General features: G+C 41.3%; 3 protein-coding genes across 4 annotated transcripts; 1 reads left to right on the top strand and 2 right to left on the bottom strand.

The window, feature by feature from the left end:
• Positions 1-4,837: 4,837 nt before the first annotated feature.
• On the top strand, positions 4,838-22,677 carry zmp:0000000926 (ataxin-1-like). Of its 2 annotated transcripts, none has more exons than XM_005951429.2 (3): positions 4,838-5,971; positions 18,966-20,692; positions 21,002-22,677. In XM_005951429.2, the coding sequence occupies exons 2-3, from the start codon at positions 19,124-19,126 to the stop codon at positions 21,458-21,460; spliced, it is 2,028 nt and encodes a 675-aa protein (XP_005951491.1). In that variant the 5' UTR covers positions 4,838-5,971; positions 18,966-19,123; the 3' UTR covers positions 21,461-22,677. The 2 variants fall into 2 exon arrangements, with proteins under 2 accessions (XP_005951491.1, XP_005951492.1); XM_005951430.3 differs by having other exon boundaries at positions 4,838-16,344.
• Positions 22,678-22,724: 47 nt separating this feature from the next.
• On the bottom strand, positions 22,725-28,991 carry irf10 (interferon regulatory factor 10). The gene is made up of 9 exons (XM_042216220.1): positions 28,911-28,991; positions 28,513-28,701; positions 26,535-26,730; positions 26,284-26,360; positions 25,503-25,557; positions 24,685-24,783; positions 24,044-24,430; positions 23,827-23,945; positions 22,725-23,214 (listed from the first exon to the last, which is right to left on the bottom strand). Exons 2-9 carry the CDS (start codon positions 28,681-28,683, stop codon positions 23,110-23,112), a joined length of 1,209 nt encoding a protein of 402 aa, XP_042072154.1. The 5' UTR covers positions 28,684-28,701; positions 28,911-28,991; the 3' UTR covers positions 22,725-23,109.
• A 4,135-nt stretch (positions 28,992-33,126) lies between these two features.
• Positions 33,127-54,515, bottom strand: bmp7b (bone morphogenetic protein 7b). The gene is made up of 7 exons (XM_005951426.3): positions 53,813-54,515; positions 39,256-39,448; positions 37,740-37,888; positions 35,221-35,424; positions 34,059-34,135; positions 33,611-33,721; positions 33,127-33,409 (listed from the first exon to the last, which is right to left on the bottom strand). Exons 1-7 carry the CDS (start codon positions 54,210-54,212, stop codon positions 33,260-33,262), a joined length of 1,284 nt encoding a protein of 427 aa, XP_005951488.1. The 5' UTR covers positions 54,213-54,515; the 3' UTR covers positions 33,127-33,259.
• Positions 54,516-61,052: the final 6,537 nt, after the last annotated feature.

Below are 61,052 nucleotides of genomic sequence, written 5' to 3'. Positions count from 1 at the left end.
GATAGGCTTTCACCCCCTCCCTTTGCTGGACAAACAGACAAGAAATCTTAACGCATGAATGTAACAAACACACTGAGAAAAAATAAATATTTAAAGTAAAATAATGTACTGATCACATTTGCAGACATACCCACTAAGTGACTCATGAGTTATAGTCTAGAGGTTCATGTGCTTTGTTCTCTGATCACTTGATCTGTAGAGAAACAATGTATCTTTATTATCAAGGCTGGTTATTGACTTCATCAGGGAGATGAATGCAGTAATATTCTTTCACTGACTTGTGCTAAATGACGGCTTCACCTCCGTCCCTCTCCAGCTGTCGGAGGTCACCGTGGGTCACCACACAGTTGCCATGGGAACGGGAAACAAGAAGGAAATTTCTCCTGAGCACCAAACAGTGACACCTTACTTCGTCTCCGACAGACTCGGTTGAGTTGCACATCAAGTGTGAAAGCAGGAGTGAGAAGTTGTTGTTTATTTAATTTTCTTACGAGTCACAAGAGTGGCCAGTCAACCCCACTCTTTTTCACACTCCCTCTTTTTCTTTCTCTCTCCTATGTAGAAACCTATTTTCACACGTACCCTTGTGGATGTTTGCTCTCACATATTTTCTTTGTCTGCATCACTCCACTCCGTGGTTCTCTCACACAATATATTTTCCTGCTATCTGGAACAGCAAAGCACAGGTGCAACCCTGTCTGTGTGTGCGCAAGTGAGACGGTATTTGTTACTTCAGCTCTCCAACTGCTGTGACCCAGTGTAACTATTGCACCTACATTGTCAACCCTCTAACAGCTCAGTCAGCCTCTCGAGGTTCCCACACCTGTTTGCCTAACAAGCACACCAACATACTTTTTATATCAGGCCTCAGTCACAAATACTAATCCACTGACACCATTATGCTCCAATGCGTATGGCATGTGTGCGTAGAGGGGGTGGGGGTGGAGCTGATGGCATTGCTGCTGTATCAAACTGCTGGAAGCAAATTTCCTCTAAGGTGATTTGTTATAGTGACAGAGCAGGAAATATTTTTAGCCAGAGTGAAAGGACAAATAATCAAGCAGGAAAGACAAATGGTAGACAACAAGGGAAGTGAGGGAAGGAGAAAGCGAGAAAGCAAAGGAAGAAAGAGTGGGTAAGTGAGAGAGAGAGAGAGAGAGAGAGAGAGAGAGAGAGAGAGAGAGAGAGCAATGGGGGAGTGAAATCTGAGGGTAAACCAAAACCACCTGGATGTTGCTGACTTGCTACTCTTGTGTTTAGAGCAGTCTATCTACATTGCATTACACATGCACACTCGCATAACCACACATACCTCATGGTCATATGCACACACACACGTGTGCACGCACACACACATATGGATCTAAATATGTGCAATTGCTTCTAAAAAAGTTAAAAATCCTTCTTACTTATGAAAACTCAAGTCATGTATGTTGTAATAAACGTACAGCAAAATGAACCACCAGTTAATGTAATCTTTTCTGCTGTTTAATATACAGTTTTAGTTAATTAAGTGACTGCTTTTGATTTCTTGTGTTTATTTATACTTTGATGAAAATGTGTCTAACCACCTGATCGTCTGATCATCTGACTTGCAATTTATACGACTGTAATGCCAGATTGCCCAGATGGTTAACTAATGAAATAAAAGCTAAATGTAGGAATAAAAAGTCCAAGTCGAAGCAAATTTTCCTTGAAGTTGTGAATAAAGCATAGTGGAAACTTCTCGTAGCATTTACTCAGCAGACAAAACCAGGAGTGATATAATACAACTAAAGGGACAGAGACTAAAACTTCTTCTTTTTTACTTCTCCTTTTTTTCTCAATGGAATTCTTACAAGTGTAAGACTTTGGTTTTATGGGTTCTGCTATCACGGCAGTCAGGAGCCTTGGCCTTAACCTCAAAGCGGTTGGTAAAACAATTTATAGTGAGAAGAGCGGTGGTCGGGACAATCTGGTTTGCATACACAAGTCGAGAGGCCGTTATGTAGCACAATGTCCTCCTCTCTGTCTCTGTCTCTCTTACACACACGAACATACACACACACACACACATAGCCTACACACTTTCTCTCTCTCTCTCTCACTGGTTTGTTCCCTGAGTCAGCACTCTGCCTCAGCTCCAGTTTCTCTATCCCGGCCCTCCTCTGCCCGCCTGCCTGCAGGACACTATTAGGACATCATTGTGTGCATTTGTGAGTGTCTATGTGAGCCCATGCTTGTGTGTGTATAAAAGAATGGGTGTGCGTGCCTTTGAGGGAGAGAGCTACTGTTGCATTTACGTGGTCAGGTCCTTTCAGCATCTTATGCAATACGATATTTTTCACTTTGCGAGTAACCCTGGATATTTTTGTCGGCTCTACCGAATCAGCTATTATTGCAGCTCACCATAAAAGATGCACGTCTCCTCTCACTCTTCCAAAACACTCCCAATGGGTTTTGCATGTTGTAGTGTGAGTGTATCTATTTCTGTGTGTGTGTGTGTGTGTGTGTGTGTGTGTGTGTGTGTGTATGAGAGAAAGAGAGAGATTCTGTATACTACTAGTTCTGCTAACATGGCCCAAAAATAGCGAACTGGAGAGGTGTGAAGTAAAAAAGGAAAGGACACTTTAGTAGAGGAGTAACTGACACGGGGTGAGTCACTTTCTCTCACACACACACACACACACACACACGCAAACATGGGGTGTGCTCATGCAAACTATAGACTTACAAGCACACACATGTATACAGTACCCAAAACTGTAGCATGTCACAAAAACGCAGAGTTGTGAAATTGTCTCACTATGGCTTTGTCACCACTGAGTGTGTAGTCAAGACTCGCAAGATTGTGTCTCACTGCCATGTGATTGGCTGCTTCACTGTTGGTTTGATTCCAAATTACTGTAAAAGATTCCCCCATTACTGGTTTAAGGTACTGCCTCACTTATAAAAACCTCCTTTTTTTCTTAATGGCTTAGCCTTTTGTAATCCTTTGCAGTTTCTCCACAGAGATCTGTGGGCCCGCTTACAATCAAAGACTGTTATATGGCAAAGTGCTAAATCGATTTGCCTGATTTAAGGGTAGATGGGTCAGATTTCACCCAGAAACCTACTCCCTTGCTATTATGGGCTTCTCGAGGTATATTTGACTTTGTGACAGCCTCTGATCAGTGTATTGGCATTTGTGCTTGTCTGTTTACGCTCTAGGAAGTTAATCCCTTTAACACATTGTGAAACGCCCTACATCACATTGACTGCACTTTACACGTAACACCACCACACCTCACAAATTAGTCATTTGTTTATTAATGCACTTGAACACTTTAACACTACAAATTCAATGTGGTTACATTATTTTCTGTGCTCTTAAAGTGATTTGTCATTACTGTCGTTCTGAGTCAGCATTTTTGTCAATGAACTGATGTTTTAACAGAGCATATATTCAAGTTCAAGCCAAAATGGAGTTGTTGGCTTTTTCCGTAACCTTCATTTTTGAATGTTGACTCAGTGATAAGACTAGTGTTTTTTCCCAGTTCTATTTACACCAGTGCTTAAAGGATGTTGTATTGTAAATGCAGAAGTGAGACTGGGAGAGAGAGAGAAGGAGAGAGGAAACGATACTAAGACGTTTTACTGACACAGTGCCTAATGATCACAAGAGCGAAAGATACATGCACGATTATGAGCACACAGACACACACAAGCCATGTGATCTCTCGATTAGTGCTGTAGTCACACCCTCCCACTCTCTCTGGTTGTTTGATCACAATCTCCCTCCTACTCCTGGGCTCCAGTCAAACAGAAACTTTCAAGAGATAATGCTTGCTCGACATGAAATCACTGATGACCTTTGCTGAAATAACTTAGATATTCAATTTTTATGTTCAGTGGAGATGTTCAGCTGACAGAACAAAAATAAATCGCTTCGAGCATATGTAGACATTTTTACGTCAGTTGATATTCAAAGGTTGCGTTTGATGGTATTCAAAACCTAAAGGTGAAGGATATAGCCTAGAATTTTATCTACGGAGGTTATAACACTGTGATGTAGCTGTAATTTTGTGGGGGTGAGATGGTTTATCTTATCTTTGCCTAAAATTTCTTCTTGAAACATGTTGATAGTTTTAAAGATGGCTGCACTTTTCTAAAGGCCCTTTACAGAGCTGAATGTTAGTCATTCACCATTTTGAAGGGAGATCGTTTTGCCTGTCGGATACCCAGCCTCTCTGTGCTGTTCTGCTTTTTTTGTTTTAAGAGGTCATCATATGATCAGCAGGAAAGAGTGATTGGTGGTGTGGTTAACAAAAATGCAATGTATTCAGTATATCCACAAATTAAGTTATTATTTTCGAGAAAAACTTTTAGATATCTAACTTTTAGGTGTATGAGCTTCTCTGCAGCTGTTATAGTGCCTCTGGGAAGCAATCATAAGATCATAATCAACAATGATTATTCATCATTTTCGATGGCCAGGGTCATTATAGACGTGACAGAAGAAAAGACAATAACACAAACAGAACACAGTCTGTAATCTAAACAGAAACTATGCATTATTGATCAATCAGGGAAGCTTGTGATCACAAATAAGTGAGTCTTGAGCTCTCAGTTTACTTTCACTGTTAAATAAAAGCATGCAGATCATACATTAGAACTCTTAAGTTGTATTTAATCATTCAGCGCAGTCAAGAGTTAACAGAAATTAACCTCATAACAAGAAGCTTTCCACCAGAATGTCAGTCAACACAAACCTATGCTCCCAAACCTTGTTTAGTTGTCCTTAGAGTGCAAAATGTAATTTAATGATTAAAGAAAAGAGTTGGAACGGCAATTGTTTTAACTACCTTAAAGTTTCTATAGGGAAATGTTTAGTTATTAGTTCTGTTTGAACCAAAGATCTCATGATTTTACTGGCATTCAATTGATGGGAAACTGCTGATGTTGATCCTACACAGCTGTCACATTGTGTTAAAGAAACCACCCTTCAAGGACTTATGCCAAGTCATATGTTATGGGAAGTGGAGCACACAGTACAGTAAAGAAAAGCATATGACTTATTGCTACATTACACAGGACATTCCCATACCTCAGTGATTTTGCAATAAGACGTGTGAGTGGTCTTTTGTGGTTTCACGCTTGAAAGAAAAGCACATGATGGCACTGCACGCAGATCATGAACAAGTGATTACGCTAAAAAGAGAACTGACTTGTTATGACTATGACGAAACTCTCAGTGTGTCAGATCTGGACAGCTGGTATTACACTTCATCTGTCACAGCATGTCAATACTTAGTGATTATGTTTAGCTGTCTCACCTACAAGTACTGTGTGCCCAGCAAGCACACCTTTTCTATTGTCCACGCTGACTGTGATTGGCTGATGGGCTAAGAGGCTGAGGTGTTGCAGCAAATAGCACAGCTTGTGGGCCGGTCCATTCTGCAGCTCGAGGGAGGTTAATGAGTGAAGCCACTGGGCTATCAGCCAAACATGAGCAGCAACGCTAAGGCTCCCACAATGAGCCTGACTGTATTACCACTGAGCTCTGTCTAATTATACACTCCCAGCGAGGGAGAGAGTGACAGAGAGCATGTTAGGCAGGGGAAAGAAAAAGTTATTAAATGTTGCTGTGTGTCAGAGAGACTTACTGAGGGGATGACTGTAGACTGAAGTTATAACAGTGAGATATATACAAGGTGTGTGCTAGCAAGGAGATAGAAAGAGAGAAGGAGAGAGAGAGGGAAGGAGGGGGTTGGAGAGATCAAGCAAGAGAGAGACAGAGAGCACACTCACTCAGAGAGAGAGAGAGAGAGCAAAGAGGCGTTTAGAAAGTGAGAAGGAGGAGAGGCAGGAATAGGATGAAGGGAGGGAAGGCTGAGCAGTAGAGAGGAGGAAGAGACTCGCAGTGTCAAAACTGGATATTCCTACGTGCCTGCTGCCGCCTGATCCAATGAGTAAACTCTCTGATACCTGCTACGCAAAGGCACCCGGCAAGGTATGTGACCACACTGCTTCCTCCTCTGAGTGCGCGCGTGTGTGTATGAGAGAGAGAGCACAGGTGTGTTGGCAACTTCGAGTGACAGGATAAACAGACTGGGCTGTGTGATTCCATTGCCCCGAAAAAACTGGTTCATGAGTTACTGTAGGTGCATGTATTCTGAGAGTAAGCTAATCTGATTATAGCTAGAAAATGTGTTTCAATTGTTTGTGTGTGCGTGCATGTGAATGAGCATGTTGTACAGACTCATGTAAGTCAGCACCTATGTGTGTGGGTGTTTGTGTGCGTGGAAGAGAATAACAGAGAGCGTGTGAACAAGAGGGAGAGTGTGACTGATCCAGAGAGGAGTGTGTGAGAAAGATGGAGTCAGACAGAGTGAGAGAGGTGGAGGTTCATCACTCAGCCTCAGACGGCAGATCAGGGCTTTCAGAATTAGAGCAGTGGGCTTAAATAGCCTTGGTCCAGAGATAGCAAGGGGGCCCTCGAGGAGCCCACTTAAATTGGGAGGGATGGGTATAATATTGGTGAGGGTGGGGTTAGCCCATGTGGGGGAAAATTTAGAAAGGGAATGATGGAGGAGGAGTAGAGGGGGGAAAAGATTTGCAGATGTTGGGGACAAGTCTAGGAAAGAGCTCATGCAATCAAAGGCAGGTGCATTAGGCATCTGTGATCTAAGTTCCTATTCAAGCAGTGTAAGAGATGCTTTATAATTATTCACTGGAAGAACTTATAAAGTCCCTTTTATTATTTTTTTTAATTAACTTCAAAAGTCTACTTAGTTAAAGACTTCGATTTTTTCTGTTTCTGTGTTTTCCTCCTGAAAGCACAGAACATGTGAGCCAGTTTGTAGTTCCATTATTGACTGCTCCCTCCTCATTTCTTTCCCATTCGAGATAGAGATAGAGGGAGACTCATACTCCACCAGTGTGCACAGTTATCATTTCTGTGTATCTATTTCTGCTACATCAAGCACTGTCCTTCTGTTGTGGTGACATCCCATATGCTGCATAAAGGAACATTTCACAGGTTCAAACAATTCTCAGCTACAGATGTGATTGAAGGGAAGCATATAACATTTGTCCCCATCGACTTAATTTACTTACTTCAATTATGAGGGTGATTTGCTGGAGTGTACAGGAAGTCTTATGTCTCAGTGTGATTGCTTTGAGAGATGCTTGTTTCTGAAAGGAACGTGAGTTTCATCTACAAGGTGCAATCGCTGCTTTGAATTTGTCATTTGCAATTTGAAGCAGGGATCCTCTGGTGTATCAGTGCAGGTTCATGCCAGAGCAGGGCTCTAGTTGTAAATGGGTGTTTTCAAAACCCAGATCTCCCGTGTTTATTTTGTGTTATAGCAACTTTACAAGTCAAAGCCTACGGCTCTATGATATACTCCAGTGTACAGAGATGTGCCCTTATGAATGATGTAAAGGCAAACTGAATGTAGCGATGGTTCTATATATATTTTGGGAAAGAGAAATACAACTTTTCTCTGTGGGCTGAATTAGAAATACAGCATGTTCTCCCATGCCATGTTTCTTAGAGTACTGTCACCATGCAGAGGAGAACAGGCCTCTTGTGGGAGAAGGTTGAGTGGCTGCTGGCCCTTTAAGAGGTCTATTTTTACAGGGGCACACTCATGCATGGAGCGAGGCGCACAGACGAGGCAGTGGCACACGGAGACTGTATCTGTGCTGCCTCACTTCTGTGACTCCAAACAGCACATCCTGCAGGACCATAACCTTGTGACTGAGTGACTGTGAGAGAGTCATAAAACTTGTGCAGTCCACAGAGGAGCGCGTGTTCTTTTAACACAAGCTCAAACACGAAAATCATCAAAACTGGAAGTTACAAGGTTTTCACCCAACAGGGAGACTCAACCCTTTTTTTTCCTCCAAGTGGATCTCTCTGAAGTCTAAAAGTGATAATGAGTGGGAGCTTGCAATAAAGACACCCTTATGCACACTGTACACAAATGTGCCAACATTCCCACATACTTGTTTTGATATGCAGATAGCTATGAAAGAAATCTGAAAACATTCATGCCCCCTTCTTACAAACACATAATACACTTTAGTTTACTTAACACCCACACACTCCTCGAAAGAAACCACAAAAGTGAGTACATTTCAGAACATTTCAACACAAACGCACATCCGTGCACTTAGAGGTGCGCATAGTGCTATACACCCACGTAAAAAAGAAAAAAAAGAAAAAAATTACTTATACATCCTCAATATCTGGACCCAAAATAATCTTCTCCTTATGCAATCTGCATGTTATATAATGCATGGCCTGTCATTATCACAGCGCTCCTTCACGCCCTGCTGTGCCTCTCCACCTACAGCACCACGCAGACAGGCAGACACACACACACACACACCCTGCACCTTGTGTTAACAGTCATATACTCTACTCTAGCACTCCCACCCACGTTGAGTGTATGCTCTCAAACAGCTACCCAGATGAGTGAGAGGGAAAGACGGAGAGGAAGACATAGAGTGGGTGGGGTAAGGAGACTGAAAGTGAAAGGCACAAAAAGGGAAAACTTACAGAATGAAGTGTAAATTCATGCAGAGACATGATTAAAGAAATCATATGTTGCTCATATATACGAGTCACTTTTAAGGCTGAATTTAAAAGGGGAAAATTCTGTCTTGAACACTGAAGCGCATCGTGGATGCAGTATTTTAGCAAGTGTCTGAGTTTACCTAACTCCACGTAACCTCATTTATGCGTTCATTTTCTTTTCAATTTTGTTTAACAAGTTTATTTTCAGGAACTTAGAAGGCAAGAAAGCATTCAGGCACGATGTGTGAGGAATAATCACTCTCATTGTCACTCCAAGTCACACCTATTGGCATACAAAAGCTTGCGTGTCTTTGCCAGTCTTGCATGTCCTCTCAAGGAATGGACAGGGAGTCACCTTAGTGCTGTCCTACTATAAACTCATACAGCGTCTAATTTAGGAGGCATAGTGAAAAGAGAAGCTGCGACATTAGGTAATTATTCTGTGAACTTTATTTCATTATGAAGTAGTTCTTCATTTGTGCCATTTTTAGTCAGTCAAAGGGACTTGCATGTCTGCTGTTCCAAGATCAGCACTCCCACAATTGGAATGGTATGAGAATTGGCTTGGGAGCTCAGCAGAGGAGCCAGGAGTGTGTGATGAATAATCCCAAACACAGGCAAGTGTTTGAATACAGTTGACACTGTGCCAGACTGCTTTAAGGTGACAGCACACCTGTTGATCAGTGTGTCCTAAGAGATGAAGGTGCAGGGAGTGGCATTTCATCGATGAATCTCCATTTGAATCTGCTTATTTTTTATGTTAACTGAAGATATGTATATGCTTATAAACCAGTGTATGTGTGTGGTCAAAAGCAAACTTACATATTTAATCTGCCGGTTATCCAAGTCTGTTCTTGCTCTTTGTATATATACAGATCGTTTTCCTTGGCCTTGACATGCTAACCCTTGTGTATGATCAAGCAGTATGTTCTCCTACTCCTCCACACTTCATCTACAATAGGGGTCAGTGACCTTTCAACCGGGCCACCCACCACTAACACCCACAGTTTTTTAGCCAAGCCTGCCGTTCTGCCTGCTGAAGCCCGTGCAAGTAAAATTGCTCCCTCAGACAGACCCGGTGTGCACAAACAATAGAATGCACAGTATTGGTTTTGGTGTCACTGTACTGAAGGTGTAACATCTGATACATCCTGTATCAATAGTGACCTTAAACCCTATCCGAAAGTGGGATGTATATTACCTTTTCTATCCGAGCACTCTTCCTACTCATTTCGTCTCTTTTTCCCCCCCTTTGGTCTTGGAGAATATTAAAATAACTCATCAAAGCATCTTTCACTAATTTAATTTATCTTCTTTTTATGAGCAGACATCATCAAATTGATGGGTGATAAAGGTTCTCTCTCAAGTGGATTTGGGACTTTCCTTGTATTCATTTTGAAACGAAGCATTAAGCCCACTCAATCATATTTCGATATAATTTGCAGCACCCTCTATAACAAACTGAATAAGCATGTGTTGAGTAAATGACTGTGACCGTGTGTGGCTGGTTGGCAGATTTGGTGTGGGAGGGGTTGTACAGCAATAGCAATAATGGCAGTGTATAGCAATGTTGCCTTGAATACCAGCAGTGATAAAGGTACTCTAGACAGTATATGTGAAGCCAGTCTAGACAGTCTCTCTGAAAATGAATGGCACTTAAGCTACCAACAGGAGACCTGGCCATGCTCTCTCCATGGAGATGTCATCACTATGTTTGCTTACAGCTTGCTGACATTTTTGCTGCTAAACCAGACAACCAACAGAAACCCAGTTTGAGTGGCAGTCGCCAGGGGACAATGCCAAAAACAACAAAACTTTGGAATGAAAAGTAATCCCCCTCCTCTTCAGCCACACACACGCACACACACAGACACTTGTCCTCTCCCTTTCAAGCTCTTTTCACCCCATCAGACTTCATCACCCTCCCTTTGGCTTTCCCCTATTCTCCCGCCTCCACCCCACTCGTAAGCTGATGATTTCATAGCATGAGAGTACGGCTTGGATGAAGGGCTCTGAGTCGGGTTAATCATGTCACTAATTCACAAATTCCAAAACTCTGACTGTTCTACCTGTGAGAGAATGTACATAAGAAGTTGGAGATCTAAGTTAAAAGAAAAAGGAGCCTGTGAGGCCCATGATGGAAAATACCAAAGCATGACTGTGCATCTGCAATGCGTGACATCACTGCTATTGCATAAGAATTGTTTTCATCTGACAAACACTAGTCAGTTGGTGTTTGTTTTGTGTGTTTTTATATCTTTGTGAACTATTTGATGCCTAGAAATTGAAACCAAACTAAGTACTTGGTGGTTGAAAGCATATGTGGTGTAGATGCTACATTATAGGCAAATGATCACACTGAGACAATGGAAAAATGCAAAAATGAAACTTCCATCAGCAGACGCTTTAAATGTCAATGAATGACAATTGCATGACACCCGCCCCAGAGAATGTCAGCCACAAGATTTGCAGAATACCTGTCAAGTTGTTTCGCGCTGACCCATGTGTGAACACTTGTATGTGAAGTGCACACTGAAGTATTTACAGAAGTAAAGAGAGACAGACAGCAGCAGGCCACCACGGTCAAAGAAAGAGGAGCATGAGGTGGAGAATTTTTTGCTTCTGCTGACTGGCTGACCTGCATGTAATTAGTCAAGTCATATTTTTAACTGATATTGCGTAAAAGCCAGCTTAAGGAGCAATAGCTGCCCTATTTATACCCTAGGGGCTAATGGCCTGTACCACTACATAGGGGGATTTCCTCCCAGAACTATACTAAGCCTGCCTTAGGCCGTACCAGTTAGGATTCACAGGGATTAACTCAGCAATACATTACAGACTTCACATTGTAGTCTGCCATACTCTCCTCCTATTAACTCTGCTCTTGCAATCTTCAGCAGTTATATTTTCAGTTGTCATGTTTAGGAGTTTATATGTGATGTTTATTTTTGCTGGACTGTTGATCTTATTCATACTAAAAAAAAATAGCAATATATTTATTACTTTATGCAGCTATGAGGTGTACACAGCTGTCATAAGTGAACAAAGAATCAGTCTTATGACTCTTTGCATGCACGTTTTTGTGTACATGGAGCCTGCCGTGTGTGTGTGTGTGTGTGTGTGTGTCTGTGTTTGTGTGTGTAGGGGTGTTAATAGTAACTCCTGAGCCATAATCTGATCTTCATTATGATGAACCTGCTGCGGGCAGGGCTGCTGGCTCATCCTGCTGAAGAATGGGTCAGTGCCCTGAAGGCTGACCTGGCGTTTTGCCCAACAAGCCCGTATCACCGTGTCCTTTTATCAGCTTAGCCTGGCTTTTTGTAGAGTAATCTGCTGCACAAAGCTAGTAGTACTCCCCCCCCACAACCCACCCCTCCCATCCCACACCTCAACCTTACTCTACCACCACAGCTCATCCTAATAAATGAGAAAATTATAACGAATGAGAATGTTTGCTAACTGGTCTACAAATTAATCAAGACGCTTGACCCCTACAGCAAAGGGGATCCAGTGGATCAGTTGCGATGTGATGGTGCGGTTTTAACCCATTAAAAACCATCCCATTGCCTGTCCAGTGCTTGACTTAAAGGGAATTGTGGGTGCAAATCAAAACAAAGTTTATATAAATATAAAGTCTCTCTCTCTCTCTCTCTCTCTCGCTCTCTCTCTCTCTCTCTCTCTTCCTCTCCCCCCCACATCTTCTTCTCTTGTCTCCTCTTCTCTTCCCTTTGTTCTGATCTGTTACATTCAGCAACAAATTTCTGCTGCATCAGACGTCCATCATAGATCTTCTACCCAGCCTGAAACGTGATCGGATACTTAATACAAGGCTACACATGAGGATGAGGGAGAGGTGGGGGTTGGTTGGGGGTGGGGAACCCCCACACTAAATGTCATTTTCTTAAAAAAATGTAAAAAAAAGTAAAATGTCCCATGCTCTCTAAATCCTCAACTGTAGAGGTCTTTAACCCCTCATGGTACTTTACACTCCTGCTACGATTTGTTGGATGTAGTCTGACTCATCTGACCTTTCTCATCTTGGCCTGACCCCGTGTGTGTGTGTGTGTGTGTGTGTGTGTGTAGGTGTGTGTGTGTGAGATGGACAGATTAAATAGTGCAAAGCTAGAGAGTGAGACAAGCAGAAACAGAAGAGACTGAGGAAGAGTACACCAAACGCCTTAGTGCTATCATAGTACCATAAATGATTAACACGCAGTGTGTGTTTGTTGTGTTAATATTTGTATATATACGTTTGAATTTGCTTGTATTTCAAAGCGTGCTACATAAGTAGAAGACAACAGTCATTTCTATACCTCTGTCATAGTAAATACCCAGTGATGAACCCAGTCCTATTTCTTTCTCTTTCACTATGACTGGGCTATTACGTGTAAATGTCTGTCAAATACTGAATAGTGTTTCATATAAAAGCTGACTGTGTTCATATGATTTTATTTACACCTGAAAATTTAAATTATTTCCTTCTTTTTTTTTCCAATATGAAAGTATTGCATCTGCTAACTGACCTGGCTTTGTTGATTTTAGTTTAAAATCTTTTATTTAAGCGGCAAGTTATCTTGCATAATCATCCAATTTATTGAAATAAAAAATAAAAAAATATATGAAATAAAGGTACAGTAAATCAGCCATTGTTTCAGAAATTGGTTGCTTTTGTGTATTTTTCAAAGTTGAAATTTTCAAAACTATTCGTTCAGCCTCCACATCTCGTCTCGTCACATCAGAAAGGCAATTTGTCACTCTTTTAACTGATTAGAAGGGCCTTGGCACACCCTTGTAAATCATTATTTACAACTGCCTGCTGCTTGCTATCTTGTCAGTCACTTACATATGTCACTTATATGTAATATGGTATGTGTAATTATTAGCAACCTATAGTAGTATTAGTAAAGTATAATGAATAAGTCTTAATATGCAAAATAATTGAACCAGTTTTCAAAATCTGTGAGACTTATTTTCCGTACATTTATTTTTTCTTTTCCGTTTTTTTTATTATGTCTTTGCTACACATACAAGAAATACCACACTCTTCTACGGTACTGACTGGCACAAAGGAAATATATATTTAAAAAATGTAAAAATAAGTGGAAATGTTCGTGCAGTGCTTTATGGTAAATTACAGAGCGATTTTTATACGCCTTCTGTCATTTCTGTCTGTCGGGCTACAGCCTCTCATCCAAATCACAACAGATACGTCCCCTTGCAATGCATTGCTGAAAAAAACCAAATCTTTTGGAATGTGTTATCCTACCTCTGCAGGCATCTGCCACGATGGTTTTTTTTTTCTTCTTCTTTGTGATATGCAGTGCCATAAAACCGTTTCATCTTTTTTCTTTTCTTTCTTTTCTTTCTTTTCTATTGCAATGATTGGCCAACAAGTTACAGTGCAAGCGGTAAAGGCGTAAGTGCGAATCCATTCCAGTCAATCTCCCACATACAGTAATGTGTAACTTTGCACTGTTGAAAGTGATACACCATAGAAAAAAAGTGCATATTTAATTATTGCTCTAGATCAGAAAAAAATGCAAATGCACAGCTACATTTAAGTTTCTTTTTTGTAAACAGCGACACAGGGACTTGTGATTCAGATTTTATGTCCATGTCCATCACCATAAATATAGTTTTGCAAGATAAACTATGGATTTTGAGTATTTCTTCATAGCTCTTGTTATAATTACTGCTCCCGCTGTCATAAAAATGGGTTGGAAAGAAATGCAAGACAAGTGAGAAACAATTATAAAATAAACATAATGTAATACAGCTTTTTTTAACAACTGCAAATTATGTTCTGTTTGTGAACTACCTTTGTTCCTACTATACTTGGTATATTTTATCTTTATTCATTATGGCCTAGTGGAGCAGTCTACCTAATAAAAAAAAAATCTAATTACCTTCAACATATTTTTTTCAATTTTATTTTTAATGTAAAATTTAGTTTCATTTAAAGTCCTAATATATGCCGTGTTGTTCTTAATCTGCACCGCCTCATGAATTTACCTACAGTCTCTTGTGATATGATTGTGATACTCAAATAACCCACATAAATTTAACAATTGCTTTAGCAGACAGCACTCATGCCCACACAACCTCGATGCACATCATTTTCACTTTGAAAAAAAAATACAAGTAATGTTTTCTAAATGTCAGAGGAGATGCACTTGGCAGTTGTCGCCTGACTCTGAGATTGTTTTAATGTGGCCTTTAGGCTGATTTTTGAACACACACCTACTTGTCTGATTAGCTTTCCATTTCTTTGAAGATGAGAAGTTAGACAAGATTAACTTCTGATGTGCTGTTGGTGGGTACAAATGGTTTGCTTATAGAACTGTAAAGGAACAGAAAGATTTCTTTTTTTCACTTAACCGTGAATAATGATTTGATTGCTTCATTAAATCCTTTTTTCTCTTGTGCTCCACTTTATGTTCTTGTTTCTGAATCGCAATTTTGTGCTGATAATTAACATAAGCTTGTTTGAGATGAGGTTTGGCCCTGTTTCTTTGACGAGAATCAGACAGGGTTATTTGCATAGTATTGCGTTTTCAGTGCAGGGCCTGTTTATTATTTTTCAGAAGGCTTTATCACTGACAGGTTTTTGATTTCTCGCTGTGAATGAAATACACTGCTCGCGCCGATACAGTCCTAATAAGCCATACCCGCTATACCAACACACTTCACTTGTATCGACTGAATCACTGAAGCAAATCATTCAGAGCTCTCCTGCAGTGCTCCTGTTAGCGTACGAGCTTGAGTATGAGTGTGTGTCTGTGAGTGTGTGTGTGTGTGTGTGTGTGTGTGTGTGTGCATACATATGAAGTCAAATCAAATGTATTCATAAAAGCTCTTTGAACAAGCAGGTTCGCCATAAAGTGCTTTGATGAGAACAAAGGACACAAATTCAGATGAAACTACAGATAAACAAAAAAGAGCAAGTATTGTGTGTCTGTGTGTGTGTATTTGTGTGTGTGCGCGCTTGATGGATGTGAGGTTTAGTTTTGAGTCAGAGGCAGCAGCAAAAGCCTAAGTCTGAGAGTGTGTGTAGGATGAGCCTCCTACCACGTCCCTCCCTGTCTCTCAACAGTCTCTGCCTCCCCTTTATCCCTCCCTTACTTTAATGTGGCAGTATGTCTTCTGAAATATGTTCACACGTATAGATGAATGATTTTCATTACTGATTTATTTTATTTTATTTTATGTATTTAAGATTGGGTGTACAGTATATAATCTATATGGGCTGCATCCTCGATTGTGTGTGCATATATATATTTATATAAGTGTACACACACATATATATAAATATAAATATGTATACAATGTATACATATATGTGTATGCGTGTGTGTGTATATAAGTGTATGCATGTTTGTATCCCTCACAGTGATTAAAGCAAGTGGGCGGCAGCAGCAACTGGTCTGCCTGTGTGGCTCAGCATAGCAGACATGTTTCTCACTGCTAGATATTACTCATTTCCTCAGCCCTTTGCACACACAAGCATATACACACTCACTTGACACACACGTACTCATATACACAACAGACACAGACGGATAGCAGGCTCTCAGTTTTTTCCCTCAGTTTGGTGGGCTCGCTGGTGCTATTTCATGCGTACAGAGATCAGAGGCAGTGTGTAGCTGGAAGCTGCTGATATCTGCGGGTGTTGTAACTGGCTGTAGTGCTTTGGAGAAGCAGTGTAGCACAGTAAGGAGCTGAGGAGTGGGTTGACCCTCTGGGAGGACTACAATATGAATGACTGCCAACTCCGGGATGTCTGCTTAGCCTGCTGTAAGGTCAGTGTGACATCAAGTCACAACAACTTGCAACTCCATCAACTTGTCTGTCTTCTCCTTGGATAAGAGCACCTATTACATGTGTTTTTGTTGCAGTTAGAATGATGGAACTATTGTTTGATGTTTCTTTATTTAAAAAAAAAAAAAATAGGCGAAATATCAAAGTAGGCAAAATTAGCAACCAAAATTTAGCAGTTCTGTTTTTCTGATGTTGGACATTACTCCTGAGTAATGTGTGAAGAGAAAAGGCGGGACGAGGAAGAGCACTGCAAATGTACATGTCAAATTTTGAAGTTGTTCAGAAGTTGAAAATGTAAGCATTTTGCATTTCAATGTAATAAAAAGAACATTTATGGATTATTTTATAAGTTGTAGTGAAAATGAGACACACTTGCATTTATTAATTGCATATATTGTTACAAAGCCATGCAAAAAACTGAGGAATCCCTAATTGGAAGGAACATGTAACATCATTATGGCTTTGATCGGACGCTTTTGATATATTTAAATGTTACAACAACAGTAGCTCCAGCTAAATTCCAACTCTCTGTGTGCATGTCTGCACAGTGTAGGAGTATTCTGTTAGAACCTGACATTTCTCTGCAAACTCCTCCACATGTACAATTGTGTTCTTTGTTTTCTTGTACTTTTTTTTGGCAAGTTTATATTCGGTCTATTTTGACAACCTTTTTCATAATGACTGTCAAGATGGCGAGAGTATAAGAGTCATATGAGGACAAAAGCTGAAGCCAATTTTTTTTTTTTTATTATTTAAGACATCTGGATTCTAGACAAGTGCTTGTTTAATGAAATTCTGCTATAGAAAAAAAAACATAAGAAAGCCTTTGAATACTTTGTTGATTTTGATGTTTGTTTTTAGGTTTATTTTATTGCTTTCTAAAAAGGCTTTTTTGGCATATTGAAGAAACCAATAAAACTTTAAGTCAATGAATTTAACAAATTATTGTGAACATAAATATTAACAGCTCAGATGAACGCACATTGAAAATGTCTGTAGATTACGTAACGTCTGATTAAGGCCCCATATCCAGAATATATCTTTTTTGAAACACAAGGCCTTTTTTTAGCCCCCAGCTTTCAGCATAACTTAAAAGAAGTCACTTAACATTGACCCTCATCATCTGCTTCATCTACTAACCTAATTATTGTGCATTATAAACATTTACGAATTTTCTTCACCTTTCTTGCCGGCATCCGGGACGAAAGAAAGCCCCTCCTCTCACTGTCCAGTTTTCAGTTTTCAACTCAGATGCACAAACAGCTTGCTCCACTCTAACACTTATTCTGTTTTTGGACCAAGTCACTTGATGAGCAACAGTGTTCCCGCCTCTCTATGGAGTATCCCTATCTAACCTCTCTAACCAGCTGGATGTGTGAGTGTGTGTGGATACAGTTGCCATGGTGACAGTGTGGCGGATGGTGAGACGGCAGGGAGTCGGTAGGCAGTTGAGACAGACTTGCGGGTGAGTGCGGGGCTGGTGCGGCGGGAACAACGATGGCGGTGGCGGCGGAGGGAACAGCTGGACTCGGAGCGTGGCAGCCATCATTTCAAAAGAGCTCATTTAAAGCATTTGGAGAAGAATTGAAGGAGCTCCCCCGCACTTCTCACTGAATGAAACAAGGCTGCAAAATCTCTGACACATTTGAGGACTCAAACACAAACACACACGCACACAAAGACCTAAACAAATAAACACATTCACATATTTTTCCAGGGAAAAAAGAAAAATAACACATGCACGCAAACAAACATCGCATACGTGCGTGCAGGGACGCAAACAGACGCGCATTTTTCCCCTGCATTCCCTGCTGTGACACATAATTAATATGCAAAGACATATACCCTGTATCCACAACAACTGGTGGTAATATCAACAGTGCTTCTGTCAGCTTTGGGTGGGTGGTGACCAGCTTTGCCTTTCACTGGGGGAGTAAGTACAGCTGCCTGAGGGGAGTATTTGTGTGTCTGTTGCTGTCCATGTGCTTGTCTCAGAGAGAAGGGTTGGAGGGGTGTTAGTAGTAAAGCTTATATAGAATAAAGAGAGCACCCGAGGGTGTCGAGGGGGTGGTTCATGAAAGTGGTACAAAAACGTATCTGCATATTCCAATCATCCCCTGAGAGTCAGAGATGAAAACTCTCCTGCTGTGAGTGCTCTACGTGTGTGTTTTTGCGCACTCATACACATACATACTGCACTGCCTCTGAACTTCACTGGCTGCAAAATGTATTTTTAGCCCACATGTGGGAGTAATGTGTTTGAATGAATCGAGTAAGTTGGGTGGTTTCAGTCCCACCGCACTGCAAAGGTAATGACTAATTAGCTACAGCAATCAGAAAAGCTTGGAGTTTCTAACCTCTTTAAAGTAGTTTGGAAGAGGGAGTCACCAACTGATTTCTCTCCATCTGCCTGATACAGCAGAATGTTTGTTTGTATGTCTGACCAGACTGACAGCTAAGTCTTAACTACAACTGATGCCAGGACCTAACAGACTGTTCCTCTTCAGTGTTCACACTTAATCTCTCTTACTTCTGTCTCGGTCCCCTCCCTCAAGTTTACCCACCTATCTCTGTTTTCTGTCCTCTTTTATCCTCTCTGTAGGTGAGTGGTGCTTCAGCACAAGAGAATCCACAGTGATCTGACAGTGATGCTGTGTGTCAGCTTTCCCCTCTGTCTGCACCCCTCTTTCTCCCGTGAGGCCCATGTGACCTAGCCTACACCCATAAACAGGGGGCCCCCACTGCCGCTGGAGCCCACCCATGAATCCCAGCCCTGACCGCGGCAAAGAGTGCCTCCCTCCGAAGAAGAGGGAGTCTCGCCAAGGATCAGCAGAACACCACATCCCCCTGGATGAGTTTAAACCCCCTGTACCTCTGCGGAGTCGGTCCAGTATAGGGAGAGGAGAAGCCAGTGAAAGGGACCGTGTCCAAGCAAATCCGAACCCGCATCTCCTACATACTCCTCCACCCCTTCCTGCTCCAATACCAGGCCTCCCTGTGCCCATACCATGGACCCTAAGCTATTCACCCACTGTTTCTCTTCCGCTCTTCACAGGGCAGGTCAGCGAAAGGAGGGGCTCAGGATCACCCGCTTGGAGAGATGATCCTCTTTCCTCATCCCTGCCCCATCACTCCAGGTGGCTCAGAGGGGAGGTTCCCCTTTCTCTGCCACCTTCTCCATCATCCTCCTCTACTTCATCCTTTAAGACTCCCTTCCCAGCCAGTCCCAGAGAGATGTGGTCCTATATTAACAGCGGTCGGCGGGACTATAGCTCCTCTCTCTTTTCCCCATCATACCTGTTTGGCCACCACCCTCTCTACTCCCAAGAACCAAGCTTAGTTGAAGTGAGACCCAGGTACTTGGGAAAGCGGCCCAATGGCCTGGATGGGTCAGGCAGCAGGACTGCCTCAGCCTCTAGGCCTCTGCTCACAGGAGACTATGGGAATGATAGCAGCAGAGCCCAGCTTGATATTAGTCCACACAGCTCCCATGCCAATGGTGGACGGCGACAGCAGGAGGATCTAACAACACGTATCCATTCTGGAGGGCCATTTTTGTCAGACTCTCAAGCTCAGGGGGCCGCTGAGCCACATTCCTCACTGCAGGATAGACATCTGCCTGGAATAGTTAAGACCAGCTCCAATTTGCTTTCTCTCAGTCCCCATCCTCTTGGACCAGACTCCAGGGCAAGTAGAGGGGGACTATTGGATCACCTAGGGGCCACACCAGCTGAAACCCAAATCATCTACTCCTTGGGATCGGCATGTCCCTCCAGCCCTCAGGCTCAAACCTATCCACTCTACAGCTCCTCAGGAACAAGTCTTTACAGCCTGCACAGGGAGCCAGGCCCCAGACAGCACAACTATAGGAACTCACCACACTCACCACTGGGTCTACCTAACAGCCATGACAGGCCACAAAGAGACCAGGACAGAGACCAAGAAAGAGACAAGGTCACACAAAGGGAGAGGGAGCGCAGTACAGATAAAGAAAAACAGAAGCAATCACAGTATGACAAAGACCAAGAAAGAGACAGTGAGCGTGAGAGACGACGGGACAGAGAAAGAGACAGAGGGAGAGATTTGTCTCCTTCCCATCATCACCCATCTCCCCCTGCACTCCTACCTCACTTCACCAAGGGTTCTTTGATTGAGCTAGCCAGCGGGCGACTGAAGCGGGTGGAGGAGCTGAGGACTGAGGACTTCCTGAGGAGTGCAGATAGCTCCCCAGAATTCCACCTCAGCACCTGCACCGTCCTGCAGATTTCCCCCAGTAGTACACAAGGCTTCAGTCACCTGCATGTCCATCTCACAGACCGCAACACTCAGGTCAGCTTTGCTTTGACATATGTTCTTACACACACACACACACACACACACACACACACACACACACACACACACACACACATTGATAGATATAAATCCTCAAGTAGATAGCCAAAATATTAAAGGACAAACTTAGTGATTATTCATAGTGTAGGTTGCTATTTCTTTGATATTCCCCGGTCAAAAGCTGCATTTTATAGGTTGGTTTATACATTTCGCTAAACACCAACGTGTCACTGTATTGATAATAAGTGCCAGACATGCACTGTCTTTTCTTTGAGTTTATAACAATGTTGTGGTTTTGTGTAGGAGTTACTGAAGGTCTTGGTGGAGTATCCGTTCTTTGTGCAAGACAGAGGCTGGTCTTCTTGCTGTCCCCAGAGAACCACACAGCTGTACAGCCTGCCCTGCCGCCAGCTCACAGAGGGTGATGTCTGCTTGGCCCTCACCCCCACCCCGACCCATCGGACACACACTCGTACCAGCTCCAGGACCCATCGCACACAACTACCCTCGAGGGCTGCAGCAGAATCCAGCAGTTCGCACAGGGAGGAGATGCCACCACCACCTCCTCCTCCCCCTCTGCCTCAACACCCACACCCAACCGTGCCGGCCCCTCCAAGCGCTCTGGCCCGAGAGCCCTTGGCTAAGGACCAGCAGCGCCCACGCAAACGGCGCTGGTCTGCCCCAGACACCCTTCCCTCAACCAGAACTGATGAAAGCCTCCTGGATTTACCTCATGGCTCCAAGCTAATGAAGTGGCAGTAGAACTCTGCACATGCATACTTACACATACACAGGCGCACATACACACCCTCCTTGTCTCTGTTGCACCAACCAAGACAAACAATGGAGAGACCTCAAGGCAGGGTTGCAGGGAAGGAAATTTAAAAAATACATATATATATATAAACAACAGAAAACACAGTTTGCAGGTGTCCATACTGCTGCCCAAATGATAGTCAACTCTATTAAGGCCCCTTCCTCCACCATTCTTTCCTTTCATTACCCTTTTTCCTTTCCTTTCCTTTCCTTTCTATCCCTCATATTTAACTTAGCACAGCCCTGAAAGGAGCAGCAGCTGAAGATTCTCTGGATGGCTGCTTACAAACACTGATGACATTTAGTGAGACAATCAAGCACTTGTGTGTTCACTCTGTTTTTGTAATGGTTGTTGTCCCCCACACCTACTTACCGAAAGTGTTTGCTGCAGGGTATTTTCAATCAGTGTTATGAAAGTTAATGCTACTGAAGAATTGCAGATATACATGAACAAAAATTGACTATATATATATTGCATTACAGGTGTTATATACAGTAAATATGCTAAACAGATTTAATGCAATCTCTCCGTCAATTTTGCAATGCATTTTTCTTTTCTTTTTCTTCTTCTTTTCTTGCTTCTGAGCCGATGCCTACGGGTCGGCCTGGGCAGGCAAGGTGAATGTACGAGCAACTCTTAGCCTTTTTTTATTCTCATCACTGGGAGTCATTTCAAACGGTTGTTCGTCAAGGCATTACTCTCCAATATGTTCTTAACATTATCTCTGAGAAAGGGAGAACACTAATGAAAACTGCGTAACAGACAATCCCACCCACACAGACAGGTCTGTGCCACATCGCCTCGACACTCATGGTGTTTTTCCATTAAAAACTGAATGATGGAAAGAGTAAAAAAGTGCAGTATGGCTGAAGAGTAATGGTGCTAATAACACGTTGGAACATGATGCTTTGTGAATACTCTTGACCCCTGTGTACTGTACGCTTTTGTTCCCATCTCATTTTTTATGTACTGTATATGTTTGAAGGCAGGGAAAATGATGAAAGTATTTTAAACTCAGATACGGGTATTCTCTGATTCAGCACACTCTCTCACTTTAGTTTGTGGTTTTTTTTTATTTTCAAAAATTTGATTTTTCTTTTTAAATGTTATAGCTACAAAAAATGTATATTTTTAAAAATTGTGAATGTTATATGATGTTGGCTAGAAATAAAGGGAAAAAAAGCTTTATAGATTTATTTACAAGTGTCACTTTATTCATGCCATTTGTTGTAAAGCATTATGAATTTAAATTACTTAGCAGTACTACTCTAAATATATGAGATCAATATTGGATACATGATAAAGATTTAATGTTACAGTATTTTGGAAGCACATTTTATTGGGTTAAACAATATGTTTGCAGAGCACTTGGTAACACTTTACAGTCAACAAAAGGTAGAAATAAAAAGCAAATTACTTTGATGCATTACAAACAGGTCAGTGTTGCAATGATATGTTTCTTAAACACATCTCCATCTCTGCTGACAACACTGTAATGCTCTGCGGGTGTCTTTACAAGGAAGAAACACACCTTCAGTAATCCACTTGTACACTGTCCAAGCCTACCCTGAAGCACGTAGCTTTCCTCATCCTCCTACATCTTCTCTCCCGCTGTGTTGGAGGTGATGGTCAGAGGCTTGTCTTCAGTTTCTGCCAAATTGAACCTCTGCAATAGCTCCACTGCAAACAAGGGAACCACCTGACCAACAGGACATTGTGATACACAATTAATATGCTTATGGGGACCTCTGCTGGTTGACATTACTATTGCTGCACGGCGAGCTTTCATGTTCCAAAGTCCTGATTTGACTTTGGAAGGCAAAAGACTTTTCAGCTTGACATAAAATTTAGTTAATATTTACCAGGTGGGGTATTTTAAAAACATACAAGGTGATGACAGCCAATCAGATGCACTGTCACATATCACTGAACTGTAAAAGGAACATAGATTGGATTGGACTGGTATTTATATAGAGTAGCACTTTTTTACTATGAGTCTCATTCATCCAGTGCTTTTATCTAACATTTATGCTCTGATGGATGCACTGGGGGTAACTTGGTGTTTGATACCTTGACCAAGGATGATTCAACACATGGACAGGAGGAGCCATTTGACCACCATTTTAACTCATAGCATAGAAGATTTATAGAATATGAATCTTAATTTGAAACTGAAAACCGTTTTTTAATTAAATCCCCTGTTTTTATGAGCAAATCAAATAAAAATTAAAAGGATATTTGATATTTTATTTACAACCAGATGCTAAACAGTGACAATGTGTAAGTAAATCTGTAAAGTTTTTCCACCCACCTGAGCCATGATCAGCTTCTTGGTTTTAGGTACATTGGGGTCTGGATATTCCTCTCCAAAGCAGAGCTCAATCTCATAAGAGGGTGTAGGCCCCCTCCCCTGTAGACAGTTCTGGAGACCTGCGCAGATGATAATTGGTATATTCAGATCGATGATAAAAACACAACACCTGTTTGCATGGAGTAAAGATTTGTCATGTATGCATGAGCTGCCTTACCATTGAGAAATGTGGGTATATCAAGCAGTTTGAAGGTTTTTTCTCGCTCCAGTTTGTTGGGTTTGTCGATGTGTTGGGCCATGGGGCCGTTCCAGTACACTCTGCCCTGGCAGAATCTCTTGATAAACACTCCATCTGGGGCCACCCATAATAGAACACCTCTTTCCAGGTGACAAAGAAGGCGATTCATTGCTTCAGCCATAGTGGGTGGCTGGCATACAGAGCCCGGGGAAGGGAAAGAAAGCTGTTGGGCAGTGCAGGGTCCGTAAATCTTCTCATTTCCCAAAGGAACATGTCCCTGCAGGATAAAACACCCATCTGGACTCCTGGTGGTCACTTTCGTCACTATCTGGCCCTGATACACCAACATCACCTGCATACGGAAGTCTTTAAGATAAGAATAAGAATCAGAATACTTTATTAATCCCAGAGGAAATTCTGTGGTCACAGTTGCTCCAAGAAAGCCAGAACAATAACTAGAGTAAACTAAATAATACAACAAATTACAGAGTTACGAAATATAACAAAATAGTTCTATTTTAAAAAATACACACAAAAGATAGTATGTGTTCCAGACCATATGCTGAAAAAGCCAACAACACGTTCACCTGTCTGTGCATAATCCTAAAAAATGCTCTTACCTGATATAGCAAGTGTAGGAAAGAAGGCTATAGGTGCAGGGGCCGGGTTTTGATGTTTTTCCACTAACTCACAGTACATGTGCTCCCTCATCAGGTTTTCTAAAGCAGAAAAAACACACATAAAACGACGTTGCTGCTTTTATTTTTAAGCTGAGTAAAATTCTGAGAAGTAAGGGTTGGCATATCAAACCATCTGATTGCAACAGACATTTTTCCCATGTCAACAAACAGTTTGACATAAGAGTGACTATCTTACCAATCCAGTTTGACCAAAAATAAAGAAAAAACAATTTGACAGCAATCTAACTAACAGTTGTTGATCAACTTCACTGACAAAAAGAAATATGAGACTCCTTCTGGCACTACAAAAAAAAAAACTGTTCAAAATGGAATTTAATTCTATCTAAAGAAGTTTAGAGAATGACTGATTTATGGAGCTTCGTCTTTTTTTTTGCAGCCAGCAGGAACCCCTTCAGCAAAAATATAACTGTGTTAACAGCATCAGTATCCCAATGTAAGCCAGCTTCTCACCCAAATCATATGTTTACCCAATCGGCATCTCACAAACCATTTGGGAACACAGAAAAGGGCCAATATGGGGCCCTGGACAACGTATCACTGCAGTCAACTCATATATAGGAAAATGAACAAGCACTCAAATAGCTCAAAGGTGACCAAATGCCATAACAATCTCATGCCCACGTGTGAAACCTAGCAAGGATAAATGCACACTTTTACAAAAAACGTTTGATCTTTGTGGTCATGATTATCCTTAATGGTTCTATAGTGATGTACCAGTTTGTGTATGTAAGTCTTACCTGTTAATATTTTTTCTTCTTTATCTCCTTGAAAGGATTCTTCTTTATTTGGGGGCTACAAAAAAAGAAACCGAGGTTAGATAAACATTGCATGAGGCTTATAAGTAACATTTTTAACATAACAGCAAAAGCTTCTTATTGGAGGTGCACACTGTTGTGTACCGTGGTGAACACATACACATTTAAAGGGGACTTTTTTTTTTACATTTTTATCTATTTATATTCATGGATGTTTCTTATATTTAGTTGACCAGCATATGCAGTAGTCATCAGGTTTCAGATTGCTCTAAATTCTTGGTTTCAGACAGTTTGACTGCTCTGTATTATGTCAGTGAAAGCAGATATTTCACTGACTTATCTCAAGCACACAGTTCTGGCTTTGAGCAAAGAACACCTACATGTGTTCTTCACACCTTCTGTTTATGAGGGACAACCAATCAGAAGAAAGTTCACATACAAGGAGATAAAACAGCTTGCAGAGATAAATTGAGTACCTGTACCAACACCCCGGATTAATTAAATGAGGATTATTTTAAACTCGTAATCATGCAAAGAATATAAATGGAAAGATCCAAAATAGTATAATCGATAACTCTTTAAACTCCGTTCAAAACTCGATTGCAATGAAGTGCCAACAAGAAATAATAGAAGTAATATTCCCATTTAAAAGCAAAGTGATTTTTTCTTCATTTCTTTAGGATTATTACAGTGTGTCCACTGCATAATCCACTATCAGATATTTTGTTAATCCAGGGATTATTGGCTGTATGGGTTAGTTTACCAATTTGTCCAGATAAGCGGGGGTCCTTGGAGACCTCTTGGCATGGTGCATCACTTGATCCTTTATTTGAATAGACTCTGAGAAGAGCAACAAGTAGATAAAGTTAGCACAAATAAAATACTCACATATACTGTACTATATAGTTAAAGCAATACCCTGTAAAGTAAAGATAATTTTTATTTTTAATAAAAGCTCAAAAACTGTAGATAGATCAAAGATATATATAAGAAACTCTTACACTCGGTTTTTACCTGCTGGCCTGGATTGGCTGTTATCATGTTGGATGCGATAGACCTTGTATGGCTCCGTGATATCTAGCTGGTTGCGTTCAGGGACTTCCTGGAAGTCTGTGCTTTTGTTAAGTGCACAGCGTAGACGAGTCTTCCACATGGTGGGATCAGCTCTGTCCCTGCCCTCCCTATATTTGCCCTTGTACACAGCCCAAGCCTGAATACAAAGATTAAAATATGAGACAATCTATGTTTAGAAGTGGTCGCATGAAAAAAAACTGTATGTAACTCTAAACTTCAACATATTTAAAGCATGTTTTGATGCACTTCATCATCTGCAAGTGTCTGATTAATCTTCTTTTCTATCATTAAATTATTAAAAGTGTGAATTCATCAAACCATCATTGAGGAAAAATTGAAATGAATTGCTTTAGAAAAAGATAAGAAGTAGGGATATTTTCAAATAGCAGTTTTAGAATTGTGGGTTTATTATTTCATAAATATGCTTAAAATACTTAAAACCTTCCTTTTTGACAAAGAATATAGTTAGGACTGGATCAGGGGACTCTGAATCCCCCCTTAGTTGCATTGCAATAAGTCTAGGCTACTGGGAGCTTCCCATGATGCACGATTTTTCTTTTTTACTCGCCTTTTTTACTCTCTATGTGTTAATACACCACTCTGCAATTAATCATGAGTTATTATTAACCTCTGGCATTCTTCCACAGCGCGTCTTTCCGATCTTCTTCCCCTGATCCCCAACCCATCGCAGCAGATAGCTATCGCTCCCTTAACCGGGGTAAGCTGGAGGTTTCTTCCTTTTGAAAGGAAGTTTTTCCTTTCCACTGTTGCCAGAGCTCTTGCTCATAGGAGGGCTTGGATTGTTGCGATTTTCTCTCTCTCTCTAACTTACAATATAAAGCACCTTGAGGCAACTGCTGTTGTGATTTGGTGCTATATAAATAAATTTGAGTTGACTTGCATTAATAAAGTGATAAACCAAACATCTATTGAAACAGATATAAAATAATTATTTATGTGCTATAAATACGTAAATAAAAATATATTGTTTACCACATACTTTCAGATGAATAAATCCAGTGAAGTCATCGCTATCTTATATAGTCTAGTTATTATAGCTTTGTATTAATATCGTTTTTTCTTTTTCATTATGTTTTCAGCTTTTGCTTTTAAATCTGTTTAGTTTCATTTTGCTCCCAAAGCTGAGTTTCAGTTTTTAATCTTTGAAAATTGTGAGTTTTTGTTTACTTTGTGTTACAAACACTGTTAGTTTATTGAGATTTTAACATGGATATTTTGTATTACAAAATGGTTCAACACAAACTTTTACTGAATATTTTAGTGAGAAACTAGGTTTCGTTTCTTGGTTTTTTTCTCTTTCTTGAAAATGATGTTTTAGTTTTATTCAGTGACTTTTTTATTGTTATTTCCAGTTATTTATTTTATACCTAGTTCTGGTTTATACAACCTTAGTCCATATCGCCTCTGTTCAGTCAAACTTGGCTGCCTCCTAGTGACCATTAAAAAGCACTTTGCTGTGTTGGCCAGGCCTAATAGTGGCCTGGCCAACACAGCAAAGTAACGGATTTTATCAGTAGACTAATTTTTTTCTCTCACATAGTTAAAGTTAAATAAAAAAAAAAAATAATAATTTAAAAAAAACACTTCCTAACAAAGACTTGCAGTTCATTAATGCGACCATCTGCAACCGTCCAACAATCTGGCGAAAATAAACACCCTCCACTTCTAATGTTCAGTGAAATGAATCTTTTCTCATTTCCTTTGCATCTGCTATGGTTTAAGTTCTTACTTAAATGCACATAAACCAGTGCAGGAAATAAGGGTATCGTCCAAATTACTTCAACGCAATGGCAAATTGGGATCCGATTATTTATGCAGTTTAAAACACCCCCAAACAGTATTTTCGGCAAATTTTACGTTTACATTTTTGGAAAATAAAAGTTTAGAAAATGTTGACCTTGAACAACGCCGCATCTTCCGTCTGTTTGTAGTCCTTCTTGGCTGCGTGCTTCCACGGTATCCTGAACATAGTTTTGTTCTCATCCTCCCAGCAAAGTCCTTCATATTCCCCACTCTCTATCTGGACTATGAGCCACTCTTTCAGGTGCAACTTAGCCCCGTCATCCATCTTCAGAACATACTGTGTCTTAGAAGAACAAAATTCCACTTTCAAATGTCAGAGACATGTGCACAGTTGACCCAGCACAGTTTAATCACGTTCCCACCTTGCAAACTGGAAAAATACCAGTATTTTTTAATCTCGCTGCCGTCCGAGCTTCTTATGTGATGTTAAGTACGGCACAATAGACCAAAAACAGACTAAAAGTTTATCAATTTAACACAAACAGATCTCACCGCAAGCTTAAATGAAGAAGTCGCAACTAAAATTAAGTGGGCTCTTGGAAGCGAAAGCGAAAGCTTTAACTCATTTGATACTTTCGGTTTCCCCCCTGGCTTGCAGAGCTGCCACGAAGGTAGATTCGTTTCAAAGGAAGGTGAATGAAAGAGAGTGAATTCACTGTGCCACGCGGACGGCATTCAGGAAAAGACTTAAATGTAAAACTGTAAAAATGTAAAACCGCTTTTGAAGTCAATTTGTAGTCACCGTTCAAAATAAACTATTTAAATATGCATTTGATCACAAAACTCCAACCGAGGACACATTATTGTGTAAAAACAGCTAACTAGAACCAGAAAACTACTAAAAAAAAGTTTACAGGTGTTCAATTAGCTGGGAGAATCTGAATGAGCACTTGTGTAGAACCGAGTCTAAATGGGGAATAAACACAGACACAGCTGTGTCTTTCATGGTTTTGAAACACATTACATTGGAAATACACTCCAACCTTACTCATAACCGCCCATGAAGCCCAGTCGGACCTCTAAGCCTTCCTTTTATCCCTATAAAAAGTCGCCACAATGTGACTGTATAAACAGATTTAGGTCCTCACAACATGAGTAATAACCACACACACACACACACACACACGCACACGCACACACACACACACACACACACACACACACACACACACACACAGATACTAACAAACACTTGTACCCGTCATACCGAAACGTTCTTGTGAAAATGAAAGCATGTGGGCGTAAGGATTTTTTTTTTCTTTTCACCAGAAGCTCCTCCTCTATTATGTGGGGTTTAATGCTCCTTACTTAAGACCGATATTATTTCACATCGGGTAACGACACTGAGTGGGCGGAGACTAAAAATTCAAAGTTCACTTGGATGAAAGGTGAGGTGCGTAGGTGTTTTAAAGAAGACTTTTGGCACCGTTTTGCAAACGCACTGTTTAGTTTGCCCAGCAGGGGGCACTGTAAACCTTGGGTAATGCCTGTTCCGACAACGTGAACTTCGAGTGAACCTGATCAACCAAACGATTGTGCCATAGTAAATTAATATGACTATGGTCTATAAAGATGGGTATATGAAAAGCAGTTATAATGCCTAGAGCTAAGACACTAAAGTGCTATCAGTAAGAAGATCTAATCTGTTGTGGATCATTTGTGGACTTATGATCTTGGTGAGATTTAATTCACAAGAATTTGTTCATATGGGAGCGAAGCAGGATTAAAAGTGTCACATTTTTATGTTAAAAAAAGTTCAGCACAATACTTCCCCTTTGTAAGAGCAGATATGAAGTGCAGTGTTGTAGAAGTGGCTCTGAAACCATGTGATGATGTGACCTTGACACAGAATGTCTTCCGAGGAATGATATGAGCTGTTTATTAACTAATATATATATAATTCAGGATCCTGGCAAGACAGGAAAGTTTGAAAATTGGTTGACAGTTATTAAGCTAAGCATAGCAGAGGGGAGGGGGGTAACACTTACCTGCCACTTCATTAGGTATACATGTTCAGTTGGTCATTAACACAAATATCTAAGTGCATTTCAGCATTAAGTTCAGCTGAAGTTCAAAATAAGCAGCAGAATGAGGAAGAAAGGTAAGTTACCTGTCTTATGGCATTGTTGGTGGTGCCAGACAGGCTGGTTTGAGTATTTCAGTAACTGCTGATCTGCTGGGATTTTCCCCAATACAGTCATCCCTGGAGTTACAGAAAATGGTTTAAAATATGTGAAAATACCCAGTCACGAAAAGTTCTTTGTGTGAAAATACATCAGAAGAGGATGGGCAATCTTTGAAGAGGACGGGCTACAGCAGAAGATCACACTGGGCAGCTAAGAACAGGAAACTGATTTTAGTTGTCTGAGAAGATGGGGAAAAACATTGCTTAGGGGATATTTTCTTAGCACACGGTGGACCCGTATTTCCAAGTGAGCATCATTTAAACAACATAGCCTACCGGAGTATTGTTGTTGACCATGTCCATACCTTTAGAATGAACCCCTATGGCTGCTTCCAGCTGAACACATTATGCCTCCAGTTACAAAGCTCCAGTTATGTCAAACTGGTTTAGTAAACATGAAAATGCGATCACAGATACTCTGGAAAAAAAGCCCTCCACAGCCACTGGATCCCAGTCAATAGAGTACCTTGGGCATAGGCTGGAACAGGAGATTCACATTAAATCTGCATCAAATATGAGATGCTTTCATGCCAGTATGGACTAAAATCTCTGCGGAATGTTTCCAGCACCTTACTCTGAAAGTCAAATCGGGTCCAACCCAGAACTAGCAAGATGTACCTAAGTGTTTGTTCAGATTTCCACATCAAAGGGGTAACACCAAGACAAATGGAGACATTAACATGATATCAATTGGCAATATATGAGGGCATGCAGCTTTTAAAAACATGTAGTAAATCTTAATCAAACTTGTGCTGATAATATAACTCCTAACACTCTCCTTACTGGTATGTGTCTGAGAGGAAAACAGCCAGAAGTCTGTCTCATTCTGACCATCTCTGCAGGAACTGACCCTTGATGATAATTGCACCAAGAGGAAGCCAATCCAGCACAGCAAGTTAGTATTTGTAGTTATACATACTTTATGAATTTTAGAATTTCTACTTGTCAACACAAATTCACAATTTTACAGAATATTTCTCACAGATGAAATATCGGAATTATAAGCTGAAATTTCCAGACTGTCCAGCCTTCAGCAGGTAGTTATGTGAACACACAAAAGCTACCTCAACCATCCCATAATACAGTTATCCAGCCAGATTACTACTGGGGTTATAACAATCACCTTACACTTCTTTAAAGTACCCAGCACTTAACCAAGTGTGCAGAAGTTCAACTCAGCTGTTTTTAACAATTTTCCTCCACTCATTCAGGTGTGCAGGGAATTGCACATAACGTAACTCTTTATTTGTTTTCATCAGCCCTTTCAGTAAAAGTTCTCAATATACTGTAAGAGCTCCAATGCTTTGGAAACAGAAACTGCTGTGTAGTTAAATGAACAGCTGTCCTAATGAATCTGAATCTGAAATCTGAAAACAAAAGCTCGTGTCACGGATCGCATCGTTTAAATGTAAAAGTCGGTGCAGCGTGCTTGTCACCGATGCGCACAAGCGTTCTGCATTTTCCCCAAATCCGCTGTCAGCAACCACTGCAAAATATTTACACGTAAACCCAGTGTGCTTTGTACTTGAATGCATGTGGGAGCATCGACGCACACTCGCCGACAGAAAACAACCCACATCCACCTCATATACGTAAACCACAGACACAGGCATGCAAACCCACACACACGTAGTAACTAAGCCTGAGAAATTCTTAGTTTGCTTTTGAATGTGGAAAAAACTTCTTACAGATCTCAGGTCAGCAGGTGAAGTGTGAGGCTACAATCCGAGCAAATATTTGTGCAGGAACGTGTAAGACAGTTCAATACCAGCGTGTGTCCTCCTCAGACTTGGACACAGTTCTGCTCTCCGTCCAGATTAAACAATAAATCTCAAAGTGGCTTTGTTGCTTTTCTCCTGTTTATTGTTGTACCAGTTCAGCAGTGAAACATAGTCGAGACATTGGAGCACATGGTTACTTAGCCGGCTCTCAATAAATAGACCTTTTAAATATGACAGATTGTATTACAGCAGAAAAATATAAACCTGAAAATGTCGAGCACACAGAACAAGATGCTTCATACAAAGATCCCACTCTCTTCCTCCCCCCATCTCTCTGACAGCTCAGCTGATTGTTGTTACAAAATAAATGTGTCATGCTTCTGAGGCAGAGCGCCGTGTGCCGTATTTGAACTCAATGCTAATGCCAAAAGTAGTTTTCTTTTCATTTCTTCAGAGTTTGTGTGCACTCATACTGACAAAGGAAGTAGGCAGCTTTACATAAAGGAAGAAAAAAAAAACACAAATCCAAGTGACAGAAAATAAATACACTTGCTTTGTTTTTGAAAAAACAAAATATTTACATGGTATTGTACATAGAAGAAAAATATAGATTCATCCTCCCTCGCTCAGTAAAAGTATAAACTACAATAATTAGAATAATTACTGAAATAAACAAAAGATTGTTGGATGTGAATGAATATACATTACAATCACTGTTTTAAATGTATCGTATACACAGTAGAAAGCACAAACATGAGTGTGTGTGTTTATCTGTTCATCTGAGAATGACAGAGAGTCTTCCAAAAAAAAAAAGAAGAAGCACATAGTATATTTTGTAACCAACTCTCAACATGTTTAAATTACAGCAAGGTGGAAGCCCTTTTTTTCCCAAGAGTGTGTGCGTACGCATGTGTCCATGCGAGGATGGTGATGGTCTAGTGGCAGCCACAAGCTCTGACCACCATGTTGCGGTATTTCTTGAGAATGACGTTCGAGCTGTCGTCGAAGTAGAGCACAGAGATGGCATTGAGCTGCGTGGGGGCACAGCAGGGTTTAGGAACTGTCTCTGGGTTAATGAAATGAACCTGGGAAGAGGAGGAGGAAAAGAAGTTGTGAAGAAGAAGAAAAAAAAAGGTATTTGCGTGGATACTGCTGAAAATGATGCCCTTTTTGGATAATTAAACACAGTTGTTCCAACAGTGGCTACATTGTCTTGACATTTGATGAGATGATTAGACTCTTAACATGACTGCTGCATTTTTTCCCCTCGTTCTATGGTTACTCACAAGTGTTTGCACAATGGCATGGTTTGTGGCGTTCATGTAGGAGTTCAACGGGAAGGCACACTCTCCCTCGCAATAGTATGCTGCATATCCTTCTGGAGCAATGATCCAGTCCTGAGAGTGGAGGAGAAATTCAGGTTTGTTTGGCTATACTGTTTTGATATGTTGGATATTTTCACCCTTTGTTTCTATAAAAGGCATACAGGAGTTTAATGTGTTTTCTGTTACCCTTCAGTATTGTCTTCATATGGCCTAATTATGCCATATCTTGTACTATGAGTTGGGAGAACACAAATAAAGCAGTAACTTCATCTAACAAAGGTATTTCTGGGCTTTTATTGTGTCACTGATCTAGATTCTGGGATAGGAGCAGCAAACAGCAGTGTCTGGTTTAGGTTTCTGTTGGGCCAAGCAATTCTGGCGACTGAAGAAAGAGGAATGGTTTCCGTACCTGCCACCCCAAGTCTCTGAAACTGACGTAGAGCTCATGCTTCTTGCATGCCTGCTTCTGATCAGTACTGCTGTTTTCTATAGAACAGGAAGAAAAATAGAGAGTTTATACTTCAGCACAAGTGCTTTTATCCTTCTCAGCTAGACGAGTAACTATTTGCTGTCGTCAGACCCCAATTAGGCAGCAATGATAAAGAGCAGACCTAAACATGCCACCATGTTCTCATGCAAAACATCAACACTTGTACAACGACTAAAAGAAACCACCTCCATCTAGAGCAGCAGTTTGGTTAATTGACTTAAATGAATGGGCTATGCTGCACAGAGGTCACTGTGTCGGGCTTTGAGTTTCTACTGGATGAAGCAGATGTGCACGCAGAGTAGCCGAGCCACATTTTCACAACTCTTGACTTTATTTATTCTCTCTCCCCTTTCTCCCGCTTATTTCAACATGTGTTTTTTTTTTCCTTTTTACTCGGTCCATGTGTTGAAAAGAATAGTCTGTTTTCGATCAAATGCTATCTCTCGCTTCTCCTGGTGACCTCTGGGGCTCTGCGGTGCATTAGTTCCTGAAAGCGGTTCACATTGGAAATGATGATGAGCGACTGGTTCTCATCATCTAGTTAAAGACCACTGCTATTCAGAGTTCTAAACAGGCCCATTTAGCCCATGTGTCGTGGCCCGGGTTGCCCCACAGCAAGCTGCAGATGTGTTCTTCCATAAAAGCCCGTGCTGCCTTACCTCCATGCAGGGAACTTGGCCCCAAGTACTCTGTAATGCTTGTGTAAATAAACAAAGACAGCAGAGGCATATTTGAAGCTCAGGCATTACAGTCTAATGTTTCAGTGCTTCACATAAACACAGCCCTCTCACACCTTCAAAACAAAGGCCTTGAATATTCATCGCAGGAATCACATCCATTAAAGGGATGTACTTTTGCATTTCGGTACATGCACGTGCTTGTGTGTGTGTTAGGGCCTCAATAAGCATGCTGCATGAGTTGGCCCTTTTATTATGAAACTGTAGAGTACCAGTTATTTATTTTCCATTCCATGAATTCTTCACTAAGGATACAAAAGACAAATGGATCCGGGGGTTATCCCAACACGCCAAAGTAAATCATAGCTGAATGTTTATAAAACACAAACACATTTTGTGTTTACCTGCAACATTGGCCACTCTAAGCGCCTCTTGGCTTTTTGCCCCTTTCGAGCGGTTGGGGTTACGCTGTTTGCCCCCTCCTGTAGCTGAGCGGATGCTTCGCAGGTGCACCTCAGTGGCTTTGAAGAAGGCCACCATGAAGGGCTGTTTATTCTGAGGCCCACTGCGACCAACCAGGCCTGCCGTACGAGGACTGATACTCTCTCCTGTAGGGGGTGACAGAGAGGACAGTGGAACAGGTGTTCAGACAGATCAGTGTGCAAATGAGAAAAGCTGAGCTCCTGAATTTAAATAAATATGTCCCTGCTTAGTGTGGCTGTTTTTAAGTTTTTATTTTGCATATAAACTGCTCTTACTGAAACCACTTTCGCTGCATTTGGTTTTACACATGTGACTTTCTTCTCTGAATTCCTCTCCCTTCTCCACCTCTGAAATAGCAAGAACAAACGCAGCGCTGAACATCAAAGCCTCCCTTCTTGTGTTTGCGTGGGTGTGTTTGTGCTTGCGGGTGTACAAGCACTGCAGTAGTGTCTATCTGGTTCCCGCATGGAAGAATGTGTGTCTGATCACTGTTCAGTGGTAAATCAAGGCTTCTGGTCGCTGCTGGCGACGAGAAGTCGCAGGAACCTGTCTGTACACGCTCATCCATAACCCCTTCATACCTGATCCAACACACAAACACACACTCATAGATATGGCCTCACCAGCACACCCACTGCACGCCTCGAAGGCTACATAGTGTCTGTTTTCCTCGCCTAACATGTAACATCCTGCCATCCTTTGATGGATGATATTCTCAAACACTCCCTGCTGACTGTTTGTTGATAAAGTTTTTCGCTGACAAACATTTAAGGCTCTCGATGACAAACTCCTGCTGAGATGTTATCCTTTGGTTGGCACACTGTATTTTCCGCATGTCTGCTAATGATGCTGAGGGTATGGCGGATGATAGTGGTGATGAATGATGAGAAGCAGGGTTTGATTTATCTTTCCACGCACAAGGAAGAAATCATCTGACTGTAACCTTTACAGCGATGATGGAGGCCTTTGTCTGTTGCAATACAATGCCGACCTTCATTTGTGTTCAACATCTTACCTTAATCATCTGCACAGTACTGTGATTCATGCTGTTTATTCACGCAAGCTTGTTATTTTGAAACGTTTACCCTTAAATATAGCTGAAACTCTTTTGCATTAGAAACCTGTATTCTGAAGACATTTTATGGTGCACCCTCTTCTGCTGGAGTAGTTCATGTGCTTCAAATTTTGATGTGTTTATGTGTTCAGAGCTGTTCTTCTGCATACTTTGGTTGTATTGAGCTGTTATTTACTGTTACCTCTGACATCTGACATAAAAAAGGTATTTTCTCATTCTCTGTAAACTGTAGAGGTGGTTGTGCGGAAAATTCCAGTAGCTCAAAGGTTTCTGAAACACTCACACCAGCGTGTCTGGCACAAATGACGAGCCATTTTCAAAGTCTTACTTAAATCACCTTACTTCTCCCTTCTGATACTTGATTTGAATTTCCATTGACCCATGGAAATTCTGATGCATGCCTAAATGCACTGAGTTGCTGCCATGTGGTTGGCTAAGTAGACATTTGCGTTAATGACCAAATAAATGAAAACTTACCCATCTTACCCTTGCAAATCTTACAGTTTGCATATACAGAGTCTAGTATTTTTTATATATTTTTTATTGGCTAGCCTCTGTACCTTTGTTCATATCCTTTTCTGTAGCAATTTGTGAGTGACAGCTATTAATTTCCGTGGAAATCACATTACACAAGTACACTAGCTCAGTTACCTGGCACATACCCATCAGACAGTAAATATAGTTACAATCAAAATATTTTTTCCTGCCCATTTGTTTTTTTATGGGCACACCCGTGGACCACTTAAAGTGGTCCTGATACGTGTCAGAACAAGCACGTATCAGGACTGATGGCTTCCACTGAACTGAATCTCTTTCTTTGTGTTAAATCAGTGACCCTTGAACTCGTTTTCTTTCTAGAAAATTAAAACAGATACACTATTCTTTCTGAACTCAGCTTTTTCACTCCATTTTATGGTGACTGATAATGATTCATGCCACAGTTCATACTATTGGCAGTTTTTGTTCTTCCTCAGTCACCTCAGGACTTTACAGTAAAACTCTGAGTTGAGATTCTGACTCAGGAAAACTAATTCATGACATCCTGTGAACGTCTTGAAAAAACCCTTCGACCGCTGTGTAGTTTCTCAGTCATAGCCAGGCACTGAAGTCTCCTTACCAGTAATGACTGGGTCAGTATGACACAAAAGTTCAATATTAGCTCTTTGCGCAATTTTGAGTTTCGCAGTGAACAGAACAGGACTTCCGGGGAATGAGCCAAATGTAGCAGGAGCACTGGAAGCAGTGCAAGCGCACAAGGAAAAAGCTGCCAAATTTAAAGCTGGACAGGTTTTTGCTCTTTATGGGCCAAGTCACTAAACATTTTGATCACACTCTGTGTATTTCTGTGACATTCATTGCCCTGACCATTTGTGCTGTCCAGAGCCAGCTGTAGACCCAGATTTCTGCCAGGGTTCAGGACCCAGTGGTTACTGGTGGCTGTTACATCAAACACCAACCAGCCCTCCTCCGCTGCCCAGATCACTCTCGAGTCCAGCAGAAATAGGTCTGACTCCCTGAAAGGGACAAGAAAACTCACTTAAAATTAGATGTTGACTTGCACTATTTTTTTTTTAAAGGTAGAGCCAAGGTGGCAGCGTGTGCAGCTAAGTGACCAAAGCAGAGCTGTTGAGGGGAGAGAGGGAGTGTGACAGAGTCAACCAAAGAGAGAGATGAAGCAAGACAGAGAGTAAGGCAACGGAGGCGGGGAGGGCTCCAGCTGGTGAGGCCCAGGGGAACACTTCATTTTCTTAATTGACAATAATGGCTTTATAAACGACGGGTCCTTTCATACACTACACACGGTCCATCACTGGCTGGAATTTTGTGGGAGAGCCAAAAAGCCAAAGAGAGAAAGGGAGCAAAAAGTACAGCTGTGAGAGAGGACAAGAATGTGTGAAAAGAGAAACAGTGCATATCCAAGTCGGTCCTATTGTTCAGCAGTAAACTCTGACCCTTTCTGCCCTTTCACCATTGGAGACTAAATCCCTTGTTCTTCATGTGACCATTCATGTATCCCGACCTATTTTCTGACTGGGAAGATAATGTGTCACAGAGCTCTGGTTCATTCATGTACCTGGGCCTGTCTTTGGCAAAGGGATAAATGACGGTGTTGTTCCCTTTGGATAATAGAAACCTTTAGGAGGGGCTGAAGATAGCTGGATATGGGCCATTCCAGGGTTACATGTATAACTACTGGTAGGTGTATCAAAGCCTTCAAGATAAGTTGTTAAAACTTTAATTCATTTATAAATTTTAGGTAGTTTTTACATGTCTCAATAGAAAAAGCATAGATCTATGACATAAAATGATTGATGACTAGCCTTCCTTGAATTTATTGAATTTGTTTTCAGGTTCTGGGCCTACCCCTCTGTTAAGCTGTTACTTACTGGGACATTTGTATAAGACAGGGCAATAGTTCTTGCTATTTGTATTTTTTTTCCAGATCAGTCAAAGTGTTTGCTACAGGAAACATACATTACAACAAAAGGAAGCATTTCTTACTGAGAAATAACGTCAGACTAAAAGTCTGTTCTTGGGAAGATGAGCGATTTGAACTAAATATTAACATATCATGATGCCATGTCGTTTTTTTTCCACTGGCAAGGACCCCACCCCAGTTATGATGAGACAATGACAGAGAATAGCAGTAAAGCCTGGGTAGGTAACCCTTGTATGGACTAGGAGGTGAGAACTAATAAAAAGAAAAGAAAAGAAAAGAAAAGGTGAGGCAAGGAAACAAGAATATACTAGCATGTAGGGAGAAGACGCTTATAAATGTACAACCGGCAGGTTAGTAAGTGAGGTGGGGTCCAGCCCCTGAAACTGTCTTTTCAGCATCCAACTAATCTTTTGAAACACATAGCCACAAACCAATGCTCACCTGTCTGAGTGTTCCTCCAACACCTGGTAGATGCTGATACGGAAGGTCTCATTATCATACCGTTCATGGATGAAGTCTTTATATATACGGAATTCGGCAGCAGTGACTGCCTCACCCTCAGGGATTCGTGATAGATCGAATTTGAACTCTCGATGATGCCGCCGCACCGGTAGGAATTCTTTATCGTGCTCCACTGCAAAACATAAACATAAAAAAAACATGAAAAATGTATCTTTAAAGAGGCTGTATGTATTCAAAGAATGTTTCCCATTCACATGAGTTATGTTGCATTCTCCCCTTTAGCAGTGATACTAAATTTTTACAGGCAGACACAAAGAGCTAATGTGACTTTTTTTATGAAACTTAAAAGCTTTTCGTGTGGTATTGAGTTGCATCTTCCAGGGAAACAAAACATATGCTTGCAAAGTAGGAAGACAACAAATGTCTTTTACGCTCAGACTTTCTACAATTCATTTTTCCTAAACCATCCATCATCCTCAGTTATTAGCGAGGAGATGACATAGCTTGTCAGACTCGGGGTCAGCCCCAAATTAAACACATCTATAGCTATTCAATACACATGTTGGCTTATGATTGAAACATTCATGAGAACTAGCACTAAAAGCAATGCATCTGGCACACACTGAGCCGTGATAGAGAGATGCGGGCAGACTCTGACAGCTTTATGAGCCTCTTTCTTCCCCCTCTCTTCCCTTCATAGCCCCAGAGAGTCATCCAGTCTGCCCTTCATCTGGTTCTCATGAGTTGGAGCTTGATGTTCGGTGTACCCCTTCCCCACCCCTTGTTCTCTCTCATCCTCACATCCCAGCTTTCCAACCCCTCCTGTACCTCCCTGACCTTGCTCATCTCATGTCCCAGCAGGAAATCCCAGGGGTCAGTGCCTTTCTTATCTCATCATCTCCTGAGGCACCCGCCACTTTTGTCTTTATTAGCTGATAGACAGGTTCCCCACCCATATAAGTATGTATGCATATACACACAAATATAAAATATGCACTCAAACGTACAAAAAGAAATCAAAGAAAATAATAAATATACATTATTGAGTCAGGCTCAAGTAATATTGAAACTTTTTTAAAAAAAACAAACATTTTTTTTGCTTGTGTTTAATTTAAATGAAAGAGGAGGGTGACAGGAAATGTCAGTGGATCGCCATAGTTATAGGATTTGTCCTCATCTGTCGAGATATAAAGTGGGATTGTGGGTGAAATGACACTTTCTTCTGATGACTTATGTGTTAGATAAATTTCCAACAGCTCATATGTGTTGTTATAGGCTTCAACAGACCCCCTTTAAGTACATTACTTCATTACATTTTGGAGAAATTGATTTGTAGAACACAGGTATCCCCTTGGTCAGTCACCTATAGTTAACAAAAGTTCAAATATAGGGTTAGGATTAAGTTTCTCACAAGAACTTTAGGCAGCTATTCCAGCCAACAAAGCACAAAGGTGCCCAAAATCTTATACAAGTCACAAGTAACATACACAAGTATGTATGTAGATAGATAGATAGATAGATAGATAGATAGATAGATAGATAGATAGATAGATAGATAGATAGATAGATAGATAGATAGATAGATAGATAGATAGATAGATAGATAGATAGATAGATAGATAGATAGATAGATAGATAGTGCTAGTACGAGCATGATAGATCATGATAGATAGATGTATAGATAATACGCTGAGAAGAGATGAGTAGTAGTGAGATAGATGAAGTCGAGATCAGGCGACGGATACATGTACCGCCGTTACGTATTAAAATACAAAATATGAGTAACTGTATTCCGTTACAGTTACCGTTTAAAAAGGTGATATTCAGAATACAGTTACGTTGTTGAAATAAATGGATTACACGGTGGTCTTTTCCTGTTTCATATGTTAGGCTATGCTCTCTCTATTTTTGGTAATTCCACACTGGTGGAAACCCAAACAAAACACGCAATAAGAGGCTCAAATGCCCGTGTCTCAATCTTGCGTCTCATAGTGACGTGAAGAAATGTTTTTTAAAAATGATTTAACATGAAGGCAATAGGCAGAGTGTTACAGGCATCGCCCTAAAGAATGTAGCCTCATGGGCAGTGTAGTCCGTGCTGCAGGGAGAATGGACTGCCATACCCGTTATGTGTCTGTGGAACAGAGGGAGGGAGAAAAAGGAGAAAAGTACGAGCTGTCACCAACCAGAAACGGGAGATGGAAGCATGTAAATATAATAATAATAACCACTGCAGCCTTTCAACACCTCTCTCTGTCTCTTGCTAGCAAAGTTAACCCACACAACAAAGTAAAGCTAGTTTTCGGCTACGAGCCCAACACGGAACCCGACGTATTGGTCAGAGGTCCGTTTACCTCGGTTCGGAGCCACGGACCTGTTTTATATACACGCAGAATAGTTTTCTATACGAGATCGCTGCAAAAAAGTGCAGCCTTACCTAATGTCCACCCTACTGTTACTCATTTTATATTGAGATTTAAACATCCAGTTGGTATTGGTATGGCGAGTAACCCTCAATAAATCACACAGCAATAATACATTGATGTAGTTGTAAAAAGCATGACAATATATTAAGTAATCCAAAGTATTCAGAATACGTTACTCTCATTGAGTAACGTAACGGAATACGTTATAAAATACATTTTGGGGCATGTATTCTGTAATCTGTAGTGGAACACATTTTAAAAGTAACCTTCCCAACACTGTCGATATAGATAATACAAGTACAAGGATCTCTTTCCTACATCCCCTTTCATTTCTATCTTTATTAAACCCTGTTGCTGAAGGACAACGTACAATGGCAGCACTGTGAGATGATTCGGTATAAGAAAGGATCTAATTACTCTTCAGTGAGGCGCAGCTTTAGGCTCCCATTGTTCTCCATCTATGGGCACACACTGAACTGGTTTCAAAAGCTGTACAGCTTTTTAAATTCAAGGTTTTGTGGATTTCACCACATGCTTTTATCAATTCAACACCAGTGGATCTAGGCAGTGCCACTTGTTTATTATCTCTTCTCATCAGAGCCTTCATTGAGCTCCCACCCTGAAGTCAAACATTACAACATTATACTGTGTTTTGACAATACATGCATGCATACAAGCTTGCTTATACCTCTCCACCTGCAGGTCACCTCAAGCTCAGACTCTACTGCACACTGGATAACAGCACAGTGATGGCTCACTTTTGGCCTCTGACCACTTAAAGCAAAGTCTGTCTGTTTGGGGCCTTTGTTGCAGGCATATGCTGTAAAAAAATTTAATATTTCTGATCATTTGAGGTTCAAAGACTCCTAGGTAACTCTAAAGAAGTGTGAAAAAGAAATATATATTCTCTTTCATATTCCTACATCACTATCATGTATCATCTTCCAGGACCTTCTAGGACACATCCCCACACAACAGGACATGCCCGCAATATTATGAGGAATGCAACAAGTAAGGACTACCACTTTAATGTTATTATTCCAGGAAACAATTACTTCTTGTTACTAATTTACCCTGGAACCTTCTCACACAATTTTAGAGCCTGCCTATTCTTCTACTGTCCCAGGGAACTCTCCCTCCTTCTGTAGCCCAGTGCAGGTGCAGTCCCTCTGGGGAGAAAGCCAGACCTGTTCTTGAGCCCCCCCTGAGCAGCCACCCCGCCCCTTTACTGTAAAAGCTCTTTATCTTTGCTTATGAGAGCAGTTGGATGCTGCTGCTGTAAAACTCCCACACTAAATATTTTCCTCTCACATCAAATGTCCACTCTTCAGTGCTGGTATTTGTGTAATTTGTGTAAAAAAATATAACGCAGCGTACAGAGTGCAGCTAAGGCCTCTGCCATAATTCTTCCGTTTTCTCTCTTTTAATTCTCTCCAAAGGAAGCAGTCGTCAGATGAGGGGACAAGGCACAGTTAAAGCCAAGTGAGTGCATTTATGACTTCCTCTGGGAGGAAGTGAGTAGCCTTCACCCCACCTGTGTCGCAAAAACACACACCACAAACATGGCGAACACACCCTCTGATGCCATGTGAACCCTTCATTCAGAGTTTTCAACGTCCAAATCAGTCGGAGTCCTTAACACAGACACACACACACACACAAACAGAAAAATAGTCCATTGCACACGCACAACTATCACAAAGTATTGCCTGTGAAGTGAACAGTCTTGTGCGTCACAGCACGGTAACACAATCATTATGGGTTTTTGTAATCCATAATTAGAGACGCAACAACACACAAATGCAAAGAGGCAAACACACACACACAAGCACTTACTCTTACACAGCGAGCTGCTTTTATCATTTGGTCTTAAGACGTCTGATTGCTTTTTCTAAAAACGCTGATGATGCATGGTTATCCCATATCATTTAACAAGAAACAAGAGCAGGCCACACACGTGCACAGCAGCACACATCACAGATATCAGAGGGACAGTGAGTCCTCCATCCTCTCAGTTTACCATGCACCTGGCAGCCAGAAGGTTTTTCATGAACACTGTATTAGCATCTTAGCCCGTGCTAAGCCAAAACCGCAATTCTTTCTCGAGAGAAGAATCAAATGTAAAAAAGAATCATTCTGAACACATTTTTTGAATTATCAAAAAAAATCCAACATGTCTTTGTGTTAAAACAGATATTGTGTGTATAGACATAGACTCCTATAACACTTTTTGAGATAGATTTACATGCCCCCCTACCACCACCACCACCACCAGCTCACAAGAAAAGGACAATATGTTATTTCAGCACTTTGTATAAAGCCACGGCTTTAATGTCACATACACCTTTCTGGTTGCATAAATAAATCAAACTGAAATAGTCCCCAGAAAGTGCACTTACTCACTAATTTTCTTGTGTTAGACTAACATTTGAGTAAATTACTGCTCTGTGAAATCATAGGGCTCAAGGACTTTTATCCATTAGAAAAAAGGGATTTAAAAAAGCCCACTCACATTTAAAACCTACATATTTAATAACAGCAAAAACAGACACGACCACTGTTGATTTACACTTCAATAACTTTTTTAACCATAAAATAACAATTTCAAAATGAGTAACTGCCACATTAACACATGTCAAAGAGAGTGACTCCCCTTTTCATTTCCACTCTGGCCTCAAATGCATTACGTAACTTTGCCTGATTGGACGCAATTTTTCCACAAGAAGCATGCTGCTTACTGCTCAAAGGCACTATGTCACAAACCACCAAATATGAGCTTTGTGACAGCTTGAAGAAGACCAAAGAGGACGCTGACCAAGAACTCTAAGCAGGGGGGGAAAGTCTTGTGCAAGAGGCAGGACAAGAGTAAATCTTTGGCTTGCTTTAAGTCTGAATAGTGAGAGCTCAGCACTGATGTCAACCTGGCACTCATGCAACTGAATTAGGAAGTAATATTAACTGGCTTACTAGGAGTATTTATTGACCATTAAAAATGGGTAACCCACATATGTCCATTAATAAGTCAAAGATTAATACACAAAATTTACTTTTAGTTTAGCCTTGTCTGATTGTTAGTAGGATTACTCAAATATAATAAATAAATTTGCCTGGAATTTTTTTTGCCAAAGATTTAGCAATGATTGAATTTCATTCAGATCCTTTTTTGTTTGTTTGTTTGTTTGTTTTGTTCTTTGCAAAACAGGACATGTTGCATCATATTTCAACAAATAGTACATATGAAACTGAAGAAAATGTGGGAAATACTGTCTTGTTTTTGTTCTCAAGAAAGTATTATAAACTAATCTGGATCCAGATACATCTCTGGATCCGGGGACTGATCTCATGCATGATGTGGAGGGAATTTTCAGCCTGGGTGCAAATATGTACTCTCAGACCTCTCTTGTTATTATCATATTATGGAGATGAACAGTAATACACAGGTCTAGAGTGTATGTTGTCCTTCCTTCTCTGTACTTGTGTCCTATTCTTTATGCTTATATATGAATAGCTGGGTTCTTCTCTTGCTTTTGTGGGAACTAAATCTGATAGATCACGGGACATGTAAGCAGCAGCAGTAATGGTAATCAGCTCTTATTCTAAGTCACAAGGGAGGCTGTAGCAAAAACATCTACAAAGTGAATAAATACCAAGCCAATGAAAAATTATATTAATTTTTAAGTGTTCTAGTGCTGCTAATCAGCACCAGATGTGATACATCTCACTAAACAGATGTGAAAAGAACTAAACGAACAAATTTTTCTCTCATTGTGGAGATGGAGAAGTACCACACAGACCTGCACTTGCATGTACATATTCCTCTGTGTTGCCTCGATGACTTGATATGGGACCACCGGGCCCTGCACCATTCATGCCCCTCTGTCTGTTCCCATAGGAGCTGCCACAGTTCCTTCTCCACATATTGTGTGTTAAGAGCAAGATAATGGAGACCAGAGAAGGGAAGGAATGACTAACTGGTGAATTAGTTTAGACATATAAGAGGCTCTGGCTTGCAGACAACACTGTGTCACACACTTGTGCGCTCAGAAGCAGTTGTGTCACGCTATAGTCACACCAGAGGCACGCAGCTCTAGTTTTATAGCTAGTAGCCAAGTCAGGTAATAGCAAGTGAAGAACTCCAATATTTCTTTTTTAAATACACACTCATATGTCACATTCATTCCCTCCCCGCCCTTCTCTCTATTGCTCCTTGCATTCCTCTTCACAGTGGGCTGCCCGTGGTGCTGAGGCTAATACAGATGTTTCCCGCTGTCTGCAGGCCAAAGCAGCTGTGCAGAGAAACTTTATCTTTTCGGCGTCCAACAAGTCCCCTTAACTAAACCTCCACCATCACGTCTGGCCCAGTTTTTAGTATGTCCTACACACAGGGCCATATGATACCAAATTTCCCTGCCTATTCTCCTGAATCAACAGTATTGATTATCACCACTGGCCTCCTAGTATTAATTAACTTGTTGTTTTATGGTCCCAGAGGTGCTGCGTGGTATTTAGTCTCCAAACTCATACTCTGCCCCTCATCTCCAGAGGTTTAGGCCTCCTGTGCTCCCAGACATAAAACATTTCAACACTTTCTCAAGTTCTTTTGTATGTTTTTCTACTCCCCATCTCTCTTTCACACACATCCACACACTTTCTCTGAATGCAAAACATAGCATTCCCTTCCTCTTCCCTTTATTTCTCCATGCTTTTCTATTAAACACAGCAGAGAGAAGCAGAGAGATTTCCACCTTTCATCTATTCTTGAGTTGCTGAATTTGTTTGTCGCTGTCTTTCTTTATTACAGCTTCTTCCCCAGCTGTGTTTGAGGAGGCTTCTCACATGTGGGCCAGAATAAAGTCTGGCCTACAAAGTATGCGTTGAAGGCCAGTCTTTCCTCTTTGCATGCAGCCTGTCCTTGACACTGTGACTGTAACACATCTTTCTTCCTCCTCTAGATTTATGTAATCGCTTCTGTGTACACTCCCAGTGAATGAAAAAGCACATGCATATTTATCTACTTTCATGTGTACAAATGTGGAGAGCAACGTATGCTCACTTTCCTGCTCAGAAGGAATGTTTCTGGAGCTAATTAGTGTTATTGAGTGCACGTTTTATTGCCTTCTGCTGGACAGGGAGTGAGCAGAAGCAAAGGAATGTAATAGCTAGTACAGATAGCCCGGCCTTCCTCTCAGGTAATTTCTCTTAATGTACTCCACAATTTGATGTACTGCACCAAGGTCTAGTGTGTAAATAAATACCACAAATGGAGACAATTAATCTCTTTTCTCATAAGCTTCCAACAGCTTCACAGAGTACACAGCTGACAAGATCAAGGAAGATTGTGTTTTTTTCCCAATGTCTTATCTAAGAAATTCACCTGTTGAACCCAGGAGTCCGAAATGATATCTGGATGTACATAACAGAACCTCTGTGCATTTGGCCAGGCTAAGGCACTCGCTGAGAGAGATGATGAAACAATCTGCGGGTGGGACAATGTGGCGAGTGGTCAAAAAGCCCAGATGTACTAAGCAGCGGGCGTTCTAGCTCTGCCTCAATGATAGACGGACCTCCTTCATTGCCAGGAATGCTGCACTCATTTTAGTGTTTCTAATAATTTTACTCTCCTTCCTTGCATATTTCTTTTGTCCATATGTGGCTCTAATTCTGCAGTAACTGAAATAATTTGCTTTTTGGCTAAAACCCCAATATGCATATTGAAATGCAAAAACCTGATCCACTGAATAAAAAATATTTCCACACATTTTCCTACTTTTCTATCGTCTGCGTTACTTTGGCCTTGCCTTATCAGTGCGCAGCAGCATCTGCACTCCCCTGCACTTCCATGACAGCAGGTACCAAACAGTGAAGCTGAGAGGGCCGATGGGGCGAGAGCAAAGTCAAAGATCCTGGGACCAATAGCTCTGTTGATGCAAAAACAAATGCACCGCTCTTTGCATGGCACTGAGGCACTGACAGGGCAGAGGGGAGAGAAAGAGAGAGAAGGAATGAAATGAAAGAAGAAACATGAGGATAAAGGCGGATCGCAAATAGATGCCACACATTTCATTCCTTATTGTCTTTCCTTGTGTGAACATCTTGTGCTTGTGAATTTTCATGTTGGAGCCATGACAGGAGTGCGAACTCAAACACTATTTTAGAGCCACCTACCCTGCCCAGTCACCAGCTGTATTGTGTAATGTGTGTTAGTTCTCCTAGCAGAAGATTGCGTTAGCGGAAGCCCATAATACTGACCAGATTCCTCACCAGGCTCCGACAGCCAAATCAAAGCTTGTAAAAGCCAAGCAACAACTGTACGCAAGTGGTTTTATGATAAGTGCTGAAATATTGTGCCTGTGAAGCATGGAACATGAACTGACTGTCACAGGTTTCTATTTCTTCAGGCAAGCAGCTGAGTTTCCCTTGAGTTTCCTCACAGCTATTTTATTTATTTCAAGAAGGAATGGGCTGTGATTTCACCAAATGAACAACAAGCTGATAAAAACAGGGTGTCAATGTGGCCATCGCACGTGCGTAAGACACTGCACTGTGATGCAGGAGACAATTTTAAGAAGTTTCTCCTTCTGCCAACATGAGTATTGTATGTGAATTTTCCTGAGGTCTATAATAAGGGGTGGCTTGGCTGGATGAGGAGGGTGTGGCTCCTGTGGTCACAAAATTAGAGAACATAAAAACAGGGGGATGAGGGGAAGAGTGGGTGAGTGGGGGAAACTGAATGGCTGCAATTCCACATCTCTGAGTTGTTTTATCCTATAGTTAATCCCTACAGTTTATCCCTGTCTTCCAGCACATTATATCAAAACAAAGACTGCTGTAGATTTAGGATGTGGCTGCTTTATAGTCACAGTCACCTTTCAATAATGTCTAATTGCCTTTGACAAGGGAGCTGATGCAAGTTGCACGTTCCAATATTCAGAACCGTCACTGTCGAGTAGGTTCTTCAGATTCATTCCTTAGTTAATGAGTAGTTGAAAAATGAACTGTGATTTGATGTAGTGAGCAACATAAAAAGATTTCAGTTAACCTCTATCATACATCATACAGAAAAAAATCTCAATATAGGGTATTTCAAAGCCAAATTGAAGGAATCTTTTTTTAAAAACTGGATTTGTTTGCTGTCTCATCTTTATTTTGATAAAAAGATCAATATTACATCCATGGCAGAGCTAAATTAGCTTTGTACAAAGATTTAAAGCACGGGGCAGCATCTAGCCTGGCTACATCAAAACTACAAGCATCTCTGAAGTTCACCAGCTGTTTTATTCATACAAAAACAGAAATGTAAAAATGACAGCTTTAGGGTTTTAAGGAGGAGTTGTGTCAGATAGAGGATGACAGTATACAGTAAGCTACTGGAGCAATGAAGAAATAGCTTGGCAAATAAACCTCGGCAAAATGTTGCTTTTACACTTCACTGTTTTCATTAATTAAACAAACAGGGTGTAATTAGTGCAAGTCTCAGCTGCCCTGCTGCTTCATGTTTCACAGCGAGCTATTGATCTTTTTACCCAACAGTCCACTACAAAGTGATAAAGCGTGTTCACTGAACAGCCAAATTATTGCTTTAAAACAAAAACATCTGCATGGCTCTATACCAGCAGAAGCAAGTGAGAATGACTGTACCAAGAAAGTCCCAAAAACTTTATTCTGGCGGAATTGGGTCGCAACGTTTTCAGTGGGAGAACTGTTTCGTCACTCATCCAAGTGACTTCTTCGGCCTCTTTGGAGACTGACTTTATCACTTTGTAGTGCTTCGGCTTTTTGGGATTGTCTTACCTGGATGATTGAGCATGCATCAAGATACCAAGAAAGTCTTTACAGTCAGTGTTTCTTCGAGGTTCTCACATATTCTGTATAAATCTCTGATTTGTGATCCTCAGTGAAGCATGAGGTAGAACCCAGAAGTAAGGTTTATGGGTGCAGAGGGCAAACATGTTTTATGGCTGCAGTGAGAGTAAGAGGTCAGCAAAGCTGCTGTTAGTATAATCTCAAACCTCTCCATGGCCTTCAAGCAAAAGACGTCTGGTTTGACCACAAGTCTTAAATGTAAAGACTCTTCTTCCTGTGGTTACTGTTTCTTCTTGTGCAAAGGCTCAAAGGCATGTGTTCGTGACCGTGCACACACTCCTGCTGTGGCAAGTTAATGATCGTTAAGTGTGAGTAAGTTATAGCATGAAACTTTGCTGACCCTTTCCCAGAGAGTCAGTGCTGTCAGACCCTACAGCAGTATAAATGCATCACGCAGGCATGATGTCATCAGTAGCTGCCAGTGGGCAGGATGTTTCCTAACGTGGTAATCGCCCTACTGTGGATAGTCACTCTGTACCCAAGAGATCAAACTCTCTTTGCTCTTTATAGGATAAACATCTTGAGCAAGCTACACTTCCCTTGCACTCCACTTTTCATCACCAGTCTCCTTTTAGCATACGGAAAGTATGACTTACTTGTTCCCAGTTCTGTGTTTAAAACACTGTTAGCGTGAGAGCAACCGAAAAATAAAGAAAAAGACAGATCATTACAGGGTATCAATTTGTATAATTTAGTGCAGTGTTCCAGTCTTGTTTGTTCAGCCCCTTTTGACTGACTACGCATATCTGGTTTTAGGTACCAGGTGTGTTATTAGAGTTAATGAGCTCTATAGGGATCTAAAGGAGGTGCAAATAGTGGTAGTTAACTCTAGGGAGAGTGGTGCCGGGGAGAGATACCCCCTGCAGAGTAGCGGAAGCGCGCAAAGCAGGACTGAGGGGTGTGAGGGTGCCGAACAGGCACTTGGGCTAATGCGAGCCGTCAGATCTGTCCGCTGCCGCTCCGAAGCCTGAGGTGTCGCAGAAGTGTCTCAGATCCACAGGACCGGGATGAGAGAGCAAGAGAAGGTAGAGGAAAACAAAATGTGATCAGAGAAAGGGAGGCCCTACAGGCAGACACAAAAAAGGATTATAGGAACTTTTACCGCAACTTCAACTGTAAAATGGTAACAGCGCCATCTGTGGCTTCAAGTAGTCATTAAAGGATTATGGCCCGTTAATAGTGTGGAGCTCAAGGGTATCGGTACATAACCTATTAAATGTGAAACAAAAAATCCTATTTCAGTGAGACATGCCAGAACTTTAAGAATTGCTAGAAAAACAAAGGATAAAATTGGTCTTAACTTGGAGTAATAACATGACACTACCATATCATAGCCTTATGAATTTGCTAAATGTAGCTTCCACTAAACGATTGCCTTAGTGTAGCACTGTGATTGACTCACAGCCCCATAAGAATACATTAATCCGTGATTGCATGAGAACAGGAAAAACGCTGTGACTAACACACCTCATGAAAACATCTTGCAGTAATAGACTATGCCCTCACCTCCCTCTTCACACACACACACACACACACAGCACAGGTGACGATGTTGCTTCTCTTTAAGTCATCCAGGATGCAAATAGCAGACAGCCAAGTCATGGCCCTTTCCTGTGGTTGGGAATGTGAAAATGGGCATTTCAGGTAAAATTCATTATTGTTACTTAGCTATGACAGCAGTGTGAGTGTGCTAATTTTCTGGTGTGCTACATGTACATGTGCGGCACACACCCAGGACCTGGGTGAGCTGCACTCCATGCAGCAGTATGCATTCTGAATGCATGCTGTAAGTCATTTACACAGCTGGCCTTTTAAACTGAAGTGACTCAGAGAGAGGACTTCCCTGGCCTGAGGTCTGTCCCAAAGCCCACACCCACCCTAGCTGGCTGCATTGGTCTCTGCATATACTCAAACAAGCTGACAACAAAGTGTATCAGCTCTGTTGAGTGGCAATCAGTAAGGAAGAGCGAGAGCTAGAACAATTATTTTACATTCTACATAATATGGACTATTCTAGTGGCTCAGGGATCTTTGATTTTGATGGCAATTCTAAAATCAGATCCATTTTCACATATTTGACCTTAAATTTAAATGCAAACAGTGCATGAAAACGGGCCTTTCAGGAAGCAGCGCCCAGGGTACAAAGTCTGACTAATGTACCTTGGCTCAGTAGCTATGGAGACATGCAGTTTTGAGGGACAATTTTTAAATAAAAGCTACACTCATTTTGCTCTCAGACAACCTAAATAAGAAAACAAAAACCACAACGAGCAAATGTGGAAAGGAAGGAATTTGGAGAGGAAATAGTCAATCCATTTGAAAGCCATCACTTTCTTCTCTGTGAATTCCCTCTTCCTCCCTTCCTCCCTCTCGTGTAAAGGGTAACGAAATTGCATATTATCTGCTGCTTTGAATAAAGCCACCAGGATGTCTATTTGATGGTATCACATGAGAGTACGGAACCAGCCTAACAATAGGCCCTACTGATAGATTTAACACGTGGCAGATTAAATCACGAATGCGCTGTTTATATCTAAATGAGTGTCATTTGAGGGAACACTAAATATGTGCTGTGAGGAAGACTCAACCTGAGCAGATGCCATTAGTGATTACATTAGCCACAAGATTTCAAGAGGGCAGTGTGACTTTGTTGTTGTTAACATAGGAAATAAAAAAAAGTTCTCCCTAGTTGATGTAAGCCATCTTGCAAAAGGTTTTTGCTAAAAAGATGTTTGCAAAATAGACAGACCAACTTTATCACTCTGCCAAAGGCTCCCTTCTCCCTCCTTTTTCGCCATCTTAGTGCCGTCTTGGCCCTTGACTTTGTGAGGCCCTTGACTTGTGTCTTGAGTCTCTGTGGTCAGATCCATCTGTGTCACAGCCTGTCAAAAATAGTCACAATGCAGCAGCTCCCACAGTAATTACACAGTGCAGTGGAGGAGCCAGTGTCACCTCCCTCTCTCTTGCCAAGACACTCCAACAATGAGCTTTCCAGGATTGAATGTAAATGTCTCACTGCTTGCAGAAAGTCAAGAAACAAAATCTATTGGCTGACAAAAACCGTAACCACCCGTATGCCTGCTACAGATTTGATTTATTTCTATGTCTGTCTGGTACCAGATTGATATGTAAAAGCTACTCTTCTGGAACCTAAATGGAGCTGTTGCTGTGACTACATAATTTGTTAAGTAAATTGAATTATAATGATGCTTTTATCAATCCATAAATCTGATAACACATGCTAATGTTTTGATTATTTACACTTTACAACCTCTGACTGTTGCTGGCAGCAATAAAAGGTCAATAAACATATTTGATTAGATAAGCACATTGGGCCAGAAAACAACTTTCAACAAAGCAGTTTTATTGATGTGAAGTGTGTCCTATGCGATTGTTATTCACTTTGTGAACAACTGAATCTAATTAAACCACACTGTGACTACACTAACATCACTGGCTGGCATTATTTGTGATGTGAGGGATGTCTCCAGATTAGAGTTAAGGGAGGACCCAGTGCACTTTGAACTCATTCTGCTGTTGACTTACTCATTCTTTAGATAACACATGGCTGACAAGTTAGCTGCTGCTGGTCCATCATCCACAGAACAGCACCTGAACATTAGCTGGTTGCACAGCTGTTTAACAGAGAAGGACACTGGAATGTGCCACTCCTGGTATTAGCTAGATAACTGCAGTATGTAAACGTGGTTATTGTGCTGGTCTCCTTTGTGTGGACACAGGTGGACCATCAGAAAAATACTTGTGCTGTTTCTTTACGTGAAGCGCTGTAAGAAGATAAAATACCACCACAGTCATTCTGCTCTTCCACCTTTGACACTTACATATCATATGACTAAAAGCCTGATTTTTCACAAAAACAATGTGTAAGATGTAAGCAGAGTGCAATATTAAAAGTGCTAAATCTCCTTGTTAAAAAAGAACACCGGCGCGAATTAACATGTGAAACTTCTCAACACTTATAATCGTCAAGCCAAAGATATGTGTCCTTAAAAAAAGCTTTTTTTCAAAGTCCTTGCTATGTGTTTGATAATTAATATATAAAGACAGTCATACTAGTACTACATTTTAATAATCAAATAAAAGACCTGGGTTATTATGACGCGCATAGCAACGATTACATTGATAATATTTCAACGTGTTTATTTTTCTCCACCGTCTTGTTTTTCTGGGAGGGGATTTATATAAAATTGAATGTGATGGGAGACTTAAGAAAATAAAGTGCCTACCTAAATTCACAAAGCTCATGACCATGTCTGCATCGTTTAAGAAGTTGTTGTCTTGCAGGCTGGCTATCGGTGGACCCTGTGTGGTGAAGACGGGTTTGTAAGGATAGGAGTATCTGTCCTCGTCTCCGTCTGTAGACATGGCGTTGTATAAGTCCAGCATGAACATCGGGGCAGCATTGTGTTTTCCATGGAGGTGGGGTCGCGGCCGGTGCGGCAGCCCCAAGATCGACAGGATCTCCCGCTGCATCTCTCTGCGCTCCTGGCTCTTCAGCCGACGGTGGATGAAACTGGAGTGAAACTCGTTGTCCAACGTAAAGTTCGTAAAGGCAGTGTTTGCCAGGACGCAGTAGCTCCAAACCAAGAGCAAAACGGGAGCACGCTTATCCAAAATCTGTGCCATAATGCTCGCAGTGCGTAATTGCGCCCAATTCGGATCACCGAAACTCTAAAAAAAATGGTTAGTAAACTTTTAGCAGCAGACACTCTGTGTTTAATATCCAAAATCAGTTACGGTCCCTCATGTTGAGGGACGTGCTGCCGAGTGAAACATCAACTTCACTTCAAAGTCCTTTTATTGACTGCTTTCCTGGACGCGTGGACCTCATGCGCAACCTGCGGTCAAGCTCTACCAGCTGTAGTGCAGCCTGCAACTGCAGAGAGAAGGCTGCAAGCAGACAGGTTTCACTAGGAGTGACGAGAACAAGTTTTGAGGAGGCGCTGTTTGCAAAGAGGAGTAGAGGGAGAGAGAGAGAGGGAGGGAGAGAGAGAATGTTATGGTTGCCTTATTGAGCAGAGCTAGCCTGGCTTTGTTGCCAGTAGGAGAACGCCTTGAGGCTACATGTGCAAATAAGAAAAGGATTAGGACTGGGTTTGTATTATGACGCTTCAGTTTATTATACACCACATTTCGTCAATGCTTTCCACATTTCCTAGTACCTGTAGGCTCGTGATAATTCACTAACGACTGATGTTAAGACAACCACAACAGACCGTTCATGGTGAGTGTACATATGGAAGGCTGATTTCAAATCATTGAGTTCTTATTTGACTTTGCAAGTGAGTACTTCAGTACTGTAGGAGAGGTCGCAACATGTAGTTGCAGTCCTGCCATTACAATAGTTAATTGGCTGATCCGCAGGTGCACTCTCTGAATGCCTTGGGTCATGTGGCTCTGAGACTCTAAAGCCTGTTATCTTTTGATGTCAAAGAGGCTGTACTGCAGCCCCACAACTGCCATTTCACGCTGCATTTCTGAAGATATCCTAGTTTTCCATCCCCAAAGCTAGAGCAGGAAGTTTGTGACAAAAGCAGCAGTGCACAGGGCTCAGACTGCAAAGGAGGGGTGCAGATGTTCGGCAGCTGCTTCATTCCTCCATCTGCCCCCCTGGCACCAGCACCTCTTAAACACCACACTTTAATAGAACGCTCCTGACCCTCATGTGCGCTTTGCTCTCACTGACACAGGCGGAGGGACTTCAGATGGCCCGAGAATGACTGCTTTATCTAGAGAGTACTCACTGCACAGAGAGAGGAGTTTCAAAGGGTCTTCAGGCTACAGCCTGCCAGGTGATTTTTATGACAATAAAATTAGACTTCAATGGCACAGCAAGAGAGGCTGCCAGACAGCTTAAGCTATGATTGCAAACAGAGGAAAGGGAGGAAAGGAGGTAGAGCATGTCTTGGGGTCTTAGCTCACCTTCCTGCCCATTTAATGTGGTTGTTCTTGTCTTCAAAGGCGTTCCACTCCTCTTTTTTCCAATGACAATTCAACATTGCTTAAAGCATTAAAGCTTACATAGCCTGCCACTACTCATTTTGTATATCTAATACTCTATTTGCTTTTAACTCGCCTTTCAGTAGTATGTAACATATAAACATTTCTATCCGGTGCCTCAGATAGAATCAGCTAATGGCTGCAGGTGTTTACATAACAGCAGTTTCCGACAGAGGACTTGAAAGGTTCTGGGTTATAGCTATACATCTTCCTCTCTTTCTCACTTTCTTTTGACTTTCTCATTGTCTCATTCTCATGCCCTTTCTGTAAGTCTGGTGAGGTCAGATGCCCCCAGTGCTCTTCAAACAACCCCCAGCCCTCAGTTCAGTTTGTGCCCAGAGAAGGACTGACAATCCTGGACAGGACAATAAGAACAGACCCCCCTTTGTTTCGGCCTCCATGAGTCTGGTGACAGTCCCAGTAAACAGTGGGCACAGGCAGAGGCCAGGCAGGGTAAGCTGCACTAAGGGGCCTTTGACAAGGGGGACTAGTAGAAAAGTAGAACAAACAGTGTTTGAATATCCTGTCAGTAATGCACACACACATACAAACTTCCAAAAGAATAGCCACAACTTGTCTCAAGTGTGTCCCACTAAATTGAATATTTTGGCTAAAATACACAAGCCGGACAAATGGTGAGACAATCTGTTTGGGCCTGTAAAAGTAAATGTTAAAAATAAATGAATAAAATGAAACATACACAGATTATTTCTGCTTAGCTGCTGAAAAACGTAGACACGTAGACATGCACGTGTACCTGAGTAAGTCTTTTCAGGAAGAAAACTCTGCTGAGTTGAACAGCTGTGCAGCCATGATGACAAGGCTTATTCTATTAGAGCTCATAATGGTAAACTCAAAAGGTCTTTTCTTTTAAAACCCAGCATTTGGCCTGGAGCATTTTGACTGCACACACATGCGCTCTTTCCATTATGATCTTAGTGGATCTGAGCAAATAAACACCTCCCCACTACACTCCAACAGGTTGGAGCATGATGCAAAGCTCCAAAGAAGACCACACAGCGGTGCAGTGAAATATACCTGGAAATGCTTTCACATCCAGGTAACACTTCAAAATATTGTGCTTCTTTCTTTTTACTTCTTTTTAGCTATGACAAGAGTTGATGCTCTTTCTGTCTGCCCGGTTAACACTGCTTAGGAGCTCAAAGCATGCGGTCAGAGGTCAGATTAATATTTATTTCATGTGTTGCCTCAGAGAGCAGCAGGCAGTAGTCCTTTGAAGACCTGTGCATGCAGTGAGGCGGATGAGGTTTGGTGGAAGAGGGGCGGGGTCTGACCAAGTAGACCAACAGACGATACAGTAAAACTTTTTTTCAAGGTAAACTGACCTTCAAATAAAGAAGTGTAGGGCTGGGGTGCCAGGACACAAGAGGGCGGAGGCACATTTTTTGCTCATGCCCCCTCCCTCTTCTGCTGGTCCTGTCCTCCTTCGTCTATGTTTTTGGCGTAACCCCACTGTGTGCGCTGCACAAACCGACGGCCTGTTAAAACAGCCTAACCAGGTGGAGCTGAGCTATTGCAAATGTTCCCCTTCTGGTGTCTCACACTTCCAGGGGCCTCATGAACATATGAGACACAGCTGTGAGACAGGCAGAAGAAAAGAGGGGGGTGGGTATATGAAACAGCTTCAAACTAGTTCACATTGTAAAGCTCAACAACCAAAGAACCAAAACTCAATGTTTAACAACTAAACGTAATGTTTTGCCAGGTACAAAAATCATGAAAAAGGACGGCGATAAAAATTCAAGAGGACTTTTATTAGACTTGAGCAATAACAAATAGGTTACATATACTTTGGAACTGGCAATTGCAACCCAACCCTTATGTCGTTCTTTAATTTGGTATAAATGAGCTTCATGATACTGTGACACGTCCAAATGATCTGCAGATATTTTCCACTGAGGAATATGTGATTATCTTATTTGAAATAGTGCACCTTGCAGCTCTCCTCTCCATCACTCACTGCTTTCTTTCAACCTGGTATGTCCTGCCACCCCATGTTTGTCTGCAAGCTGATATCACACTTGGGATCACCAGAGCAGCTTGAACCTGATTTATAGCTCTCAGCAGTCCAGCCAGACCCATCAGTTATAGTTGGTGTTGCTGACAATCAGAGATACCGTTTTAGTTAAGCCTTCTATAACACCCAGCTTAGTAGAGCTTATCCTTTATAGGATGTTATCACTCAGGCGCCCTGTCACTTGTGTCATCAGCACAGAGTCCAGGCTTGACACTGGTTTCCTCATCCAGCCACACACTTATCGGCATCCGTTACTGAGGTGTGTGGGCCTGATAAATGTCCACCCAGTTTCAGCAACTCTCGACAGAGGTCCCATTAAGATTCCTGTCTGTGTAGCGAGAGGCCTTGCCCCTTTGACTCTTGCTTTCATCACTCCGTAAGGCTATGTTGGTCTGTCAATCAGAGAGGACCCTGGGTGATCAGTCAGCCCCTCTTTAGGGGATGCTGGTCTGAGGAGCCATTAGAGAGCAGGCAGCATAGACAGACTGGCCAAAAATTGATGAGAAACAGAGGAGCAGCAGAGCCTGAGGTAGTAAGTGGAGGGGAGGTGGGAGGATTGGCGTGTAGTGGGGGGTAGAAGAGCAAGAGGTGGATGAGCTGAATGTGGATTGTGAAGGGAGGGTGGTTCTGTTTTCTATTTGTGAGGATTAGGTTGACAGATCTGTATTTAGTTTCTTTGGGCCTCTAGCTGCAGCTAATCCCCCTCACCTGCAGCGGCCGCTCCCCCTTTCTTTCCTCTGACCCTGCAGCCCCTTACTTCCCCCATGTTCCCCCTCCTGCCCAGCACAAACACTCATCCCGAGACAAGCACATGACTCGTTGCACTCTGTCTCCTCAGGTTAGGGCCTCACACTCGACACAAATCTCTCTTGGGCCAAAGGAACAGCAGGGGTCTCAGGCTTTCTGGAACAGAAGAAAAAGGACCCCGGCAACCTGTGGTCTTCCACATATTAACATTTTTTCAGCTTGGGTGAGGGGTTGTTCCTCATCACTAAGAGATAGCAATTACTTTGAAATTAAGAGACATTACTACGGAAGCAGCTTGTCAAAGTCACTCAGGGGAAAGAGGGACCATTGGTAAAGCTGCACATTAGAAAATATTCAGGGTCAGGTCAGGGGCACGGACCTCTTCTCTTTAGATCCTGGCTCCCACACGCTCTGAGCAGGCCTTCACACTGTGGAAAAAAAAGACCACAGCGCCTCTCCAAACACACGCAGCATGCCTGCCAGCAATTCTGAAAGGTGGGGACTCTTGATGACCTAATAGTTGTAAAATCCAAGCACATTTTTCTGCTTTAATGAAGCGACTTGACTGCAGCACAATGCAACCAAGAGACAGAAACAGGTTCTGAAAGGTTGTTTATGAAGCAAAATGTGTAATTTCCTCAGGGTGTCGTATTTATTTAATGTCTTTTTAATGTTTGTAGTTTAAAACAGCTGCAAATAGGCAATAACTGTCTGATATAGTAAACTGAGCTCCTAACAAAAGAATGAGCAGCATTTGTACCATTTAAGAGAGCCTTAAAACACATGTTGGCCAGTATTATCGTTACGCACACAGCCATCATCAAAATTACATTTAAAAATCACTTCCACATGGCTAACAGAAACAATATATATTTGGCTTCTCACAGACGCTAACCACAACCAATTAAACTTGCACCCACCCTACGGAAACCACACACACACACGACACACCTTTGGACAAAAAGCAGCAAGCTCAGCGACACGGCTTTATGAATGTCACATAGGGTGCTGATGTGGATTTTTCTAGATTACCAGGATATGCCTCCTAATTTACACCACTGAGGTGTTAACTGGCCCACACACACTGGATCACTGGTCTTTATCTTCAACAGGAAGACTGGTAGGAATAAGTTTTAAGCTTATGTAGTGATGTGCAAAAAGACCTGAGCCACCCCTCATTTCTTTTTGTTTCGGCAGGAAAATGGGAAACAGGTGAAGGGATTAATTGAAACGTGCAAACATATACGGAGATAGAGTTTACAAAGCAAAAACAGTTTGTTCAATTCTAACCAGGTGAAAGTCAACATTTGGTACAATACAACCCCTTTATTCTTCAACACAGCCTGAACACTCTTAGGCAAGCTTTCTTATGATATTTATAGTATTCAGGAATAGTTCTCTGGCTTCTTGACGGACCTTCTTGAAGCTCTTTTTGGTCGTTGGCTGCCTTTTGCTCTGTTCTCTATCAAAATGATGCCTTTTTTCCACACTGCTTCAATAATGATGAGGTCCAGGTTCTGGGGAGGCCAATGCATGACTCATAGTGTTCCACTGTGTGTTTCTCTATCCAGGTATGCTTTTACTGCATTGGCAGTGTTTGGGATCATTGCCATGTGGAAAAAAGAAAGTTCTTGTGTGTCATGCAATTTCCAGATCAGATTACATTGTTGATTAACATCTCACAACACTTTTCTGCATTCATAATTTCATTGACTTTGACAGGATATCCAACACCTTGTTTTGCAGATGGCTTCAGACATGCGCTGTGGCACCTCTGACTTCAACTCTTCCATACATATTGATGATGAGTTGAACCATCTTTAAAAAAATAAATAAATAAATTGGATTCATTCGATTTCAGAAGTTGAAACTGACAAAGTTGTATTTTTACTACAGCATTTGTATACAGCATTTGTATTCTATGTTTATCCTATTGTATATTTTATTCTATTTATTCTACTTTATATAGTATTTTATTTTATTCTATTCTGTACAGTTGTGTACAGTATTTTATTCTTATTGTATTCTAATTTTTGCTATGTAACTTTTGCACTGTCCACTCCTGCTGTGACTTATCTTATCTTATTTTCTTCCTATTTGTTAAGAATATGGCTCCATGCCGTTCCTCTGCTCTAGATCATTTTTAGATCTGCCACTTCTTTTGTCGACCACTTGTCCAGTTTCTTCAGATTTATTAAGGTCACAATGCGTGCAGTACTGAGATATTCTATGTTTTCAGTTAATAGCTCTTTGGAAATCACCTTGTTCGTCCAAAAATGGTACTTTCTGTCTCTCAAACCGTGTTGTCTTTTGGATTTTCCCTAAATGTAACGGAAGAAATCGAAAAGTATTTACTTCACAATGTGTGAAGTATCTAAAGTGTCTAAAGATACAGTTTAAAATTGTCTCTTTGCCAAGATGTCTGTTAGGTGTCAGCACAACACTGTTCTACCTCTTGACATAAGTGAGTTTTAATGCATGAATGATTCATAAGTCACTGTTAAGTGACCTAACAAAAAACAGGCCTTCAGAAAGCCTGGGGAACTATTGCTTAAGACCACTTTAAAAATAACTTTTTTTAAAAAAAAAGTCTGGAGAATGTTAGTGTTGCCTGTTTATCAAAATCACATTAGTCTGAAGCAGCACCACTTTTATTTATTTATTTAACTTTTAGTATCGGT

This window comes from Haplochromis burtoni, unplaced genomic scaffold (genome assembly GCF_018398535.1).
Source record: "Haplochromis burtoni strain Fernald_Lab_line unplaced genomic scaffold, NCSU_Asbu1 Contig_969, whole genome shotgun sequence".
Taxonomy (NCBI): Eukaryota; Metazoa; Chordata; class Actinopteri; order Cichliformes; family Cichlidae; genus Haplochromis; species Haplochromis burtoni.
The sequence above is the reverse complement of the archived record's forward strand: the minus strand, read 5'-3'. Positions and strand labels throughout refer to the sequence as shown.

Bases quoted from the DNA above. Each gene is read 5' to 3' on its own strand.
- bmp7b (XM_005951426.3), bottom strand. From the start codon at position 54,212: ATGGCACAGATTTTGGATAAGCGTGCTCCCGTTTTGCTCTTGGTTTGG. The intron at 39,449-53,812 runs GTAGGCACTTTA...TATGTTTTGCAG, and splicing joins CATGAGCTTTGTGAATTTAG to TGGAGCACGATAAAGAATTC. The intron at 33,722-34,058 runs GTACGGAAACCA...CTCCACTCTCAG, and splicing joins TCAGAGACTTGGGGTGGCAG to GACTGGATCATTGCTCCAGA.
- zmp:0000000926 (XM_005951429.2), top strand. From the start codon at position 19,124: ATGAATCCCAGCCCTGACCGCGGCAAAGAGTGCCTCCCTCCGAAGAAG. The intron at 20,693-21,001 runs GTCAGCTTTGCT...GGTTTTGTGTAG, and splicing joins TCACAGACCGCAACACTCAG to GAGTTACTGAAGGTCTTGGT.
- irf10 (XM_042216220.1), bottom strand. From the start codon at position 28,683: ATGGATGACGGGGCTAAGTTGCACCTGAAAGAGTGGCTCATAGTCCAG. The intron at 25,558-26,283 runs GTAAACTAACCC...CTTTTTTTGTAG, and splicing joins CCGCTTATCTGGACAAATTG to CCCCCAAATAAAGAAGAATC. The intron at 24,784-25,502 runs GTAAGACTTACA...TTTCTGCTTTAG, and splicing joins AGAAGAAAAAATATTAACAG to AAAACCTGATGAGGGAGCAC.